This window comes from Cervus elaphus, chromosome 22 (genome assembly GCF_910594005.1).
Source record: "Cervus elaphus chromosome 22, mCerEla1.1, whole genome shotgun sequence".
Lineage (NCBI taxonomy): Eukaryota > Metazoa > Chordata > Mammalia > Artiodactyla > Cervidae > Cervus > Cervus elaphus.
Genome location: NC_057836.1, coordinates 10,534,524 through 10,585,977, shown reverse-complemented (window position 1 = coordinate 10,585,977; position 51,454 = coordinate 10,534,524). Strand labels below are relative to the sequence as shown.

Sequence of the window (51,454 nt, the reverse complement as noted above, 5' to 3'; positions counted from 1 at the left end):
CAGAACACATGTAGACCTTTGACCTAGAAATTCTGCCTCTAGATGTAGATCTAACACAATCACCAAAAAGACACATACTACGCTAGAATATTAAGAGCACGCTATTTCTAATGGGCAAAACCTGGAAACTATCCAAATATCCATTGATAGTAGAATGGATGAAATACAAGTGTGGTGTAGTCTCACAGTGGAACATTACACAGTCATGAGGATAAATAATGTACAACCACAGGCAACAACATGACTGCTTCCCACAAACAGAATGATGAGTGATAGGAGCTGCGGACAAAAGAGGACACGATGCCATTTACACGGAGAACGAAAACATCAAAATCTCAGAGGTCAGCACAGTTAGTTCCCTTTGCGGGGAGCCGGAAGTGGGCACCGAGGAGACTCATGGGGAGCTGGTTGTGTTCATGTGTTTTGTGTGTGTTCATGTATTTATCTTGGCACTGGCTGCCTGTTGTGTTCACCCTGTATACTCTTATGATATAGATAGAGTTATCTGGTGGTTCAGATGGTAAAGGATCTGCCTGCAATGCGGGACATCCTGGTTCAATCCCTAGGTTGGGAAGATCCCCTGGAGAAGGGAACGGATACCCACTCCAGTGTTCTTACCTGGTGAATTCCATGCATAAAGGAGCCCAGCAGGCTACAGTCCATGGGCAGGGGGGCGGGCAAAGAGTTGGACACGACTGAATGACTCACTCACTCACACACACACACACACACACACACACACACACACACAGTCCTGTGGATCAAATGCAAAAGTGTCATTAAGTAACAAAATAAATGCAGAATGTTGATTGCTTGCCACTGTTTTTTTTTTAATGGGAGTGTGTGACTATACATGCAAGGGCGTGCATATGCAGGGGTCATTCCTGGAAACATGTGGAAGAAACTGCTGCCAGCTTGCTTTTCAGAGGGGAACTGGAAGCCTGCATTAAGTTTTTAATCCAGTAAGTATATATTTTAAACTATTAAATAGATCACACATGTGAAAATGTTTAGAGAAAAACAATAAACACCTAATTGTTTTGCTTTGTTTTTTAAGACCGATGTTTGGAAAGCAAGAAGCAGCAGTGAGGTCCACAGACTATCTCAGCAAAAGGCTGCGTTCTGGGTTCTTCGGGTTTCTCTGCAAGGGGCTGCCTGGGGGGCTCAAGTGCATCTGCGCCCCGCTTATATTTGGGCAAACGTAGACCCTGAAAAGCCTCGCAGCCGCCAGGGTGGACAGGTCCCGCCCCCAGGCCGGTGCATTTGCCTAGTTTGTGCGGTGCAGCTTTGGAGTCAGACGGGAGTGGAAATTGTGAGATCTTAGCAAGTCACAGCCTCTCTGAGCCGGGGTCTCTTGGCCTGGAGGATGGGAGTTATATCCCCCACTTCACCCTGAGGCTAGCAGGACCCATGTGTGCGGAGCTGGGGGACAGCCAGAGCTCTGTAAGTGGCCGCACCGCTCCACCTGTCCGCAGGGCAAGGACCGGGCTGGAGCCTCGGATTGCACTGCTCCAAAATGAGCACAAGGTGGCGCTCACCCCCGACAGGTCCAGCCAGGTCCCCTGCCTCTGAGGGCGTTGGCTGCTGGAAGAAGTGAGGCGGGCAGGCAGCTACTTCTGCACACGTGTCCCTACACTTCTGGGCCCTGGGGATGGAAGGGTAAACAATGGGGCGTCCTGCCTGATCCAGGAGGCCCGACTGGAGGGACCGGGAGCCCCGAAGGAGGGGAAAGAGGAAAGACTCTATCTGGGAGGAAGCACTGGGATTAGAGTTTAGGACCTTGGGGTATGTTGAATGGTAACCCCCACACCCCAAAAGATAAGTCCACCTGGAACCTGTGGGTGACTTTATTTGAAAAAAGGGTCCTTGCAGATGTAATTAAGATAAGGATCTTGCGGTGAGATTATCCTGGATTATCCAGGTGGGCCCTGAATCCAATGACAAGCGTCCTCATAAGAAAAGATGCTGACACAGAGAAGGTCATGTGGAAACAGATGCAGAGTTTGGACTCTTGCAGCCACAAGTAGGGAACACCTGGAGCCACTGGAAGCTGGAAGGCTTGTGAGGGATCACAGCCTTGCCAACACAGCAGTGAGAGAATAAATCAGTACTGTTTTAAAGCAGAGTAATTTAAGGCACCCAGGTTGTGGTCATTTGTTTCAACAGCCACAAGAAGCTAACAGAGATGTTGAAATTCTCTCCCCACTGGTCTGCCTTCTGACTCTCCCCCAACCCCAGTAGCCTACAGATGACACCCAAGGCCCGCCAACTCCTGAACCCCACTCTTTCCTCCCCAAACCCACTGCTTTCACACCTTCTGCTTTTGGTTCTGTCTGTCTGGGCAACCCTTCCCTCATGGGTCCCCTGGACAACTCCTGTATACCCTTCAAGGCCCTCCTTAAGTACCCTCTCCTAAGTATACTAGTATATTCTGAATCGGTGGCTCCCAACACGCCTGGACGCCTCCATTCCCCCCAGCCCAGTGTCTATTCACTCATTGTATTGATGACGTGTGTGTTTACCAGCTCAGTCGTGTCTGACTCTTTGCGACCCTGTAGACTGTAGCCCACCAGTCTCCTCTGTCGATGGGATTTCCCAGGCAAGAATACTGGAGCGGGTTGTCATTTTTTTCTCCAGGGGATCTTCCCAACCCAGGGAGATTGAACGTGGGTCTCCCGCATTGCAGGCAGATTCCTTACCATCTGAGCCACCAGGGAAGACTGATGATGTTACATATCATGGAAAAACCCAAATGAACTTTCCGGTCAACCCAATGTCATCGCGTCAGTTCAGCTATGTGTCCCCCTGACACTGGTCCTCATCTCCAGGTTTTTCCATCCCCTCAGCTACTGTGCTCATTCAGGCTTCCCCATGTCTCACCAAGACCCTGGTGCCAGCTCCTCACTGGTCTCCCTGCCCAGTCTGGCCTTCCAGCCCATCACCACTCTGGAGTGCTCGGATCTGCCACGTCACTCCTCTGCTCAAAAACCGTCTGTGGCTCCCGGCTGCCCTAAGGAAGTTGTCCACAGAGAAGGACAGTACTTCCAACGATCCTTCCCACCTCTCACTCCACTCAGCCGATGTCCATCACACCCACGTGCAGCACACCCCTGGGCCTTTGCATAGACAGGGTCCTTCACCGGAAAGCCCTCTCCCTGTCTGCCAGGCACGCTGTGACCCGTGTGCTGACCACACACCAGGGGCTGTTCTAAGTGCTTTACGTGAGTGAAACCCTTTAACTCTTACAACAGCCCCAGGAGAAAGGCTCCATCACTGTGTCCAGGTCACAGCCGGGAAAACTGAGGCCCAGATGGGAGAGGAACCATTCAGAAGGGGCAGAAGGACCTGATCACAGCCCACACTGTCATTTCCCCGGTGTGGGCTTCAGAACCGCCAATATCTCACCCCGCCGCCCTCCCCCCATCCATGCCACAACCACGCAACCCCAGATTAATGAATCTCTCCACTGTGGATTCTGAATTTGATAAACCCGCGCCTCACCACGCGGTGCAGGAATTAGCTGATCATACAGTAATCTACGTACCAAGAAGCTTCTGGATAACTTCACTTTATTTCTCTGGGCCCATGGTAACTGGCCCAGCATAAGGGGTTCAGTAAACTAGGATGAATAAGTGAAAGGTTTCCAGGGATGTCGGGTCCTGAGGCTTTCTCACCCTCCTCAAAGAAAAGAATACATTATACTAAGTTTCTGAGGCCAGACCTCTTCCTTCTCTCTCCCCTGCTCCCTCCTCCTGCCCCCTTCCCCAGTTTCTGGGAGGGCATTGGGCTCTCCAGAAAATGCCCCAGGCTCTCTAGTGGTGTGTTTCCTGATTACTGATGAAACCAGGGCTTAAAGCTGATGAATCATGAGCCGCCGCCAGCCAGGGCATGTCGGAGTGCCAAGCGGGAAGGGAGAAGCCGGGCTCCCCACCAACCTCTCTTCCCTTGTGGCCTCCCCCCAACCTCTGAAGTCCTGGTGACACTAGCTGGAGAAGGACTTCCCTGGTGGTCCAGTGGTTAAGACTCTGCCCTGCCAGTGCAGGGGGGGTGGGTTTGATTCCTGGTCGGGGAACCAAGATCCCACATGCCACGTGATGCTGCCAAAAGATTAAAAGAAAAAAAAAAAGAAGAAAGGACTAGCCCTGGAGGTAGGTGACTTGAGCAACTCCTAGATTGGCCCCACTCCTCCCACGGCCCCACCTTGGCCACTCCCAGGGCCAAAAGAAACCCACAGCCAACAGTTCACAAACCCCCTCCCCATCCTTGATCTCCTGACTTGTTGATGATACCTAGGGAGGTGCTGCAACCCCCTTTAGAGGTAGGGGAACCAGCTCAGGGAGAGAGAACTACCAGAGACCCCCCAGAGGAAGTAAGCAGCACACAGGAAGTTGAATCCCAGTTTTCTGCTTCCCAAGGTGGTTTGAAGCAGGACTGGCCATTTCTTGATTCAAAGGTCACACCCTCAGAGCAGGGGTTTCCAACTTTCGGGATCTAATGCCTGATGATCTGAGGTGGAGCTGATGTAATAATCATAGAAATAAAGTGTACAATAAATGTAATGTGCTTGAATCATGCCTCAACCATCCCCATTCTTAAACCCCATCTGTGGAAAAACTGTCTTTCACAAAACCAGGCCCTGGTGCCAAAAAGGTTAGGGACTGCTATCTTAGAGGACAAAAGAGTAAAAAAGTATGAACCCCCAACTCTGACCCAAGACACCTGGAGGAATCTTATCAAACAGCCCAGGGACTGGAGGCAGGTGGGGAAATTACAACCCATTGGTTACGGGCTTATGTCCAGGTTCAAGTCCCAATCTGACTCTTAACAAGTCACAGAGTTCCTGCAACCTTGGACAAGTTTCCTAGTTTCTGTAGGCCTCAGTTTCCCCATCAGTAATATGGAAGCAATTCTGAGTACCTACACATCACAGGATTGCTGTGAGGATTGCCTGAGTTAACACAGAAAAGGCTTAGAACAGGTGAGGCATACTCAACAGACAGCACAGTTTTTTTAATGGGTGTTTTGAAGGAACTGTCTCCCCAAGGAGGAAGCACTTGGAGTGAATCCTTGTCATCACAGAGGAGTGTTCCCCACACCTGCCTAATAGAAGGTACAGCCCTGGGGCCTCCTTACAAACCCCAGGGCCTCTGTTACCCAGACCTGGCAGGTCAGAGACTAGGGGTGGGAAACCAGTGTTTTTAAATAAGAGCCCTAGGGGGTTGCTTGGATCATGCAAGCCTGGGAATCCCAGGGGCTGAGTACCGTGTCTTTTTTTGTAGACTCTTCTGGTAAAACACCTGCCACCCACCTGTCCTCATGTCCTTGGGGGAAAACCAATTTTCTCTTTTTCCCAATTAGTAATAATATTTAGCTGGTAGTAAAGACTCACGGGGGACTTCCCTATTGGCTCAGTGCTAAAGAATCCACCTTCCAATGTAGGGGACTCAGGTTCAATCCCGGGTCAAGGAACTAAGATCCCACTTCCTGCAGGGCAACTACTGAGCCCACATGCTGCAACTAAGACTCGATGCAACCAAATAAATTAATTAGTTTAAAAAAAAAAGATTAACTAGTGCCAGGTCGTGTTGGGCTTCCTAGCTGGCGCTAGTGGCAAAGAACCCACCTGCCAATGCAATAGACATAAGAGATGTGGGTTTGATTCCTGGGTCAGGAAGATCCCCTGGAGGAAGAAATGCCAACCCACTCCAGTATTCTTGCAGGGAAAACCCCATGGACAGAGGAGCCTGATGGGCTATAGTCCATGCGGTCTGAGAGTCGGACACAACTGAAGTGACTTAGCACACAGCACACAGCACACACAGGATCAGGTGCTGTGCTGTATGTGATGCTCAGTCGTGTCCGACTCTGCGACCCCATGGACTGTGGCCACCAGGCTCCTCTGTCCATGGGATTCTCCAGGCAAGAATACTGGAGTGGGGTGCCAGTTCCTCCTCCAGGGGATCTTCCCGACCCAGGGTCAAGTCTCCTGCATTGGCAGGCAGGTTCTGCACCACTGGCGCCACCTGGGTGCTATGCTAAATTAATTCCGTTCACCAGCAGCCCTCTGCTGCAGGTCCTCTCTTCAGCCCATTTTATAGAGCCCAAAACTGAGGCCAGGGAAGTTAATAACTTGCCCAAGGTCACTACTGCAGGCAAGTGCCTAGATGCTCTGGCACAGAGCAGGTCTGTCAGGAAATGGAAAGTCTTCAGTCTTATTCAGGCAGCTTTGCAGAGTTGAGGCCAGGGTCCCTGCCCCAGGCCCCAGGCCTTTGCCCTCACCACATAACACTGAATCCATCTCAGTGGTTCCTTTGCCTGACTCCCTTTCCACCTCCTGGCCTAGGGCAAAAGAGGGCGCTCCAGAGCCACAGAAAGTCCAGACTTTGAGGCTTTGAAGACTGATCTCATCCCCCACCCCACCCATAATCTCCCCTGGCTCACTCATCTGCACCTTTTTCCAGGTCCATCATGTGGCTGGCATTTCTCTGGAAATGTTACGCCTTTGATCAAGCTGTTTCCAAGGCCAAGCACATCCTTCCTAATTTTAGGTCTCTGTGTAGAGAGGGTAGCCTCCTCCAGGAAGCCCTCCCTGACTGCCTTCTCTGAGTTAGCCGGCTCCTGGGGCCCCCACTGCCCACTAGGGGATGACTGCCTCCAGCACTAAGGACGTTGTGTCCTATAGGTCTGTCTCTAGGTTCTCTGAGCTAGAGAGTGTGATGCGAGGGAGGTGAGAGAGAGGACAGGTGTCACTGACCTCCTTCTGGGTTCGGTGAGGGAAGAGGACAAGGTCAGGTCTCCCTGTGCCCAGCCTCTTCACTGGCCGTGACCCTCAGGCCCTCGATCAGTACCTCCTATTGGGCAACCACAGGTTGGATTGGCTGGGACTGCCTGGAGTTGAGGAGGGCGGGGGCTATTTGCTCCCCCTCCTCGGGACACTTTGGCCGGGCCCCACCTCTGTCTGCCCCCACTTTCAGCTCCTCAGACCTAGGGCTTTGAACAGAGGGTGATACCTCTTCAAGGTGTGAAGTGACATCTTGGTCCCCTTTTTCTCCGGCTGGTCCCAAGCCCCCTGGGGGCCCTGCCCCATCCTCCCTGCATGGAGGACTCAGGGGAAAACATACTGCGTGCAAGATGAACCTGATGGAGTTACTGGCCCATCACCCCCACCCAGAGATGGGGACTGAGGCCGCCAGAGCCTGGTCCAACCAGAGCTGAAGCCTTGTGGCCCCGCTGGGGCAGGATAAGACCTAGCCTCCTTCTTCCCCATCTCTTTCAGGCCCTCCCACCATCAAAGCAGGGGAGGGCCTTGGAGATGGGGAGGAGAATGGGGCGGGGCACTCAGACAGGGAGGAGGGGGGCTGGGTCCTGGAGCCAGGGATGCTTCCTGTGGACACTGGACACTCGACTCCCACATTCCTGGCTATTCCGAAGACTCAGTGCTCCTTCCTTCTGGCCCTCCCCAGCAAGGGGGGGAAGGCAGTGCCTGGGTCTGAGCTGGCTGTTCGGGGGCCCCTGCAGGGAGAGACTTGAGATCTAGACTAGAGGCACCTCCCTGGGGGTCCTTCGGATTCTCATAAACAGGAAGTCCACCTCCCCCACCCCCCCTCCCTGTCGACAGGCCCCTGTGTATGCAGACACTGGACTCTGGAGGCCCAGTGGCCCTTGACCTCTCCGGCTGCTTCCTGTTAGCCTGGCCAGAGGAGAGAGAGGCAGACAGAAATGGCCTGAGATGGGGGAGAGGCCTGGGAGAGTGTGAGCGCAGAGGAGAAGAGCCCAGAGAGGCTGAAAGGAAGGAGGCCAGGACAGGCCTGGCACATAGTAGGCGCTCAATAAATCATCCGGCTTGAGGTCGGAGACGGAGGAGAGGGCAGCGCTGGGGAGAGCGGCACGGCTGGGAGAAAGAGAGGCTGGAGGTTCCCAGCCGGCGGTCCCTGAAGCCTGGCACATAGTAGGTGCTCAGTAAACATCTGGGACGATGTTGAGGATAGGCGCGGAGGGAGTGTCCCTGGGAGGGCAGCACTGTTGAGAGGGGGCAGGGAACAGGGGGCTCGCCTGGCCTGATTGCTCCCTGTGGGTGGACAGCCCCCGAGAATCGGCATCCCATTGTCCCTGTCTGGCCCCCACCCCGCCCCACGGCTGGCTGGGCCAGGCCACTGTCTCAAGGCCCTTTATTTTTAAAATCCCTGCGGTGTTCCCACCCCAGCCCGAAGGAGCAGTGCCAGCCACAGATCCGCCTGCGGCCTGGGCTCCGGGCCCAGAGGCGCCGGGGGTGGGGCTTCCGGCCACCCCACAGCTGCTGCTGCAATTCTGGGAGGGCTAGGAGGCCAGGCCGGCTGGCCAGCCAGCCCGCGCTGGGTAAGGAGGCCCCTGGCATGCCCCAGATGCTGGCCCAAAGGTGTTAGCCCAGGGGCCCACTAGAGGAGCAGCCAGAGCTATACGCTGCATCCAGTGGCCTGGGCTTCCCAGGTGGCTCAGTGGTAAAAAACTCGCCTGCCAAGCGAGTTCGATACCTGGATCAGGAAGATCCCCTGGAGGAGGAAATGGCAACCCACTCCAGTAACCTTGCCTGGAGAATTCCACGGACAGAGGAGCCTGGCGGGCTACAGCCTATGGGGTGGAAGAATCAGACACAGCTTAGCAACTAAACAGCACCAAAAACAGTCCAGTGGCTCATTCTTCTGTAAAGAGAATCAAAAGCTTCACTTTTACAGACTCTTCAGAATCTTTCCCCACATTCCACTGAACAAATAAGTGCGCAGCGCCCTCCGTAAGGAGGGAGGCTGGAGTTGACCTCATGGGGGTGACCGATGTGGAGGAGGCAGGCAGTGCAGTTGTGGGGACATTTCTGGAAAGAGACCCCCTGACCAGCTCCATTCCTTCCAGGCTGTGTGACCTGAGACACACCGTTTAGCCTCTCTGAGGCTCAGGTGCCTCCCCTGTAAGAAGGGACAGTAATAGCCACCACGGAAGGCTGTGGTCTATCTCCCGACATTGCCGTGAGCAAGGTTGTTCACTGCCGCTGTCCTCATGGAGCCAGATGTCCTCGGGGAAGATGATCGCCCATGTGAACAAGGTCATGGCGGCTGTGAAAGACACAGAGGGGAAGGGAGGATGCTGGGGGGCGAGGGGTTGGTACGTGCTAAGTCGCTTCCATCGTGTCTGACTCTTTGCGACCCTGTGGATGGTAGCCCGCCAGCCTCCTCTGTCCATGGGATTTTCCAGGCAAGAATACTGGAGTGGGTTGCCACTTCCTTCTCCAGGGGATCTTCCCGACCCAGGGATGGAACCCATGTCTCCTGCTTTGGCAGGCAAGTTCTTTACCACTAGCTCCACCTGGGAAGCCCAGGTGGGTCAGGGAGAAGTTAATTTAAATGAGTGTTTGGTTGACTCCTGCAGAGGTGACGTTGGAGCTGAGAGGAAGGCAGCCTTTCACTCTTCTGGGAAGAGTGTTCCGGGCAGAAGGCACCCCAGTGCACAGGCTCTGAGGCAGGAGGGTGGGGGACCTGAGGGAATGGGAATGGAAGGACTTGGTAAACTCTGAAGGGCTGTGCACTTGGAAGGAGGGGTCACTCCTGTTACTGTCATTATGTCAGGACCAGGGAGGAGACAGGGATGTCAGGCAGACATGCCACAGCCGAGAGCTGCCCCGCATCGCTTCCTGTTCACGTACTCCACCTCAAGAATGCCCGGCCGGCTGGCCAGCCAACTTGTCCAGGTCCTTGAGCTACAAAGGGCGTTCACTCTGGCCAAACTCATCTGTTTCTTTGATCCTCCCAGTAGCTGTGTGGTAGCGCTGGCCAGGCTTATCATCACTGTGTCCATTCCATGGATAGGGAAACTGAGGCAGGGGTGCACATAGGATGGTGGCAGTGGCTTGCTGAGATCACCTAACTCAGTCATGGTGAAGCTAAACCACACTCGTGCTCAAGGAGCTGATTCTCAGGCTGGTCCATCCCCCAGCCTCACCCTAGCATCTGGCCCAGCACCCACAGACCAGCACACAGCCTCCACCAGGAGGTGCCAGCCACCCCCCAACCCAGGCTCCAGCCCAAGAAGAATGCAGCCTGACCCTCCCCGTGGGAGCTCTGGTCAGCAGGCCTTGGCAGGAGAGAGGCCGGCTGAGTCAACAAGAGGCTGGCAGGGGCTCAAGCTGCCCACCAAGGTGGAGTCAGGGTCCTAGAGGGGGCAGCCCACTCCCCACCCCTCACTCTCCATGAGACCCTCCCTCCTGCTGCTCACCGGGCCTGTTAACCCCTGCGGGCCTGACAGGGGAATGGCCTGGTGAGAATCATTCGGTCAATCATCCTGAAGGAAGGTGCAGTGGGACCTCGGGTAGTCACTTCACCTCCCTGGGCCCATTTCTTTACCTGTGAGATCCTTTCCTTACCCCTGAGGATGGTGTCAGAGTCTTTATGAAATAATAAACGTTACTCTGCACAAGACCCTGATGCTGGCAAAGACTGAAGGCAGGAGAAGGGGACGACAGAGGATGAGATGGTTGGATGGCATCACTGACTTGATGGAAGTGAGTTTGAGCAAGCTCCAGGAGTTGGTGATGGACAGGGAAGCCTGGCGTGCTGCAGTCCATGGGGTCACAAAGAGTCGGACACAACTGAGCAACTGAACTGAACTGAACTCTGCACATAGGGCTTCCCAGGTGGGACTAGTGGTAAAGAACCTACCTGCCAATGCAGGAGATGTAAGAGACCCCTGGGTTGAGAAGATCCCCTGGAGGAGGAAAGGGAAACCCACTCCAGTATTCTCGCCTGGAGAATCCCATGGACAGAGGAGCCTGGCGGGCTAGAGTCAATGGGGTTGCAATGAGCCAGACATGACCGAAGCGACTGAGCAGACACACACGCACTCTGCACATAAAACTATACAAGCCACTGCATCTCCCCTCGGCAAGCTGGGGTGCAGATTCCTCAGTCCAGAGGCAATGGCTGTGCCCTATTGCCAGGTGCTGAGGAGTTACTTAAAGAGTGCTTGCTGTGACGTGACAGTTCAGTTCGTGAAACAACCCAGAACAATACAAACAGCCTAAACATCTGCAATCATTATGACACACCCCCAACCTGTGTTTGTAAAGCTTCTTTCCCAGCCACCTTCTTTGATTGCAGGCGTTATTATTCCCATGTTACAGGTGAGAAAACTGAGGCACAGCGAGGCCAAAGAACTTACCCAAGATCCACAGCTGGGGCTGGTGGGAGCCAGGCCTTCTGATTCCCGGCAGACATTTGGAAGGGAGAACGTCACGGGCATCTGGGTGCAGCCCCAGGAGGTGAGGGAGGAGCAGTGAGCAGAGCTTGTGGGGAGCTGATTTCTGCTCCATTTCAGGAGGACTTCCCAGTCACCAAAGAGGTGTAAGTAAAGGCAACATCCATCAGTCAGGGAGCCTTCTTAGCAACCCAGGACCAGGAGGATGTGCGTGCCACACGCGGGGTTCCTCCCCATGTCCTCACACTGGGAGGACAGCTGCCCTTCATGGGCAGCAGGGCACTATGGATGCCACAGACCAAGGCTCATATCCAGTGGGGCTACTTCCAAGGCCTGAGAGGCTGAGGAGGTAACATTACATCCTTGGCGTCAGTTTCCTTACCTGTATAATGGTGTTGTGAGGATTAAGGCCGATGCCAGTAAAGCACCAAGCCCAGAGTCCAAGCTCGCATCTGGCACTAAGTGGGGGGCTTAATTACCACTCCCTTCACTTCTGTTTGCTCTCTTTTTAAAACAATTTTATTTATTTATTTATTTTTGGCTGTGCTGGTTCTTCGTTGCTGTGCAGACTCTGCCCTAGTTGCAGCAAGCGGGGGCTTACTCTCTAGTTGTGATGCGCCGGCTTCTCATTGCAGTGGCTTCTTTTTTGGAGCCCAGGCTCCAGGGCACGCGGGCTTCAGTAGTTGTGGTTCCCAGGTTCACAAGCTCAATAGCTGTGGCACATGGGCTGAGTTGCTCCGTGGCACGTGGGAATCTTCCCAGATCAGGGATCGAACTCATGTCTCCTGCATTGGCAAGCAGATTCTTTACCACTGAGCCACCTTGGGGAAGCCGTCCTCTCCCTTCTGATCATCCTTCTCTTATCATCCGTGCAGGAAAGGAAAGAGGAAACCAGGAGCTGAGAAGCGCTGTGGGGAGGGGACCCTGGGATGAACCCAGGATTCAGTGCCCGGGGTACTCCAGCGCTACAGACAACAGGTAGGGGCCGCGGCCAGTGGGAAGGGCTTTCCCCCTCCGTTTCTGCGTCCATCACACAAAGGAGATCACGTTTGTACAAGCCCTGCATCCACCAAAATGGGCCGGCTTCTGTTAGAAGAACATAGATGGACCCATGGATCCAGGAATGAGTCTGTAGTTGTGGGGGTGAGGAAGGAGCCCCCTGTCCCACCCAGGCAGGACCACGTGCAGCCCCAAGGGCCGGGCTGGGCTGGAGGAGGCCATGCTGGAGATGGTCAGGGCAAGGCAGGGCTGGCCTCCAGCCCACCGCCCTATCTCTCAGGCCAGGCGGGGCAGTAGAGAATAGGCCATTGTTTCTGCTCCTCAAACACTTTTCCTGTCTCCCCGCCCGCCTCTCCTTTCTCCATACCCACCCCTCCTCATGTTGAGAACAAAGGTCTCCTGGAGGACCCCCCCCACCCCAAAACTGCCCTTCCATCCAGGTCTCTGGCCACCTGGTCCAGCTTTGAAGAAGCCACCCCATCACCCCTGCGATGACAGGGGCACCCAGCCCTGACCCTTCTGCTATCCCTCCCCACCCCCTGCAGCTCCAGGCACCTCAGACACCCACTCCCCCCTCCATCCATCCATCTGACTGTCTTCCTCAGGGGTGGGGCTGGAGGAACTGACCCCACATCCTTCCTCAGCTCCCCCCCCCAACTTCTTGTCCTGTTCTCCAGGAGAAAGGGAGCCTGTGGGGGGAGGGGGCTTCCCCTCCCCCATTTCCCTGCGGAGCAGTGAATAAGGAACCAGAGCTGTGTTGGCCTGGAAGGCTCCGGCTGAGAAAACTCTTCCACTCGGCCAGTGCTTTTCCCAGAGCCTGAAATTCCAGAGGCGTTTCCGGCCCTGACAGCTGCCTGCCTCTGGGAGCCATGCTCTCCCTGTAGGCCTCACAGTCCCGCCCTCTAAAATACCCTTGGGATTAACTCCCATCCTGACCCTGCTGCTCCCAAGAAGCCACTGACACCCAGGCATCACCTCAAGAAACAACCGAGCAGGGACAGCCAGCGACTCATCTATCATCACCCAGCCTCCAGGCCAGTCCTGGGTGCCCCAGCAATTCAGTCATCACTCCAGCTGACACCCTCATGGCACACACGCCCATGCCAGATACACACGCTCGGCGTACCCTGCCTGCCTTTCACACCTTCTGGTTTGCACAGCTTCACACGTCTGCATAGAGCTGCGTCCCACCTCCTCCAGGCAGCCTTCCTGGAGCCCTGCCAAGTGTGTGCTCTGTCGGAGCCTTAACTCTCTGTGACCCTGTCTGCTTCGTCCTGCTAGGCTGGGAGCCGGCACACAGGAGGAACTCAGCAGACGCTCCCTCACGCTGAAGGCAGCCGTGGGGTCTGTGTGTGGCCGGGGACTCCAGTTCCACTGCTGACTCGCTGTGCATCCTGGCAAGTCTCTGGGCTTCAGCGTTCTCAGAAGCCCACTGAGGCCCTGACCCTTCCCACCAAGTGTTGACTCTTGGGGGTCTGAGTAGGAGGAAGGAACTAGAACGGAAGGGCATAAGCTTCCTTCCAGGAGGGTCTCTGTCCCCTTGCTTCCTTCAGAGCACATTCCTATCCTCAAGGTCAGCCAGGAAAAAGAAAAAACATGGGGCCAGCTTGCTGCAGACCTCTGCTAATGAGAAAGCCCAAGAAGGATCCCAAGACACCCCAGGGTCTGTGACACCTGAGGGCAGCCACTGCTGGGGAAAGGGCAGAGGCCCAGCCCAGCCCACACCACAGAAGGCCTAGCGCAGTGTTCAAGACCTCTCTCCCATCCTCCACAGTAGACCCTCCCCAGCTCACCTTCTCCCCTCGTGAGACCAGCTCTCTCCCAAGCTCAACTGTGGTCACTCTTACCCCAAAACACGAGGCCCAGATCAAATGCCACCTCCTCCAGGAAGTCTCCCTGGACCTCCTCAGTCAGTCCTCTGCCTGCCTAGCCCCTTCTACTGCTGTTTTGGCCCTTCAGCCCCCACCAATTCCTGGCCTCAATCTTTCCCACCAGAGCAGACAAATCACTGAGAACAAGGACTGCATGTAGCCTGACCTACAGCAGGCACTTGCTTACTTAATGTGTGTTAAGTGAAACTGTCTCCTGGGGAAAGGAAAATTCCAACAGTAGGTAATAACTATAGCCACCTTTTCTTGACCATCAGCTACAAGTCAAGTAGTGAACTTGATGGCTCATCACAAATGAGGCCCAGGTAAGGAAGTGGCTCGTCCAAGGTCACTCTGCTAGGGCAGCGGTCCCCAACCTTTTTGACAACAGGGACCAGTTTCACGGAAGACGATTTTTCCATGGAATTGGGGTGGGGAGTGGTTTCAGAATGATTCGAGTGTGTTATATTTATTGTGCACTTTATTTCTATTATTATTATATCAGTTCCACCTCAGATCATCAGGCATTAGATCCCAGAGGTTGGGGACCCCTGTGCCAGTGAGAGGCAAAGTCAGGATTTGAACTTCAGTTGGTCTGACTCGGAAGTGCATGCTGGATGCCAGAAGTGAGAAACATGGGGCTGGCACCCTCAGCCCCACCGCCAGTCTCCCCAGGCTGGGGACCTAAGCCCTCAGCACAGACCACTTAGAGAACACAATGCCGCCTACTTCCCTGCAATGCCCAGGTCGGTCTGAGCCCCTGCCAGGAGTCCAGTCCATAGAGGGTGTTCCTGGCATGGTGCAAGGAGGGGTGTACCTGCCCTCGTGACGGTTGCAGACCAGTTGGGGTGACAAGGACCTGCTTCCTATGCTGGCCATAGGGAGGTGATATTGCAAAGCAGTTTTCAAGGATGCTTTGCCTAAGGGTGACCCACTGATGAAGGTGAGAGAGGTATGTGCCCGTGAGAAAAATATGGACATGCTCAGAAACTCATGCTGGTCAGCAGAGGCCAGGTGTGAGTTGATATAAGGTTATCATAGGATGGACAGGGAAATGAGTGCATGAGACCATGGAGGGACAGGCAGGGGGTAGACGGCTGGGGGTGATGGCAATAGAACAAGGCTACTGGATGGATGGTGGGGGGAGGCGCATATATCAGTGGGTAAATGGATAGGGGTGGGAGGAGGCACAGGCAGGTAAGTGGATGTATCAGTGGGGGTAGATAGATAATGAGTAAGGGTGTAGGCAGTGGGTCAACTGAAGATTAGTAAGTAGTTAGGTGACTGGATGGGTGTGAGTGGTAGGTTAACAGATGTAAATTGGTGGTTAAACAAATGGGTAGAAGGATAAGTAGATGGATGGAGAGGAGTGTGGGTGGTGGGCAGATGAGCGGACCCTCAAAAGACAGTCCTCACTGGGAATTCCCTGGCAGTCCTGTGGTTAGGACTTTGAGCTTCCACTGCAGGGGGCGTGGGTTAGAACCCTGGTTGCAGAACTAGGATTCCACATACTGCATGGCATCTCCAAAAAAAAAAAAAAAGAAAGAAAAGACAGAAGACTGAGAAGACCAATCAAATCAGTCAATGAGCAGATGCATAAGCTGATCGAAAGCCAAGCCAGACTTCGGGATGGAAAGGATGCACCCTCTAGGAAGCGGCTGGGATGCAGGCTGAAAGATGTGGCCAACTCCCTCACTCAAGGCTCCCACTCCAAACCTCACTGGAGCCTGGTGGGCAGCCACTGGCATTCCTGGTCCCCAAAGGGGAGGCAACCCTGTTAGCTGTGCCCTGCCCCCTCCACTCCAGCGCCAAAGAGGTCTCCCTGCCCAGAGACCGCCTCCTTCCCATAAGCCCCGTGCCTCGGCCCACCCAGCCTGCAGGGTGAACTGAGGGAGCAGCTGAGCTCTGAGATTACAGTCCAAGGGGCCTGGTTCCTCAGGACAGGGGAGGAGAGCGGGGCCTCCTGAACTCCAGACAGCCAGTCCCACCTAGCAGCTCCCCGTCCCCAGCTGGGAGGCATTTGTTCTGCATTCTGCACGGTGATTACAGCTCTGCCAGGGTTAACCCCTGCGCTCCTGGGCACAGTCCCTTGACAAGGGAAAGAAGGCGACCACAGGAAATTGGGAGAGGAGAAAACCATGGGAAATGGGGACTGCCCATCCCTGCATCTTTCACAAGGATGCCCAGACTCCTCCCTTTCTCCCATTTCCAGAAAGAAAAACTGAGTTGGATCCTTCAATCAGGAGTGGAGCCAAGAACAGGAATGCAGCCTACATAGAGAAGTAGTTCTATCTGGAGGGAGGCTTAGAATGAGGGGAGAGCGCCTCTGGCCTCAGTTTACCTATCTGTAAAATGAGTTGCAGAATTTCTGACTCATAGAATGCCTTACAATAAGCTAGCAGAGACAAAGTGAGTGGCACAAAGTAGGAAGTTTGCTGAGTCATGTCCAGCTCTTTGTGACCCCATGGACTGCAGCACGCCAGGCTTCCCTGTCTTTCACTGTCTCCCAGTTTTCTCAGATTCACGTGCATTGAGTTAGTGATGCTATCTAACCATCCCATCCTCTGCTGCCCTCTTCTCCTTTTGCCTTCAGTCTTCCCCAGCATCAGGGTCTTTTCTAATGAGTCGGCTCTTCACATCAAGTGGTCAAAGCAATGGAGATTCAACTTCAGCATCAGTACTTTCAATGAATATTCAGGGTCAATTTCTTTTAGGATTGACTGGTTTGATCTCCTTGCAGTCCAAGGGACTCTTAAGAGTCTTCTCCAGCACCACAATTCAAAAGTGTCAGTTTTTCGGTGTTCAACCTTCTTTATGGTCCAACTCTCACATCCATACATAACGACTGGAAAAGCCAAAGCTTTGACTATACAGACCTTTGTCGGCGAAGTGACATCTCTGCTTTTTAATATGCTGTCTAGGTTTGTCATGGCTTTTCTTCCAAGGAGCAAGTGTCTTTTAATTTCAAGGCTGCAGTCACTATAAGCAGTGATTTTGGAGCCGAGAAAAACAAAATCCGTCACTGCTTCCACTTTGTTCCTTCTATTTGTCATGAAGTGATGGGACCTGATGCCATGATCTTAGTTTTTTTAATTCACTGAAGGCCTCTGACATCACATCAAACTGCTTCCTTTGCCAGATGCTCTGGGCAATCTTCTGACTAGAGTGATGTGTAATTTATTGTCTAACCAGGTCATCTTTGAGAATGAAAGGAAGTCTTATTAATAATTATGCTGGGTCAACCTGCCTGACTTCAGGCTCTACTACAAAGCCACAGTCATCAAGACAGTATGGTACCGGCACAAAGACAGAAATATAGATCAATGGAACAGAATAGAAAGCCCAGAGATAAATCCACGAACCTATGGACACCTTATCTTCGACAAAGGAGGCAAGGATATACAATGGAAAAAAGACAACCTCTTTAACAAGTGGTGCTGGGAAAACTGGTCAACCACTTGTAAAAGAATGAAACTAGAACACTTTCTAACACCATACACAAAAATAAACTCAAAATGGATTAAAGATCTAAATGTAAGACCAGAAACTATAAAACTCCTAGAGGAGAACATAGGCAAAACACTCTCCGACATAAATCACAGCAGGATCCTCTATGACCCACCTCCCAGAATATTGGAAATAAAAGCAAAAATAAACAAATGGGACCTAATGAAACTTAAAAGCTTTTGCACAACAAAGGAAACTATAAGCAAGGTGAAAAGACAGCCCTCAGATTGGGAGAAAATAATAGCAAACAAAGCAACAGACAAAGGACTAAACTCAAAAATATACAAGCAACTCCTGCAGCTCAATTCCAGAAAAATAAATGACCCAATCAAAAAATGGGCCAAAGAACTAAACAGACATTTCTCCAAAGAAGACATACAGATGGCTAACAAACACATGAAAAGATGCTCAACATCACTCATCATCAGAGAAATGCAAATCAAAACCACAATGAGGTACCATTACACGCCAGTCAGGATGGCTGCTATCCAAAAGTCTACAAGCAATAAGTGCTGGAGAGGGTGTGGAGAAAAGGGAACCCTCTTACACTGTTGGTGGGAATGCAAACTAGTACAGCCGCTATGGAGAACAGTGGAGATTTCGTAAAAAACTGGAAATAGAACTGCCATATGACCCAGCAATCCCACTTCTGGGCATACCCACCAAGGAAACCAGATCTGAAAGAGACACGTGCACCCCAGTGTTCATCGCAGCACTGTTTATAATAGCCAGGACATGGAAGCAACCTAGATGCCCATCAGCAGACGAATGGATAAGGAAGCTGTGGTACATATACACCATGGAATATTACTCAGCCATTAAAAAGAATTCATTTGAATCAGTTCTAATGAGATGGATGAAACTGGAGCCTATTATACAAAGTGAAGTAAGCCAGAAAGATAAAGAACATTACAGCATACTAACACATATATATGGAATTTAGAAAGATGGTAATGATAACCCTATATGCAAAACAGAAAAAGAGACACAGATGTACAGAGCAGACTTTTGGACTCTGTGGGAGAAGGCGAGGGTGGGATGTTTCGAGAGAACAGCAACGAAACATGTATATTATCTATAGTGAAACAGATCACCAGCCCAGGTTGGATGCATGAGACAAGTGCTCGGGCCTAGTGCACTGGGAAGACTCAGAGGGATTGGGTAGAGAGGGAGGTGGGAGGGGGGATCGGGATGGGGAATACATGTAAATCCATGGCTGATTCATGTCAATGTATGACAAAACCCACTACAATATTGTAAAGTAATTAGCCTCCAACTAATAAAAATAAATGAAAAAAATTTTTTTTAAAATTATGCTGGGATATTGGGCATCATGTGGGACTCTCCTGGGCAAACCAGGACATATGGACAACTTGCCACAGCTGGAGGCTTTGGGAAAGTCATTTTGCTTCTGTGCAAAATGGACACGATGGCAGTATTGTCCCTACAGGGATCTCACATGGATTCAGTGATGAGCAGGTGAGGGGCGACAGGGCCTGGCTGTTGTTCTGATGTTGCTGTTTAGTTGCTAAGTCATGTCTGACTCTCAGTCCTACTGTTACCTCAGCAAGCACTGGAATTCTCTAAACCTCAGTTTCCCCATCTGTCCTGCTGGGGAAATAACCTCCTCCCTTGGTGGCTAGCATGCACATTCTGGGAGCCCAGGTGGCACTAGAGGTAAAGAATCTACCTACCAAGGCAGGGGGCTTCCCTTGTGGCTCAGCTGGTAAAGAATTTGCCTGCAATGAGGGAGATCTGGGTTCGATCCCTGGGTTGGGAAGATCCTCTGGAGAAGAGAAAGGCTACCCACTCCAGTACTATGGCCTGGAGAATTCCCTTGGGGTCTCAAAGAGTCAGACATGACTGAGCGACTTTCACTTTCATTTCACTTTCTCCAAGGCAGGAGGCATAAGAGACTCCATCCCTGGGTTGGGAAGATCCCCTGGAGAAGAGCATAGCAACCATTCCCGTATTCTTGCCTGGAGAATCCCATGGACAGAGGGGCCTGGTGGACTACAGTCATGGGGTCGCAAAGAGTCAGACACAACTGAAGCGACTGAGCACGCACATGAAGGAGGTGCAGCCAAAAACCCTCTTTCCGTGTGTGTACATACGGCCCCTCCTCCTCCAGCCGCACCTGCCTCCTTCGTGCGGATCCTTCGTTCTAAGCCTTTGCTTGTTCTGTCTCTTGCCGAGTGTGTGTGCATTCCCACTGCCCTTCCCTCTGCCTGTGTGTCCTTTGCAGCTTAACTCAGGAATCACCTCTTCCAGGACACCTTGCTGAGCCCCGCCCCTCTCCTGCAGACTCTGTTATGGGGCTGTGTGCAAGGACAGCCCCCAGATCTTCCTGCTCAGGAAGCTCACAGTCCAAGAGGAACATCGTTCCTGTTGTTTAGTCTCTAAGTTGTGTCCAACGTTGAAACAGCATAAGCCGGGGATCAGAGCTCCATCTCTCCTCCTTGAGGACAGCACAGAGTCCTGTGCGTGGCTGATTCCCTGACCCTCATGGGTGGAGTTGGGGGTGCTCAATGAAGCTTCGGGAACCCACCCATCCGAGATGTGACCTCATGTAATTAATTGTTCAGCAAGTCTGCTAGGTGCTGACACAGCAGAGAACACTTAGCCACATAACAGCTTATGCCTGCTGTTATTATCCCATTATACAGATGGGAAAACCAAGCAGTGACCAGCAAAGGACAGGAAACCAGGCTGTTGGGTTCCAGGGTCCACAGCCTTGACCACAACACCACACCACTCTACCAGTGGCCTGGCCCCAGTGTGGCTCATGTCTGTGTTCTGGTAACCGCGGGGTGGGGGTGAAGGAGTTGTACTGGAGCAAAAAGGAAAGGGGGTTAGGAGAAAGGGAGTGGGTATCCCAGCTTGTAGAACTTAAGGTTTAAGCAGGAGTCGGGCATGCAGGGCCTCGGAGATCTGGCTTCCAGGTTCCCCAGACTCCCACAAGCAGCGGCTGGAGAGCCCAGCAAGCGAAGTTGTCAGGTCAGGCACCCCAAGGCCCTGTGAGGAGACGGTGGAAGAGGGTTTGGGAGCTGGGGACCCGAGTCACCTCGCCCCGGGCAAGCTGCACGTTCCCGGTTCCCCCTGCCCAGGGCAGCCTACAAGAGCCTGACCTGGCGCCCCCACCAGCTTTCGCAGTCGCCGCTCGGGGCGGCCCGATCGGTGCCCGGGACAGGGGGCCCCGCCCCGCCCGCGGCCGGGAGGAGAGAGGGGGGAGGAGGGAGCGCGCCCACACCCCGCCCCCGCCCCCGGAGCCAGCCCGCGGAGCCCGCGGCCAGGGCGGCGCAGACCGGCCCAGCCACTCGCCAGGGCTGCGCGCGGGGACGCGCTGCCGCCGCCGCCGCGTCCGCCCTTCGCCCCCGGCTCTCGGGGCGCGCGGAGAGAAGGTAACCGCGAATTGGCCCGCTGGTCGTCGAGCCCAGGGTGAGCGTGGACGCGGGCAGGGGAATCGCGGCGCCGAAAGGTCTTGGCACCCCCTAGGTTCTTGGGACCGGGGCGGGGGAGGGGGCCAGCCTGCCAAAGTCGCCCCGGGTGCCAAGGGACAGGCCGGGAGCTCCGGCCGCGGGAGCGGCGCGGGGACGCTCCAAGTTTTCGGTGGTTTCGCCCTGGTCCCGGCGAGTAAAGGGCGGCAGAGAATTGGAAGGTAAAGCGGGTTGAGGGAGGAGGGGGCGAGCCGAGGGCCGTCTACGCTCCTTCCTGCCCTGGGAAAGGAAGGGAAGGAACGGGGAGGGGGCCATGTGTCGGAATGTCGGGCCCCTTGGCGAGGCTGGCGGGGAGAGCGGGAAGTGGGGGGGACCGCTGGGGAGATGGTCCAGGCACCCTGCCCCCTCCCCAACCGCCGCATTCCAGGCCGGAGCGGCGGGTGAGGTCATCCCGTCCGGTTCCCCTCGGGCCAAGGCAGCCGGCTGCCCCCTTCCCCGCGGAGCGACGACCCTCCAGCATTCTAACCCCGTGCCTCCCAGAGGGAATGTTTTCTGGCCAAAATCTTTCCGGGACTTCCCATCCCGACCGCCCTCGAGACTGTTCTGTTCTCGCCAAGCCATCTGAGACTCACCAAGTTTGAAACGCATTTTCTGGATCGGGAGACTGAGGCTCAGAGTGGCGAAAGGGCTGGCCCGCGGAGGCCACAGCTGCGCAACACGCGGCGCAGGGTCTGGAACCGAGGATTTGGGGAGACCCTGCCGTTAGGCCAATCAGCCTCGGCGTCAAAGGCTGATTCGGCTCTAACTTCGGGTCTATGGTGCTCCCTCCTACTGTCCCCCTTGACGGCCTGAGAACAGGGTCTCCGCTGCCACTGTGGACAACGTGCTATCCTTTTTCTCGCCTCAGTTTCTGCCTCTTGAAGCGGCTGGACTTTGAGTAGCATGAAAAGGCAGCCCCCAGGGAGTTAACCCCTTATTCGGGGAGGCTAGAACAGCCCTAACGGAGACAGGGTCCCTCTGTCCAGCGGTAAGGATGGTGTTACTACCCAGCTGGACACTTGCCGGAGGGGTGCTGTGAGCAGGGAGTGGCTTCCAGGATGAGAGGTGGTGCCCCCTAGGGGCCTGCGGGTGACTCCCAGGTGAGCCCTAGGGTGTCGCCACCCCCACCCCCGCCTCACCCTTGCCTCTGCCCCCTCCCCCAAGGCCATCAGACAGCCCTTGGCCTCCTCCAACCGCAGGCACTTCCACAGTGGCCCCTGTCGGCCTCTCCTAACCGCGAGGTCCCTACTTCCGGCCCCAAACCTTGTCCTTGTGGTCACCACTGCTATTGAGTAAACTCCTACCCAAGTACCCAGGCCTGACTATCTGTTGGCTAAACTGAATCTGCAGGGCTGGGTCTCCTGCCTCCCTGGCCTGCCCTTCTGAGCTCAGCAGCTGGGCATCTGCTCGGCACTCCTGGAGCCTTCACCCACTCTCCTGCCATTTACTGTTGAGGTTGGTAGACTCCTGACTTCCCCAATGGCTCAGCAGGTAAAGAATGCACCTGCAATGCAGGAGACCCAGGAGATGCAGGTTTGATCCCTAAGTCGGGAAGAGCCCCTGGAGGAGGAAATGATAACTTACTCCATTTTTCTTCCCTGGAAAATCCCGTGGACCGAGGAGTCTGGTGGGCTGCAGTCCATGGGGCCACAAAGAGTCAGACAAGACTGAGCAACTAACAACAGTAGAATCCTGGGGAGGTTCCTGGCCACGCCTCTCTTTTTGCTCTCCAACCTGGGGCAAGTCAGTTTCCTTTCCATGTCTCATTTTTTCCGTCTGTAAAATGGGTGTTTGTGAGCATTAGCAGGTCGTAGTCCTGGCTTGGTGAGCAAAGAGAGGCCACGTACCTGGACAGCCAGAGCCCTGCTTGCTCCGGGGCCAGGTGGGGCACACCTAACCACCAGTGATACCCGATGATCAGCTTCAAGGGCCAAATAGGCTCCATCGAGTTTGGAGCCTCTCCTGTCTCTCCAGAATGAGAGACATTATTAGTGTAAGAATGTTGGCTTTGAACCCAGCCCTGCTTCAGGATCCAAGGGTTTAATTACAGCGCCTTCCACTCTTAAAACTCTCCTGGGAGAGGACCAGCCTTGTTTTGCACGTGGGAGAACAGGTCCCCAGTAGCAGTGCCCTGTCCTTGGCTGCAAAGTGCCACGGATGTCCCTACAGCAGTGGGCAGGGTGGAGAGCTTCTGGAGGTGCCCAGAGGCATTTGAGACATGGGCTTATCACAAGACTCGGGCAGAAGCTGGTGTCTCAAGTCAAAGTGGCCACAGGGGTGGGGTGGGGACCAGGACCCCTTTTGCTGAGAAAGGAGGGGCTGGGGAGAAGTAGGTGTGGCCACATGATGGACATAGTGACCTTTCCTCATGACATTTCAGAATGACACCCCCCCCCCCAGTTCCCTCCCCTCTGTCCCCAGGTTCAGTCCTCAGCAGAGCAAGGAAATGGCCCATGCGAGGTACCTGCCACGTGACCCTGGCCAAGTTCCTTCTCTCCAACCCTTGGCTCATCCTGTAAAATGGGCTAACCCTCCAGCTTCAGGGCTGTTGGAGAATCAGATGACATCATGCAGTGGCTGTCCAACTGCAGAGCGCTTCATTACTTCAGTAAACATTCCACAAGGACGTCTTGGTGCTGGGGGTGCCAGGGAAAGGAATGATTCAGATACCCCCCACCCCTGGTGGGGGGAGGAGTCAGGGTTGGGGGAGGATCCTATGGTGGGAAGGAAAGAGAATGCAGTCAGAAAACAAAGCAAGCTTTGTCTTCTTGCCTCCTTTGTTTTTATCTTGTTATTTAACCTATTTTGAATTTCAAATAACATTTGAAGGGCAGTATTGAGATTTTTATGCTTGGAGGTGGCCACAATTTTTTTTTTTTTAAAGTTGATGCTCAGATCTAGGTGTTAAGAATCATTATCAACTTTTATCAGCTCGGGTCCCAGGTCTGGGAAGGTAAATGACTTGCCCAAGGACACACTGTGAGGCCACTAAATCCTCTACCTGCCCTCACTCAGATGGTGGCAAGGTATGAAGGTATGAAGGTATCACAGAGAACTACTGGTACTGATTGGGCACTTGGCCATGTGCAGAGCCCAAGCTGAGCGCTGGAGGGAGGGAGGCAGGAAAATCCAGGCCCCACCCTTAGAGTATGTTGCGATCTGGAGAGACAAGACAGGGCTCCACGGGCCACTAAAAGCCAAGTGAGTCAGAGGCTCTGAAATGACATCTCTACTCGTTCTCTTAACATGACCTTGAAGAAGCTTGGCCTCTCCGGGCCACAAGAAAATCAAATATGGGACCATAGGTTCATAGGTGTCCTCCACTGTATACTCCTAGGGTAGTAGAAGGGGTGGTGTCAAACCAAGGGAAGCTTAGAGAAGATTGAGATGGGGGAGGAGGGTGGGGAAGAGATCAGGACAGCAGGGAGTAGGCAAAGAACAGCTTTTGGCTCCAGCTGAGCTTTTTCCAAAACTTGTTCCCTGGTAACAAGGCCTTGACATCAATTTGAAAAAAAATATAATGTTCTTCCTGCGGGCCTTCTCAGAGCCTTGAATGTGCTCAGACATGTAATAAGCAGCTGGAAAAACCACTTTTGACCACAGGATCCTTTTTCCAGGAAGCATTCAGAAAGCGAAGGGTTCTGCTGGTTACACAGCAGTTCATAAAGCCTTCGCCTGTCACCTCCAAGCCTCTCTGAGGGGACGACAGTTTAACCCACCAAGAAGGGAGGTGATTTAACTCCACCCGCCAGCAGGAGGCAGTGTAGCTCGGGGCTCAAGGGCTCTGGGGTCGGAGGCTCTGCTTCACCATTGCCTACTGTGTAGCCTCAGGCAAATCCCTTCATTTCTTTGGGCTTCAGTGTCTCTTCTCAAGGCTATAGTGCCTCCCTGGAGGTTTAATGAGTGATGAATATAAGCCATTGGCACTCAGTAGGTGCTTCATCAATGGGGACCATGTAATGACCATTCATAGGTTTTAACCAGTATACAGTTGAAGAAGCGTACAGCTCCATGAATTTTTTGTGCCCCCTCCCAGTCTATATCTGTTCAAAGGCAATCACAATTCTGATTTCTATCACCGTTGTTTTGTTTTGTTGTTGTTAGTTGCTAAGTCCTGTCCGACCCCATGGACTGTAGCCTGCCAGGCTCTTCTGTCCATGGGATTTTGTTTCACCTGCTCTTAAATGTCCTGGATGTGGAATCATGCCCTGTGCCCTTCTCTGTGGGTCTGTTCAGCATTTTCTCCGTGATCCTCATTATGTATTCTCTTTAGCTGTTATTATTTGGACCAAGATGCCCCCAGGCCCTCCACTACCTTCTTTCTCTTAGGTCTCCACTCCTGGGCAGGAGAAGGACTCTCCACGTCTGAGGCACATTTGGTGCCATCTACGTCCTTGGTCAGAACATCTGCAGCTCCTTCCACGGGACTGGGAGCCAGGCCTCGGGGCAGACAAGCCATGGACCCCCCACAGCCTCAGCATGTGAGGGCAGCACCTTAGCACAGAGGGGCAGCCTCCGTCCACCCTCTCCCACCAAGAAGGAGGGAGCTGAGAAGTGGACCCTTCACCTAGCCCAGCGCCCTCCCCAGGCCCCGGTGGGCATGTACCAGCAGCTGTGAACAGCCAGAGCCGATGCCGGGCCCCCAGGGGGCCGGAGGAGCCCCGGCCATGAACCTGGGCAAGCTCTCACCCGTGGGCTGGGTGTCCAGCTCGCAGGGGAAGAAGCGGCTGACCGCAGACATGATCAGCCCCCCACTTGGGGATTTCCGCCACACCATGCATGTGGGCCGCGGCGGGGACGTCTTCGGTGACACCTCCTTCCTCAGCAACCATGGTGGCGGCTCAGGGACCACCCACCGCTCGCCCCGGGGCTTCCTGGCCAAGAAGCTGCAGCTGGTGCGGAGGGTGGGGGCCCCGCCCCGGAGGATGGCTTCTCCGCCCGCACCCTCACCTGCTCCACCGGCCATCTCCCCCATCATCAAGAATGCCATCTCCCTGCCTCAGCTCAACCAGGCGGCCTATGACAGCCTCGTGGTGGGCAAGCTCAGCTTTGACCGCAGCCCTGGCAGCTCCACGGACGGCCACTCTGCTTACGGTGAGGGCCTGGGCTGTCTGCTCATTTTTCAGGGGCTGAGGTGCAGCGGGTTTGATGGTTCAGCCAACCCTCCAAGTGAGCTCTTTTCCCCGCAGTCGTTTGGTCTCCATGCAAGTCAGACCCAAACCCCAGATCTTGGATGGCGAGGGCGGGTCACAGGGCAGGAACCAGTTCACTCCCCAAAACACTGAGGTTGAGAGGTGAGGAGGTAGGGTTTGAATTCTGCCTTGCCCCTAAGCCGCCTCCCCTTCTCTGGGCCCTCGGCTAAGCCACCCTACCATCCTCCTACCCCTCTCCTTTGCCTGCTTCAATGGAAGCAGCTCCCTTGTGTCAGAACAGTACAGTGGAGAGGTGGAGAGCCAGGGCCCTGGATTCAAATCCTGGTTCTGCCTGATTCTCAGTAAGCAAATTGACCTCTGTGAAGTCAAGTCCTGGCCTATATAATGGGCCCTTAGGGTCACTGCTAAGGTTGAGTGAAATGATAACACATATTCGATTGTGGCCTAGAATCTAGCATTGCATGCAGTAGGTGCTCAGGACACGGGAGCTGTTGCTCTGCTGTTATTTGAACAGAGGTTCCTATAACTTGACAAATTTGGAAAACCACTCACGTGGACAGAAGCCAGAGGCCCTTCCTGCCAGCGTGGGGAGGGGTGGGTGTCACCTGGACTCCTCCTGGACAGCTCACTTGAGAACTGGGGCCCCCGCTGCCACCTGGTGACCATTCCCTGCCCTGCAGCTTTGCCCAGCCCCTCTGGTGCTCCCTGTCCAGGGGTGACGCTCAGAATCCCACTGAGGGCTGGTCCGCGGTCCCACCGCTGTATCCTAGGCCTGGAAGTCCTGGAGCCAAGGTCAGGGACAGAGGGTGTTTAGAGGGCATTTGCCTGTCCTTTGGGTCTTGATTTCTATGTCGTCAAACCGGCTGCTGGTTCTATCCTGTGCCCACAAACCAGTGCATGTGCTATGGGTTCATGGCAGGGGACCAGGGGTCATTCAAGTTCAGTGTTGGGCCTGAGAGTCAGGAGGTTTGAGCTCCAGGCTCAGCTCCAGCCCTTCAGACTTTGTGGCCCTGGGCGAGCCTTTCCCCTCGTCCCAAACTGAGCCTCACTTTCTTCATCTGCGAAATGGGATGAAGATTATGTCCATTTCCAGGGTTGACAGGAAGATCACACAAGAGACTATGGGGTTCACTGTATTGGAAAGATGGAGGAAGCTGCAGTCAGATTGGGGGGTGGCTTGCTAAAGGCCACATAACAAACAGGTGTTGGTCCTGGCTCTGCCTTCTGCAATTCCTGGTTAGGGCCCCCAGCTTTGACCCTCGTCCCTATTTCTCTTCTAGGAGTGGACTCCGGGTTCTGCACCATCTCCCGCCTGCCTCGCCCAGAAAAGCCTCGTGACCGAGACCGTGATAGCTCCTTCCCCGCTGAGCCTGAGCTTCGACGCTCTGACTCCCTCCTGTCCTTCCGCCTGGACCTCGACCTTGGGCCCTCCCTCCTCACTGAGCTCCTGGGGGCCATGAGCCTCTCAGAAGGCTCTGCAGCGGAGACCCCAGCCCCGGCTCCTGCTGCAAGTCCCCCAGCCTCTGTTGCAAACCCCCCGGCCCCTGCCTCAAGCCCCTCACCTCGTGGACGCTGCCCCAATGGGGTAACCACCAGGTTGGGCCCAGTGGCCGAGGCAAGGGCCAGTGCAGTGGGAGAGGGCCCCCGTGTGCCTGCTGGTGAGGGCCCCGGCAGGCACTGGGGAGCTGTCTCGGGTGGCAGCCAAAGCTGCCGCCACTACACTGAGGTGGATGCTCGGGGCGAGGGGGTGGGGGCGTTGTCCCAGGTTCGGGCCTCCTGGGGGAGCCTGGACGAAGAGTGGGGGGCATCCCAGGCAGGCAGCAGGACCCCCGTGCCCAGCACAGTGCAGGCCAACACCTTCGAGTTTGCTGATGCTGAGGAAGACGACGAGGTCAAGGTGTGATTGGCTGGGCACGGGCTGAGAACCCTGGCCAGCCTCCGGGCACCGCCTGCGAGGAGCCCAGGTGCAGCCCCAGCCCCTGGCGGCTGGGTCTTGCCAATGACAGACCCCTCCACACCTCTGCTGGACAGACATGGGAGGGAGGCCAGGGGAGACCAGGCTTGTTCTGGGACCTGGGTGTTCCCCTCGGCCCTGCTCGGCCACTCCGCCTCCCTCCACTGCCACACCGGACCTCCGGACCTCTGGACCCAGTAGCCATTCCCTGGGCCCACCTTCCGCCCCAGGCCCCCGACCCGCTGGAAGGCCCAGCCTCACAGTGCAGCCTTTGTGTTGGGAAAGCTGCCCTTGCTGGGTGGGGGTGGGGAGCCTGCCACATAGTGCCTTTGTCTCCTCTCCCAAAGGGACCCTCGGCCCCAGCTCATCCTGGAGTTGCCCCCAGCAGGGTCCCTCCTGCCTGAGAGCCCCCAAGGCTGCCTCCGCAACATTCCCACCACCAGCCCCATGTCCCAAAAGCCTCAGAAAAGTCAGGTGTGACCTCACTGGGAGGGGGGAGGGTCCCACCTTCCCGTGCACCCCAGACCTGCCTCTGGGTCCTGATTAAAAAGGCTTTTTTTGATAAAAGGTGTCCCGCGAGATGCTTGAGGACCTGGGATGACAGTGTCCGTGCCACCTGCTCGAGTACCTTTAGCACTGAGTTTGGAAAGCCAAGGACTCCCCCCCCCCCGCCCCACCCAACCAGGGCCCCCAATGAGGGGAGGGCCCGAGGCAGGGGGTAATGAGTAACCAGACTGGAATGAATAGCCCTGCGATAAGAAGCCCAGGTGGGAGCCCTTATCTGCAGTTCCGGGAACAGCCCCTGGCCCAGGTGCCTGGAACTGTAATCCCACAGAGCAACTTGGCACTTATCCTGGCGACAAAAGGGGACCAGCAGGCAGGACCAGTGGCTTAGAGGTGTTTGGAGCTCATCCCCCACTGGGCAGCCTCACTTTCCTCGTCCATATCGAGGGGACGCTAGGAACATCAAGATAGTGGAAAACACCACAGTTGGAAAGACTATAAAGGTGGATTCTTTTGTTGGGGGATGAGGGCGGAGGATTAGGAAGAGCAGGTGGGTCGCAAGGGTCACTGATTCCACATGACGAGACAGCTCTCGGTCAGGAATCTGCTTGCAGGGGTGGTGTCTTGCATTCTGGTGAGGTGCTGCCCTCACTCTAGCTTGAAGGAGGAGACGATGAAGTTCTGCACACCCAGGTAGCTCAGGTGGCTGTGGCCCAGCCTGTTGGGAAAGGTCAACTGGTGCCCGTCTGGCAGCTTCACCTTGAATTCATTGTTCTCGAAGGTCACGATGAGCTGCGGTAGGAGGGAGGGTGTCAGGGAGGCAGGAGGCACCCTGGAAATGGGCCGGGGCCGGGGCCGTGCCCAGTGGCTCAAACAGTCCCAGCACGTGTCTAGGCCAGGGTGCCCCCACCAGCTGTGCTCCCCCCCTGAGATCTGTTTTCAGGCCCCTTTTCCCTTTGACCTCACCTTGACTTCTGACCCTGGGCTGAAGCACATGTGATTGTCCCGTTGCTCCGCCCCCCAGCTGTTGCCATCACGTGAGTTGCAGACAATGGTGGATTCACCAAAGCGTGGGTTAAAATGCAGGTTCAGTTTATCTGTCCCCTGGCCCAAATTAATCACAAAGCTGCCAGAGAAGAAGAAGTAAGAATAAGGGGCCAGTCCTGGGTATAAAAGCTTGGGTGGCGGTGTCTTGACCATAAAGTTGGTAGAATAACCAAAGGTGGTGTTAATTGAGGTTTGTGCCTTAAAACGAGGGAGGTAACAATTTGATCGGACCTGGCACTAGAGTATCACGTTCCATTTAGAACACAGACCAAGGCTCCTGACAAGGAGTTAACTAATCGTGACATTTCAGGAGGTGAAGGTGGCTATCCTTGGAAAAAACTGCTGTTCTTAACTATTTCTGAAGACCCATTAAGTTTGGCCAAAAATAGTTGTATGCCTGAGGTGGTGAGCTCCCTGTCATTAGAGGTATGCAATTAGGAGCTGTGTGATCTTTTAGAAAGATCACGACAGGGGCCTTGGTTAGACCTTCATGGTCCCTGAGAGTGGGACTTTCTGAGTCATGGAGTGTCTCCATTGGGAGGACTCAGGTCAGAGGTATCCCACATTTCTGCAACCTTGAGGGACCCAAGTAGGAGAAAGAGGTGATTTTTCTCTTGGCTCCTACCCGATGCTTCTGCCTGCCCCTCCCCAATCAAAACCTGATTGAGATCAGTTTCAAGAAATGCTGACCCTTGTCCTGCACACAGGACAGCCTAACGCTGACCTGTAACCCCTGAGGTGAGAAAGGTCTCAGATTCTGATGGAGAGGATGCGCACCAGACCACTTGGCGCCCCCTGGTGGGTTTTGTAGTCGCTAAGTCTGACTTTTGGGACACCATGAACTGTAGCCGGCTAGGCTCCCTGGTCAAGAATACTGGAGTGGGTTGCCATTTCCTTCTTTAGGGGATCTTCCTGACCCAGGGATTGAACCCTGGTCTCCTGCATCGCAGGTAGATTCTTTTTTTTTTTTTTTTTGCAGGTGGATTCTTTACCAACTGAGCTATCCCTGGTTTAATACATGTGAAAGGCCAGTCCCTGGTCCTTCAGCAGTATCAAGAGGGTAGTGTCCCCGGGGGGTTGGGGCCTTCAGTAGAGGCATCTGACTCACGGAGGACTGGGCAACGCTTCAGGGATTTCTCACTTGCTGCTTCCGTGTCTGTTGGGGCCAAGGAATTGAGCACATGGCGTCCGATGTGACTTCTGCAGGTCCCCAAACCTGGCCTCAGATGTGAAAGCATGCAAATGGGGCCAGCAAGGGTGAGGGAGGGGTGTGAGAGGAGCGAGAATGTACAAGAGGCCCCCTGGCCAGAGGTCACTCTCATTGTCCCAACATTTCACAAGGCTGCCTTGCCTGCCCCCACCTTCCCAGCCTATGCCAGGTCTGTGGCCGGCCCCCTCTCCCCGTCCTGCCCCACCTGCCCTCCCACTGGCTCACCCATTAGCACCGTCAGCGATCTTGCCCTTGATCTTCAGGCTTGACCCCATCTTCATGTCCATGTTCACAATCTCAAATTTCCCCTGTGCCAACAGAGAAACATCCCACACAAATCAATTACATGTGTGCCACACGTGTGCCCCACACTTTTCTGCTGGTAAAGCCCACTCGCCAGCATCCTCCCATCCCAACCTGGCCGCAGGTCCCCCTTTCCCTGTCCCCACATGAGGCCATGGAGCCAGGAAGCGAAAAAGTCAGAGAGCTCAGATCAAAGATTCCTGGAGCCTCCTCTTGCTGTTTTGCTTCACTCTCATCCACCCCAGCCTGAAGAATAGCTGGATCTGGAGACATAGGGCTCAGGGGAGGGAACCTCAGTTTGCCCATCTATAAAATGGGTAGAGTAACCCCTGCCAACCTCACTGTTCCCAAATGTGTTCAAGTGATGAGGCACAATGCCCTCAGCAAAATCCCATGAACAAGGGTACGTTTATTTCTTGCACAAACTTGGCAGTCATTTTACTGACAGAAAATGACTGTATCAGGACTTCCCTAGTGGTCCAGTGGCTAAGACTCCACATTACCAATGCAGGGGGCCCAGGTTCTATCCCTGGTCAGGGAACTAGTCCCACATGCTGCAACTAAGAGTTCGAAAGCCCCAGCTAAAAGATCCCATGTGCTGAAACTAAGATCCCATGTGCCGCCATTAAGACGCATTGTAGACAAATCTTTTTTTAATTTTTTTAAAAAAGAAAATGACTGTATGACAGGCAAGTCTAGGCCCATCCCAAACAGAGAATCTATAAACTTCCATCAGTCACATGTCTGAACATGTCCATCAAAGTCCCTCTCCAAACCCCATACTCCTCATCTGTAAAACAGGCTGATTTGATTTATTCATTCAAACCCAGTTGCCAAGCACCCTTGTGACAGATACTATCGGAGGCCCTGAGGTTAACAGCACCTTCTTCACCCTGGTTCGGAGGACGAGAACTCCCGTTTGTGAAGCCCCTCAAATAGGACTTGGCACAGACTAAAAGCAAATCGAGGGGCTGTGGTCATTAGGCTTACTTATCGCTACTATGGTATTCTTCTGCTTCCTATTTTCCCATAGGACCTGGGCAGCGCCTGTATTTCTATACTCTGGTTAGAAGGGAGGCTCTCGAAGCTGGGTTTTCAAACCTCATGATCCAACCCTGAGAAAATGTCTAGTTATCCATGATTGGAGGGTGTGAGGCTGGGCCAGACGGAATTTGGCAGCCACAAAAGACTTAGAACACTTACTGGGGAAATACATTTATGTTATAGGATTTCTCTTCCCTGATTTTTTTTTCTTTTTTTTTTCTGGAGGGAGCTCACTTGGGAAGCCTTGAAGCAACTTGTGGGACTGGAGTGCTTTGCTGAAAGTCAAGGGCAGTGTCTGTGGAGGGTAGATTAGGACTCCCTTGCTGGCAGCTGCCTCCTTTCCTCCAAGAGGGAAAACGGTCTTTGGGTTCCTACACGGGTGTCAGGTTGCCCAGTTCTCTTAGTGGTGGTGGTTTAGTCGCTAAGCCGTGTCTGACTCTTGTGACCCCATGGACTGTAGCCTGCCAGGCTCCTCTGTCCATGGGATTCTCCAGGCAGGAATACTGGAGTGGGTTGTCATTTCCTTCTCCAGGGGATCCTCCTGACCCAGGGATCAAACCCGGGTCTCTTGCATCTCCTGCATTACAGGTGGATTCTTTACTGACTGAGCCACCAGAGAAGCCCTCTCCTGGAGTCAGTACATTTTAAAAGGAGGCCTGGGAAAAAATAAAAAAATAAAAGGAGGCCTGGGGACATCCCTGGTCGTCCAGTGGTTAAGATTCTGTGCTTCCATGCAGTGGCACATTGTCCATCCCTGGTCAGGGAACTAAGATCCTGCCTGCCACAGGCCATGGCCAAAACTAAAATAAATAAAAGGAAGGCCTGAAAGAGGCCTTGCCAAGCCCAGGAGGGTGGAGCATCACGGCACATCAGACCCCACGATGCTTCAGAGCAGGGTTTTCCAGGTTCAGCGCCCTGATCCTTCCGACTGGATTGTTCTTTATTGTGGGGTTGTCCTGTGTGTGTAGGAGGTAGAGCCGCAGGCTGGGTCTCTAACCACCGGATGCCAGGAGCACCCTCCCCCCAAGTGGTGACAGCCAAAAATGTCTCCAGATGTCCTCTGCGTGTTAGTCACTCACTCCTGTCTGACTCTTTGCAATCCCATGGACTGTAGCCCACTTGGCTCCTCTGTCCATGGGGTTCTCCAGGCAAGAATACTGGAGTGGGCTGCCATTTCCTCTTCCAGGGGATCTCAACCGAGGGATCAAACCCAGGTCTACCTGCATGACAGGCAGCTTCTTTACCGTCTGACCCACCAGGGAACCCCAGATGTCCCCGGGGTAAGAGGAATTTCACTGCCTTTGAGAAAGTGGCACTCAGAGGCCTAACCCCTCAGATGGATGCTTGATGTAACATGTGGATCACCAGCCAAACTGGGTTAAAATCCTCCTTCAGCCTCTCCCAGAAGGACAGACAGCAGTCCCCTAGGAGAGGTTATTCCGTCCCTCCCAGAGGAGCGTGGGTGTCCTGCCAACAAGCAGCCCTTCATGGTGTGCGCCCTGCAGCACGCAGAATCCCCACCAGACGTCACAAGGAGTCTCCGGTCTCCTCCCTGGGATGGTCAGGGTGAGACTGGGATGCGGAGAAGCACCCTCGCCACCCCACCCCCCATAGCTCCTGGAGGCTGCCTGGCTCAAACAGAAGAATCTGAGCCCCTAGGGCTACTGCAGGGCAGGGGCGAGAGGAAGGCCAGGTTTGGGGGTCCATCTGGGCAAACACGGATGCCCGTGGGAGGGGGTGGGCCTAGTAATCTGTCCCCCCTCCGTAAAGTCTGGAGCACAAAGTCTGGGGAGGCAAAGCTGGGGTGGAGGCAGGTGTCAGTGGTCAGGTGACTAACGGAGCTAGTAGGAGCCAACTGTGCCCTTTTCTGGACCTCGGTTCCCCCATTTTTTCTTTCTTTCTTTTTTTTTTAATATTTTGGCCTCACCCCGTGGCATATAGGATCTTAGTTCCCTGACCAGGATTTGAACCTGTGCCCCCTGCATTGGTAGCGCAGAGTCTTAACCCCTGGTCTACCAGGGAGGGTCTCTGAAGAAGGAGGAAAGAAAGGGGAGGGGTGAGGAGAGCAGGGGAAGGAGAATGTGGGGAAAGTAGTTGGGCACAAAGGCCCTCCCTGAGAGGCAGGGGGGGGGAGGGCACCATGCCATCCACACACCTGGACCCTCTAGTCACATCCACGCCCACATCCCACCTGTGCTGACTCTCCCAGAAAAGTAGGCCCACCTGGAGCCTGTGAATGGGACCTATTTGGAAATAGGGCCAAATTGAGATGAGGTCATAGTGGTTCAGGGTGGACCCCAAACCCCATATGTCTGACATCCTTAGAAGAAGAGGAAATTTGGACCCAGAAACACAGAGACGCAGAGAAGCCGTGTGAAGAGAGAGGCAGGGGTTGGAGGGAGACAGCTGCAAGCCCAGGATTACCACAGATTGCCAGCAACGAATAGAAGCTGGAAAGGACGAGAAAGAACCCTCCCCTAGAGCCTTCAGAGAGAGCAAGTTCCCACCAACACCTGGATTTCAGACCTCAAGCCTCCAAAACTGAGAGAATAAATTTGTTACAGCAGCCCCAGGAAAGCAACACACCAGCCTCAGAAGATCCCGTCCGTGACCCAGTTCTCCAAATACAGGAGACTGAGGCTCAGAGAGGAGCAGCGATTTCTCCAAGACCACATAGCAGGCTACGGCAGAGCAGAGTTTGGAATCAGAGAATCGGGGAGAGACCTTGAAGAAGATCCACTTGACCCCCCTGCAATTTACAGATTTTGATCTGGGGAAAGTTAACCTTCCAGTCTCAACTTCATCTTTTAAAGCTCAGTAGGTGTCAGTAGTTATCATTGTTGCCGCGATTAATGTTATTGATAAGAGGGAATTCCCTGGCTGTCCAGAGGTTAGGACTCCTGTGCTTCCACTGCAGTGAGCCCAGGTTTGGTCCCTGGTTGGGGAAATAAGATCCCCAACTGAGAGAGATAGGCAAAAAATAGATAAATAAATTACTGATGAGAAACCCAGGCTGGAGGGGGAAAGAGACAGACTCAGAATGGTGGAAGGAACAGAGAACCTCGATGCTAAAGGACAGTGTTGTGATCTGTCCAACTTCCTCTCTACGCAGATAAGGAAATCGAGGCTGGAGGGGCAGCGATGCTTTTTCTCCAGCATCCACCCCACCCCCACTCAGGTAAAGATTCGGAGTGACAGAGGAGGAGGGCAGTGGGGAGCCGGTGTTCTCACCGACATGGTAGCAGCTCCGGACAGCAGCTCTGGGTAGCTCCTAGAGGTCTGGGCTCAGGGTCTCACCTTGCAGTCCAGCTTATATCCTAGAATATTACACATTAACTCCCCTCAGGCCATAAATGAGGACTTTGGTCCTTCCTGCCAGGATGTTTCTCTACCCGCATCTCCTGGTACCCAGAACAAACAGGCAGAAGGCTCATCACCCCAGCCCAGCCTGCCCAGCCCAGAGCATCCTCCTGGCCTCTCTCCAGCTCAGCCTCCCTCCTCCTTTCTGAGCCCTAGCGGATGTGACCCCAGAAGCAACGCTGGACTGGGCGCCAGGAGCTGGCACAAACCGTGTGAGCGTGGCAGGCCACCCAACAACCCTGAGCCCCACTTTCTCATCCTCAAACAGAGACTTGCTTTGTAAAAACCTCTATGCTTCTATGATGTCCAGATTCATTTTGAGAATCTTATGTTTTCTCTCCTCACCCCATGCTTTTTCTGATTGTACATGTAAGGTTCTGGGGGGGAGGTTAAAAATTTTTTTTTGTACATGTGAGTTTTAAAAGCAATCCGTGGTGGATTTAAAGAAAACATCTAGAAACATCTACAACCAACTAAGTAAAGAAGGAAGTGGGAGGGCTGGGGATGTGTGCAGTGGGTAACGGAATTTCAATGCTTTGCTCTTTACTTCTACTACTTATATAATTGACGTGCTTACCGTATGCAATGGGAGCTATTAAATGAAAAGAAAAACAGGGGCTTCCTTGGTGGCTCAGTGGTAAAGAATCCACCTGCCAAAGCAGGAGATGCAGGTTCGATCCCTGGTCTGGGAAGATCCCACAGGCTGCTGAGCAACTAAGCCCGTAGGCCACAACTGTTAAGCCTGTGCTCTAAACCCCAGGAACCTCAACTACTGAGGCTTCATGCCACAAATACTGAAGCCCACGCACCTAGAGCCTGTGTTCCACAGCAAGAGAAGCCACTACAATGAGAAGCCAGAGCACTGCAACTGGAGAACAGCCCCTGTTTGCTGCAACTGGAGAAAAGCCGGTGCAGCAAAGATCTAGCACAGTCAAAAAATTAAATAATTAATTAAAAAAGAAAGAAAAACAGGGCTTCCCTGGTGGCTCAGTGGTAAAGAATCTACCTGCCAGTGCAGGAGACACAGGTTCGATCCCTGAAATGGGAAGATCCCATACGTCCCAGAGCAGCTAAGCCCATGCACCACAACTATTGAGCCTGTGCTCTAGAGCCCATGTGCCACAACTGCTGAAGCCCTCGCACCCTAGAGCCGGTGCTCCACAACAAGAGAAGCCACGATGATGAGAAACCCACGCACTGCAACTTGAGAGTAGCCCCCGCTCGCCACAACTAGAGAAAAGCCTGTGCAGCAAAGAAGACCCAGCACAACAGCCCCCCCGCCAAATTAACGAATGAATTAAAAAGTTATGTTGCAAATACACCACCTAAAATGTCTGTTAAAAAAAAAAAAAGAAAAGAATCACTCATAATCCCAGCTCCAGGATAGAATCTGCTTACTTTATTGGCACATTTCCTTCCATGTGGTTTTCAATGGATTTATATCATGGACGCCCCTCTATCTTACTCAATTGTTGATTCTGCTTCATCTGGTAAACTCCAGAGCCCATAAATCTATATTTCAGAATGATATCTTAATGGCAGTGAAATAGTCTGCCTATCAATGACTTAATTTATTCAACTAATTTCCTTCTGCTGAACACTTACATTCATTCTAAGTGTCTGTTATTAAAAATGCTGCCGCATTCAATTATTTGCACATAAAGTTTGGCAGCATTGTGAGAACTTATTTAAGGCGGATTCCCAGAAGTAGAATTTTTCTGGAGCCTTGGTTTGGCGAGCTGAAGGATTTTCCATTAGAGCTGACGGTGGCCACTCTGGGTGGGGTGCTGGGGGACCAGCCTACTGAAGGCCTTTCTGTGCCAGGAGCGGACAGGTGGCTCACTGCCCAGCACTCACAGAAAACACCGCCTTCAGTTCCCTTCCCTCCCCCATCCCCACCCCAGAGGTGATTTCCTCATTTTACCCACAAGGAAGTTGATCCTTGATCCTTGCTTGATTTTTTTCCTGTGGCCATTATAAAACTCAAGCAAGATAAGGATTTTGCAAGTGCTTTATAAACTCTCTAATCTTCAGAAACTACACCTTACAGAGGTGACATTTTTATGACGATAGTAGTAATTCTAGCTCACTGTGGAAGGTTTTGGAAAGTGCACAAAGTAAAAAGAACTCAAAAGCTCACTTGGTTTAGAAGAACGTTTAAACACAGGTGATCATGACCACATTTATGAATTGTGCACTTTTCTGTGGGCTTCCCTGATAGCTCAGTTGGTAAAGAATCCTCTTGCAAAGTTGGAGACCCAGGTTCGATTCCTGGGTTGGGAAGATCCACTGGAGAAGGGATAATCAGCTACCCACTCCAGTATTCTTGGGCTTCCCTTGTAGCTCAGCTGGTAAAGAATCTGCCTGCAATGTGGGAGACCTGGATTCAATCCCTGGGTTGGGAAGATCCCCTGGAGAAGGGAAAGGCTACCCACTCCAGTATTCTGGCCTGGAGAATTTTTTCTGTGTGTATGTTTTACATCAATGAAAGATTTTAAAAATACTAATAAGAAGGAGAAAAAAAAAATCACAGACACTTGAATCTCCAACAGTGTTCTCTTAATAATGCCTAACTTCTGAAGGGTATTTTATACCCACCCCTCATCACAATAAACTCAATAAATTCTGAAAGTGATCTTTATTATGACCCCATTTTCCAGATAAGGACAAAGGTTCCCAGGCCTCACGCAACTGATATGTAGCAGAACTTGCCTTTTCTACTAATCCATTGCTCAGATGACTGCCAAGGCAGTAACTTAGCAAAAAGAATATTTGACTTCCAGGAGGCATATGATCTTAAAACCTTTGTGTAGTGGCAGCTTCTTTGATGGCCCCCAGTGATCCCTACTCCTGGTATTCATACTCGTGTATAATTGGCTCCCCTTGACTGTGGCTGGACCCAGTGACTCAATTCTAACTAATAGCATATAGAATTCTAGAACAGAACATTAGGAGATTAGGTTACAAAAAGCCTACTTACAAAAAGAAAGGTTACAAAAAGATTGTGCTCTCTCTCTCCCCATTAGCTCTGGGAGAAGCAAGCCACGTTATCAGCAGTTCTATGGAGAAGCCCATGTGCCAGGGAACTGATGTCTCCAGCCCACCAGTGATGAAGACCTGAGCCCTGCCAACACCCATGTGAGTGAACTTGGCAGTGGATCTTCTCCCACTTGATCCTTGGGATGGCTGGTGTTGCCAACACCTTGACTGAAGCCTTGTAAGAGACCCTGAGCCAAAAGGCACGCAGCTAAATCTTATCTGGTTTCCTGACCCCAGGAGCTATAAGAAATGTGTTTCTTACTTTAGGTCCCTAGGTTTTGGTTAATTTGTTACATCACAATAGATAGCTAATACACTTTGCTCCTTGGAAGGAAAGTTATGACCAACCTAGACAGCATATTAAAAAGCAGAGACATTACTTTGCCAACAAAGGTTCGTCTAGTCAAGGCTATGGTTTTTCCAGTAGTCATGTATGGATGTGAGAGTTGGACTATAAAGAAAGCTGACCGCCGAAGAATTGATGCTTTTGAACTGTGGTGTTGGAGAAGACTCTTGAGAGTCCCTTGGACTGCAAGGAGATCCAACCAGTCCATCCTAAAAGAAGTCAGTCCTGGGTGTTCATTGGAAGGACTGATGTTGAAGCTGAAACTCCAGTACTTTGGCCACCTGATGCAAAGAGCTGACTCATTTGAAAAGACCCTGATGCTGGGAAAGATTGAGGGCAAGAGGAGAAGGGGACAACAGAGGATGAGATGGTTGGATGGCATCACCAACTCGATGGACATGGGTTTGGGTGGACTCCAGGAGTTGGTGATGGACAGGGAGGCCTGGCATGCTGCGGTTCATGGGGTCGCAAAGAGTCGGACATGACTGAGCGACTGAACTGAACTGACACTTTGCCAAGCTATTGTTATCAGAAGTTTGGTGGCAGAAATAATATTCATGAAAGCCTCCTGACTAAAGGATCTGCAGTTTTCACATGTCCCTAGACCTTCTACTACCTGGTCTTTTCAAAGAACCAGCTCTCATTTTGTTTCCTTTATTATTTTCTGCTTTTATGCTAATTAACTTTTACTTTTTCTTTTATTGCTCTTTTTCTAACTTCCAGAGTTAAATGTTTAGTTCATTAACTTTTCATCTTTTCTTCTTATTAACAGGGGCTTCTGAGGTGGCACAGTGATAAAGAAGCCACCTGCCAATGCAGGAGACACAAGAGACATGGGTTCGATCCCTGTATCAGAAGACCCCCTGGAGTAGGAAAGGGCAACCCACTCCAGTATCCTTGCCTGGAAAATTCAAAGGACAGAGGAGACTGGTAGGCTACAGTCCCTGGAGTTGCAAAGAATGTTACATGACTGAGCACACACACTTCTTTTTAATAAATATATTTAAGGCCATAAATTTTCCTCTACCTACTACTTTGACCAATTCTCATAGGTTTTTAGGAGTTCTGCTCAATACTCCAAATGTTGCCCTTAAATCAAGCCAGATGATCAGAAAATTGTTCTCAGCACTTAGTACATCCTGAACAACAAGTATTTATTGACTGACTGAATAGGAAAAAATCATCATTACCATTAGGGAAGAATTGGAAAGTGAAACATCAATACTATGGGATTGGCTAAGTTTATGGTGCTACAAAAATATAAACAAACTATTAGTCATCAAAAATCACATTTTTGGGGAAAATCACATTTTGGGGAAACCCTTGATGGCTGTGGCTCCTTGCTCATGGTACAATGTCTAGTGAATAAAGCAGCTACGGAAGCGAGTTCTCAGGACTTTGTGATGGGCCCTTACAGGTCTGCCTTCACTGAACTGTCCAGCAGGCCACCAGGCTGCACTGAGGGGCTGCGGTGAGGGGGAACCGCCGCAAAGTTGCTGGTGTGTGAGCCTCTGAGGTCCCGAGGAGGACATGGCCTCGCCGGCCACACAGGGTCTCCCTCAAGGAACACAAGCACAAAAGACTTGATTCAAATGCACGGGAGTGAGGGCCTCCATAGAAAAAAGTACAAAATAAAGCCAGGCCTTAAATGAGGCCAAGTCTAGTAGAGAGACAAGCAAGGGCACAGGAAATGACTGGAAATAATTAATGACACCCCAGTGGAAAGCTTCAGAAAGTCCCAGATTCCTGGGGCCAGAGAAGGTTCTCGAACGTCGTTTTGAAGCCAGTATAGCACTAGAATCTGAGTTCTAACCTGAGTTCAGCCTCCTCCTCTGTAAAATAAGAGCAATAATGTGGTGAGAATTGGGGAGATAAAGTCTGGCACTTTGTTAATAGTTAACAGAAAATATTTGTTATTTTTATCAGGAGCCCGGTGCCCCACCTGTGTCAGCTGGAAAGGAGGCCGCTCACCCCCATCTAGCGGCCGAGTCTGAGCCCCAGGCTTGTGAGAAAGTTCTCCTTGCGAATTCCCAGGGCCCCATCATGACTTTTGTGAGCCTGGGGTACTTCTGCCCTCAGGGGCCCCTTCGTCCATCAGGAAACATAGATGATGTATGTGCTACTGTGCTCAGTAGTGTCCAACTCCTTGCAACGCTTTGTACTGTAGCCTTCCAGGTTTCTTTGTCCATGGGATTTCCCAAGCAAGAATACTGAAGTGGGTTGCCATTTCCTTCTTCAGGGAATATTCCCAACTCAGGGATCGAACCCAAGTCTCCTATGTCTGCCTACATTGCAGGTAGACACTTTACCGGCTGAGCCATCGGGGAAGCCCATATATTATATATGGTGGTGGTCTAGTCGCTAAGTCATGTTCAACTCTTTGCGATCCCGGACTGTAGCCTGCCAGACTCCTCTGTCCATGGGATTTTCCAGACAAGAATACTGGAGTGTGTTGCCATTTCCTTCTCCAGAGGATCTTCCCCACCCAGGGGTTGAACCTGGGTCTTCTGCATTGCTGGCAGATTCTTTCCCAACTGAGATACCAAGGAAGCCCCATATTATATATACACAGACATAAATACTACACATAGATATAATTCTAATTCATGTTTCAATATATAATATTGATCCATGTATTCAATGCAGCCATGAAATAGAATTATATCTATGTGCAGTATTTATATTATATATGCACAGACGTAAATACTACACATAGATATAATTTCATGGCTGCATTGAATACACGGATCAATGTTATACACTGAAATATTTTCGTCTACCTAAAAATTCACTTTTTTCTTCTGATTTTACATGATAGTAAAACATTTTGGAGGCCCCCTAGAGTGTCTGGGCCTGAGCCTCTGTATCTACTGGGCCTAAGGGAGAGTTTGGCTGGTGGCTTCTTGTAAGTATCACCCATCGGCCTCCTGCTGTTGGGGGACTTTGGTCCTGAGGTCTGTGGTATCTCTGCTCATCTCCTCTCCTGTCCTTCTCCTCCCAGAGAACAAACAAATCATCTCGTCACTGATATCTGTCTGCAGCCCCATCCTTGCTTGGTTCCCCCCCAGCATCCTCTTTCCCAGATAGGGAGAGGTGCACAAAGTGTGGACGTATGGAAAGCACCGAGTTTGGGGCGTCGAGTGGGACAATGACACATCCTAGCTCTGTTGCCTACAAGCTGAGGAGCCACGTCAAGTCACTTCAAGCCTCAATTTCTTCATCTGTGAAAGGGAGCTAATAACAATCTTCTTCACAAGCTGATTATAAGTTTTTTTGCTTGTTTGTTTGTTTGTTTTGGCTGAACCACACAGCATGGGGGATCTTAGTTCCCTGACCAGGGATCAAACCCATGCCTTCTGCAGTGGAAGCGTGGGGCAATTCCCAATTGTGAGAATTTTAAAAGATCTTTTTAAATTAAAGAAGTGAACCTATATAGCATGTGGGGTGCATATTAGATGCTAAAAAATTAAATAAACAAATGCCTTCCTTCCTTGCTTTGAGGGAAGATCCTAAATGGGCAGAGGTTTCCTGAGACGATGAAGCCAAGTATCCAGGGCAGTGGAGAGAGCAGAAGTGAAGGGAAGTTGTTCAGTCGTGTCCGAGGAGCAGCATCCAACATCATGGACCCGGGCTGGTGAGCACATCCCTTTCTGTGCCCTGGAGGACAGGGCTCCTTAGGAAGGCAGTATCCATTCTCCCAGAGCCCTGGGAGCCTGAGACCAGAGCCTGGTGAGTGAGGAAGATGCTGAGATAGGCAGATGAACCATCTCAAGGAACCAAATGATCACATCAGCAAGTTAGGGGCTCCTGAACATATCTGGAAACCCATGATTGGTGATTTCCTGTCTCTGTCCAGAGAAAAACCCCTCTTATTCCCACAGTTTGTTTTTTTTTTTCCAGGTGGCTTAGTCTCAGGCACAGGGAGGTCTGTCTATAGCTGTGTGACACTGGGTGAGTCACGTAACCTCTCTGGGCTTCAGCTGGTCCATTGGCAAAATGGGTGTAACTGTCACAGCTTCTAAGGTAGATGTGAGCTTTAAGGGAGAATATGTGGAGTGTTAAGCACAGTGCTGACCCCTGTTCATTGCTGAATAAATAAATGTTTGCTGTTATGAAATATTAATATCAGGCCTACTTGGCTGTTCCGCCATGCTTCTCCATCTCTGACCAGCTGACACCTGTTCTTTAAGGGACATCCACAGAGCTCTTACGTTGTCTGGTCCAGGCCTCTTCCTTGTCTAACCTGATTGCCAGGTTCCGTGGCCTCACCCTGAGCCCCAGCTGCTGGCTACACCTGGCAGCACTCTCAGTGGGCATCATTCCAGGGCTGCCTAGATCCGCTGGAGCTCTTGGGTCATCCTCACCTCACCTGGAATTAGGGAGGGTCCTTGAGGGAGGAAGGGATGGGTCACTGTCCCTGTTCTCTGCTCCTGCCCCCACAATCCTTTCACCACTCGCTGCAGTCTTGGTGAAATGGAAATGACAACACCCCACTGTCCTGCTCAAAACCCTCCAGTGACTTCTCACACTTGGAACAAATACAAAATCCCCCGTGGGCTGACCAAGTCCCCCTGATCTGGTCCCATCCACCTTGCAGCCTCATCTCATCCCAGCTGCTCCCTGGCCAGGCTGACCCGTGACTTCACCAAGCTCATTCCAGCCTCAACCCTATGTCCTTGCTCTTCCCTCCACCTAGAACTCTTCCTCAGCTCTTGGCTGGACCTTTTCAGGTTGGTCTTAATTCAAAAGGTGGAGAGAAAGATGGCTGGCTGGCTGGCTGAGTGAACGGAAGGATGGCAAAGTGAGTAGGTGGTTGGCCGGGTGGGGAAGGGATGGATGGATGGATGGATGTGTGGTTGTATGGTGGATCAACAGCTGGAACCAATCATCACAGAGCTCAGAATGGGGTACTTTCAGGGGATCCAATCCAGAGATGCATTGCCTCTTCACTTCCTCTTCCCTCTGCCCCTCCCAGGATGTTACCCCAGCCCTTTGGACTGGTGAGGCTCAGGGGCACACCCACCTACGCACATGTGGTACTGGGTGTATTTACATAAGAGACCATGATATCCTATAATGATGATATAAGAGACCATGATAACATAAGAGACCATGATGTCCTACCTCTTATAAGTGGCAGGAAGAACATTTTTCCATAGAGAACATCTCTCTAGAAATGAAATAATACAGCAAGCTGTGTCTGCTACTTGGATGGTCCTCAAGTACTCTTCCTGGGGGAAAGGAGACCCCAGACCTGAGCCTGGTTGGTCCTCCCGGGTCCAGGACACCCCAATCTTCCTGTGGACAGTGGGGTCTCAGATGCCTTAATGGCCTGGTCACAGCTGATAAGGCAGATGCCTGGGGTACAGAATCAACACCTGTATTACAACCCCCAACTGATAATTCCCACCGGCTCCCAGCTCCTGATCAGCATGTTAATTCTATCCCAATAAAACTATTTTAAAATCAAAGATTCCATAAGGTCCTAGAGTCTATAATGACAACTTATTTTCACTTATTTTCCTTTTAAGACTCCACTTGGAGTCTGGGTTCCAACCACAGGGCACAGCCACGGTGTTTCCTTTTTTATTTATTTTTTAATTTTAATTGGAGGATAATTACTTTGCAATATTGTGATGGTTTTGGACACGTTATTTTCTGAAGATTGTAGAAGAGGAAACCTCTCCCCAAGAGAGAGAAAGCATTTGCCTCCTCCTGCTGGCCACTAGGAGAACAGTCTAAATTAGGAAGAAAACTAGCTTGTCAACTGCGATAAACATGTATCTCAGAAAAGAAAGAAAAGAAAAATTGACACGTATGTGATTTAAAAAGCACTTCATAAAGCTTAGAAGGGTTTTACTGGGAAAAGCAAGTTCCTCATCCACTCTAGTCTCCACAGCCACTCAGAGGCAAATACCCTTCTCCTGCTTCCTTCCAGAGATAACCTACACACCACACAGGTAAAAGTGTGCTCTACTCACCGTCTTGTATCTTGGTTTTATTCTCTTAATGTATCTGGGAGATTGTTCCACATCAGTAAGACGTTTTTGTCTTTCCAAAGGCTGTGTCTGACTAGTGAGAGATGCAACTAATGGGAAACTGAGCTGGACATAACATTTAGTTTGAGCTTACTGGGTTACAATTATAAGGTTCACAGACAACTTCTAGAATATTTAGATGATTGCTAGCATCCTAGTGTAGGGAATGGTTCCCAGAAACACTCCAATTACCCATACCCACTCACCATGCCGATTTACCTGGTGCCCTGACCTAAAGGTGGAGAGACACAGGTCAATCACTATGTCACCATGACGTAGGTCCTAGGCACCCGGCCTGGGAAGATGTGGGCAGTGGAGGAGGACCAAGATCTGCATTGTACAGAGCCAGCAGCTCGTCTATGGAAAACTCTTCCAATCCTCAGATGTGTAAAATTACACATGGAAGATTTAATTCCCACTGATCTAGTTATAGCAGATGTCCATGCCACTGGGGACACAATTAATGACACAGCATACTTAATTATAAATGTGCCATATGCTATTTTCTTTTTTTGGAAGGTGTTGGGGATCATATGCAATAGAACTGATCAGGACACTTCTGTTGTAGGACGCCAACTCCTAACAGTACTGAAATAGCAAGAACATCTGTGTATAACTTTGAATGTTTCATATATCACGACACATGGAGTTCTATCTCACATGCAACACATTTTATTCTGACAAAATCTGCCATTCTTGGTGAAACAACATAGAAAATTTGTCTTTCTCAGATCTGACAAAATTAAACATTTTGGGTTTACATGACGTCACCAATAACAGATTGTGAAGCTGAGAAAAACTTTTCTAAAATAACAAAATAAAAAAGATTTTTGATCAAACCTGCTACAAGGCTGACTTTGCTTTCTCCTTACAGAAAAGAATAGAAGAAACTCACTGCTGTATGAAAATCATGAAGCCTAAAATTACCTAAAAAATTACAAATAAAGGTATTAAAGTGACATGTCAGGTAGTTAAGTAAAAATTTCTTATTGTCCTGACTTTATGATTATGGTATTTGTCAGATTTTGAAGTTTGTAATTTATGGGAATTAATTTTCTAACACTAAATAAATACCCGATTTTGCCTACAAAATTGTATACATATATTTTTAAGAAGTCCCCAAATTTTACAAACTGCAGCCTCCACGAAACTTGAGTTCACCTGGTCCTGGTGTAAAGCATTTCTTACATTGTACCTCTGTCCCCTCTCCCCAAATAAAAAAGGTTGAAAAGCTCTGGACTTTATGTGTTATCACGAAGCTTTCTTCCAGCTCTGAAATTTTCTAAATCAGTGGGAAGTGTATCCAGTTCCCTTCCCCCAGCAGCTGCAACTCTGACAGAAAGACAAGGAAGTCCTTTCTTGGAGTTTATCCAAATCTTTCCTGCCGTAGTTGGAGTCCTTGTCCCCTGAGGCAGGGAGTCAAAATGCTAGTGTGCAAAGCTCCAAGGGAGAGTAGGGAAGACCAAAAGTCTGAAGCTATAAGCTTTGGGGGAAAGGGAAGAGAGAGGTGTAGGACCAAAATTCTAAATCTAGGGAACAGAATTGAGGGACTCTCCCAATAGGACAATAGTGGTCACCACTTGGAACTTCCTTCAGCATTTATTGAGTGCACGTACATGCTATGCAGTCTTCCCCGGTGGCAAAAGTGGTAAAGAACCCGCCTGCCAATGCAGGAGACACACGAGACGCGGATTCAATCCCTGGGTCTGGAAGATCCCCTGGAGGAGGAAATGGCAACCCACTCCAGTATTCTTGCCTGGAGAACTCTGACAGAGGAGCCAGGCGGTTTACCATCCATGGGGTGGCAGAGTCAGACAGGACTGAGCGACTAACACACATTAGTTTACTAGAATGTAAGTGCCACAAGGGCGGTGCCTTGCCCCTCTTATTCGCCCCTGTATTCCCTGACGCAGGACTTGGCACAACAAGGTGGGAGCTCAATAATTGCTTCCATGTGTAACCTCTACCTCAAAGTTGCGCTCCAAGCCGCGTCTCAGAACTCAAGAATGAATGGTACGCATCTGTCCATCAACCAATTAAGGCAGGGCAATATTTGCATATTGCCTCCCTATTGGTGAAATCCACGGTCCCTAGATTCCTTCCAGCCGGTGGAGGGAGGGTCATAATATCCGCCTCTGTGGCCACAGTTCAGTTGCGACCCCAGGGACTGCAGCACGCCAGGCTTCCCTATTCATCGCCAACTCTCGGAGTTTACTCAAACTCATGTCCTTTGAGTCGGTGATGCCATCCAGCCATCTCATCTTCTGTCGTCCCCTTCTCCTCCTGCCTTCAATCTTTCCCAGCATCAGGGTCTTTTCCAATGAGTCAGTTCTTCGCATCAGGTGGCCAAAGTATTGGAGTTTCAGCTTCAACATCAGTCCTTCCAATGAACACCCAGGACTGATTTCCTTTAGGATGGACTGGTTGGATCTCCTTGCAGTCCAAGGGACTCTCAAGAGTCTTCTCCAACACCACAGTTCAAAGGCATAATTCTTCAGCGCTCAGCTTTCTTTATAGTCCAACTCTCATCCATACATGACTATTGGAAAAACCATAGCTTTGACTAGATGGACCTTTGTTGGCAAAGTAATGTCTCTGCTTTTTAATATGCTGTCTAGGTTGGTCATAACTTCTTCCAAGGAGCAAGCGTCTTTTAATTTCATGGCTGCAGTCACCATCTGCAGTGATTTTGGAGCCCCCCAAAATAAAGTCTGCCATTGTTTCCACTGTTTCCCCATCTATTTGCCATGAAGTGATGGGACCAGATGCCATGATCTTAGTTTTCTGAATGTTGAGCTTTAAGCCAACTTTTTCACTCTCCTTTTTCACTTTCATCAAGAGGCTCTTTAGTTCTTCACTTTCTGCCATAAGGGTGGAGTTATCTGCATATCTGAGGTTATTGATATTCCTCCCAGCAATCTTGATTTCAGTTTGTGCTTCATCCAGCCTAGCATTTTCATGATGTACCCTGCATATAAGTTAAATAAGCAGGGTGACAATATATAGCCTTGACTTATCCCTTTTCTTATTTGGAACCAGTCTGTTGTTCCATGTCCAGTTCTAACTGTTGCTTCCTGACCTGCATACAGATTTCTCAGGAGGCAGGTCAGGTGGTCTGGTATTCCCATCTCTTTCAGAATTTTTCACAGTTTGTTGTGGTCCACACAGTCAAAGGCTTTGGCGTAGTCAATAAAGCAGAAGTAGATGTTTTTCTGGAGCTCTCTTGCTTTTTCAATGATCCAGCAGATGTTGGCAATTTGATCTCTGGTTCCTCTGTCTTTTCTAAATCCAGCTTGGTCATCTGGAAGTTCACGGTTCTTCTGTTGAAGCCTGTTGAAGCCTGGCTTGGATAATTTTGAGCATTACTTTACTAGCGTGTGAGATGAGTGCCATTGTGCAGTAGTTTGAATATTCTTGCCATTGCCTTTCTTTGGGATTGGAATGAAAACTGACCTTTTCCAGTCCTGTGGCCACTGCTGAGTTTTCCAAATTTGCTGGCATATTGAGTGCAGCATTTTCACAGCATCATCTTTTAGGATTTGAAATAGCTCAACTGGAATTCCATCTCCTCCACTAGCTTTGTTCGTAGTGATGCTTCCTAAGGCCCACTTGACTTCACATTCCAGGATGTCTGGCTCTAGGCTGATGATCACACCATTGTGATTATCTGGGTCGTGAAGATCTTTTTTGTATAGTTCTTCTGTGTGTTCTTGCCACATCTTCTTAATATCTCCTGCTTCTGTTAGGTCTATACCATTTCTGTCCTTTATGGAGCCTATCTTTGCATGAAATGTTCCCTTAGTATCTCTGATTTTCTTGAAGAGATCTCTAGACTTTCCCATTCTGTTGTTTCCCTCTATTTCTTTGCATTGATCACTGAGGAAAGCTTTCTTATCTCTCCTTGCTATTCTTTGGAACTCTGCATTCAAATGGAAATATCTTTCCTTTTTTCTTTGCCTTTCACTTCTCTTCTATTTACAGCTATTTGTAAGCTGAAGGAGTCTTTTGGGCCTAGAAAAGAGAAAAACAGTCTCAAAGGCCCCTTGCTGAATCATCTAATTTCAGAGAAAACAAAGTATAACTTTAGTTCCATCCTGATGCTCCAGGCCAGTTGCATCTATCTGGGACTTATCACCCCCTGTCCGGAAACCTACCACCCCCTACACCCGCCCAGAAGACTTATCACCCCCTGCCCAACTACAAGTGTCATCTCAACAAAAGAATACTCAAAATATCCTGCCTGATTGACGTTTCCCTTATCGCTTCCACAAACCTCCCTATAAGTATGAAACCTCCCTGATCCCTTTCGGCGCTCAGCCTGGTCTTTAGGCCGACTGTCGCCCCTCCTTGCCTGAATAAAGGTAACCTACTTCTGTTGAGGTCGTCTTTCCTTTTCTGCCTCGCTGGAACTGTACCTTACATAATCCCTCCTCAGACAACCGTTTTGCTTTTTTGCATTTTTTTTCCTTGGGTATGATCTTGATCCTTGCCTCCTGTACAATGTCTCAAACCTCCGTCCATAGTTCTTCAGGGACTCTGTCTATCAGATCTAATCCCTTGAATCTATTTATCACTCCCACTGTATAATTGTAAGGGATTTGATTTAGATCATACCTGAATGGTCTAGTCGTTTTCCCTACTTTTTTCGATTTAAGTCTGAATTTGGCAATAAGGAGTTCATGGTCTGTACCACAGTCAGCTCCCAGTCTTGTTTTTGCTGACCGTATAGAACTTCTTCATCTTTGGCTGCAAAGAATATAATCAATCTGATTTAGGTATTGACCATCTGGTGATGTCTATGTGTAGAGTCTTCTTTTGTGTTGTTGGAAGAGGGTGTTTACTCTGACCAGTGCGTTCTCTTGGCAAAACTCTATTAGCCTTTGCCGTGCTTCATTCTGTACTCCAAGGTCAAATTTGCCTATTATTCCAGGTATTTCTTGACTTCCTACTTTTGCATTCCAGTCTCCTATAATGAAAAGGACATCTTTTCATTAGTTCTAGTTCTAGTTCTAGAAGGTCTTGTAGGTCTTCATAGAACCATTCAACTTCAGCTTCTTCAGCATAGACTGGTTGGGGCATAGACTTGTATTACTGTGATATTGAATGGTTTGCCTTGGAAATGAACAGAGATCATTCTGTTGTTTTTGAGATTGCGTCCAAGTACTGCATTTCGGACTCTTTTGTTGACTATGATGGCTACTCCATTTCTTCTAAGGGATTCTTGCCCACAGTAGTAAATATAATGGTCATCTGAGTTAAATTCACCCATTCCACACCCTCCTGTAAAAACCAGTTCTTCCTATCCACTAGTAAAGGATATGGCTTAGAGGGATGGGAGCCGGGACGGGGTTGCTCAGACCTCCCAGTTCCCAGTCCCTTATTCTCCAATCTTGTTGGCACACAACTCAGTCACACAGCAAGTGTGACCCTACCTGGTATATCTGAGCTCCGCTGGGAGAGGCTGATGTTACCAAGAGCTGGGGCAGGGCGCCGTAGGGGACCAGAGTCTCACTAAGTTGCAGCTGATTGTCCACACTGCAAAGTCAGACCATCGGGCTGGGCCTGTGTTACCCTAGATGGGCACACCTTGGATCTAAGGTCCTTGAGGAACCAAAGCAGGCAAATGGAGTTCAGGGAACAGGGGGTGAACTGAGCATATGATAAGGCTAACTTTGGACTGCAAATTCCTGGGCCATACACCCAGAGTCCTACTTACACTGCCCAGGAGCCTGAATTCTACATTAGCTCCTCAGGGGATTTTGACACAGGTAGTTACTTCAGAGCAAACCACAGTTGGGTTAGTTGATTATAGCTGCTTCATGGACAACTCAGGTTTTCTTGCCCATCCCCTCCTAGGGGTTCCCCAAGTCACTTAGAAGAACACATTTGCAAAGGGTGAAGATGAGAACAGCTGCCAAAGGCCCAATTCCTGCATTTCCTGTGTCCTGTGTTGGTCCTCCTTCCTTTCACCATCCTCGCCATCCTCACCTTCCACACCTTCTATGCTGACCCCCAGTCTGGGCCCAGGCCTTACCTTCACAGTCACTTCCTACCTCCCTTGCCAATCCTTGCTCTCCAGGACTTAGTGAGGCAAGCCTAGAGCCTTCATTAAAAGTAGGATCTGGCTCCCCTCACACACACACACACACACACACACACACACACACACACACACACACACAACACACACACTCCCTGGGCAATGTAGAGCACATTCCTTCATCCTTCCATCCATAAACCTTATGAATAATAGTTTCAACTCATTCACCTATTCAATGTGTGTTGACTGAACACCTATGTGTCAGCTACTCTTTCAAGCCTTGAGGATACATGGGTGAACCACATAGCTGAGATTCCTCATTCTCACAGAGCTTACATTCCAGTGGGGG

General features: G+C 51.3%; 2 protein-coding genes across 5 annotated transcripts; one reads left to right on the top strand and one right to left on the bottom strand.

Moving 5' to 3' along the window:
- The first annotated feature begins 20,842 nt into the window (after positions 1-20,842).
- CDC42EP1 (CDC42 effector protein 1) lies at positions 20,843-28,741 on the top strand. Of its 3 annotated transcripts, none has more exons than XM_043881432.1 (3): positions 20,843-20,992; positions 25,397-26,161; positions 27,501-28,741. In XM_043881432.1, exons 2-3 carry the CDS (start codon positions 25,699-25,701, stop codon positions 28,121-28,123), a joined length of 1,086 nt encoding a protein of 361 aa, XP_043737367.1. In that variant the 5' UTR covers positions 20,843-20,992; positions 25,397-25,698; the 3' UTR covers positions 28,124-28,741. The 3 variants fall into 3 exon arrangements, with proteins under 3 accessions (XP_043737367.1, XP_043737366.1, XP_043737368.1); XM_043881431.1 differs by having other exon boundaries at positions 20,869-21,029; XM_043881433.1 differs by lacking the exon at positions 20,843-20,992 and having other exon boundaries at positions 21,282-26,161.
- A 423-nt stretch (positions 28,742-29,164) lies between these two features.
- On the bottom strand, positions 29,165-35,690 carry LGALS2 (galectin 2). Of its 2 annotated transcripts, none has more exons than XM_043881435.1 (4): positions 35,514-35,690; positions 31,161-31,243; positions 29,645-29,804; positions 29,165-29,470 (listed from the first exon to the last, which is right to left on the bottom strand). In XM_043881435.1, exons 1-4 carry the CDS (start codon positions 35,517-35,519, stop codon positions 29,327-29,329), a joined length of 393 nt encoding a protein of 130 aa, XP_043737370.1. In that variant the 5' UTR covers positions 35,520-35,690; the 3' UTR covers positions 29,165-29,326. The 2 variants fall into 2 exon arrangements, with proteins under 2 accessions (XP_043737370.1, XP_043737369.1); XM_043881434.1 differs by having other exon boundaries at positions 35,580-35,649.
- Between the last annotated feature and the right edge of the window lie 15,764 nt (positions 35,691-51,454).

What these genes read in the sequence shown, in the direction of transcription:
- CDC42EP1 (XM_043881432.1), top strand. Translation starts at nt 25,699, where the DNA reads ATGCCGGGCCCCCAGGGGGCCGGAGGAGCCCCGGCCATGAACCTGGGC. An exon ending in GGACGGCCACTCTGCTTACG is followed by an intron (nt 26,162 to 27,500) that starts GTGAGGGCCTGG and finishes TTTCTCTTCTAG; the next exon opens with GAGTGGACTCCGGGTTCTGC.
- LGALS2 (XM_043881434.1), bottom strand. Translation starts at nt 35,615, where the DNA reads ATGTGTAATATTCTAGGATATAAGCTGGACTGCAAG. An exon ending in ATCGCTGACGGTGCTAATGG is followed by an intron (nt 29,805 to 31,160) that starts GTGAGCCAGTGG and finishes CTTCTCTGGCAG; the next exon opens with CTTTGTGATTAATTTGGGCC. An exon ending in GCCCAGGGTCAGAAGTCAAG is followed by an intron (nt 29,471 to 29,644) that starts GTGAGGTCAAAG and finishes CTCCTACCGCAG; the next exon opens with CTCATCGTGACCTTCGAGAA.